Source organism: Peromyscus californicus, unplaced genomic scaffold (genome assembly GCF_007827085.1).
Source record: "Peromyscus californicus insignis strain IS unplaced genomic scaffold, ASM782708v3 Scaffold_6__1_contigs__length_162567912, whole genome shotgun sequence".
NCBI lineage: Eukaryota > Metazoa > Chordata > Mammalia > Rodentia > Cricetidae > Peromyscus > Peromyscus californicus.
The window spans coordinates 37,890,516-37,951,463 of record NW_026294584.1 but is presented as its reverse complement, the minus strand read 5'-3'; the positions used below and the strand labels follow the sequence as shown (position 1 = coordinate 37,951,463).

At 39.2% G+C, this 60,948-nt stretch overlaps 1 protein-coding gene across 1 annotated transcript; it reads right to left on the bottom strand.

The window, feature by feature from the left end:
- Positions 1–22,097: 22,097 nt before the first annotated feature.
- On the bottom strand, positions 22,098–32,742 carry LOC128098783 (hyaluronidase PH-20-like). The gene is made up of 3 exons (XM_052720201.1): positions 31,783–32,742; positions 28,721–28,810; positions 22,098–22,646 (listed from the first exon to the last, which is right to left on the bottom strand). The coding sequence occupies exons 1-3, from the start codon at positions 32,740–32,742 to the stop codon at positions 22,098–22,100; spliced, it is 1,599 nt and encodes a 532-aa protein (XP_052576161.1).
- Between the last annotated feature and the right edge of the window lie 28,206 nt (positions 32,743–60,948).

The following is a 60,948-nucleotide window of genomic DNA, read 5'->3' as shown; positions in this document are numbered from 1 at the left end:
GGAGAATAAAGCTGGGAAGTGGAAGGCTGAGAGAGAGACATTGCCAGCCGCCATGATGACAAACAGCATGTGAAGATGCCGGTCAGCCACGAGCCATGTGGCAAGGTATAGATTTATAGAAATGGATTAATTTAAGCTGTAAGAACAGTTAGCAAGAAGCCTGCCATGGCCATACAGTTTGTAAGCAATATAAGTCTCTGTGTTTACTTGGTCAGGTCTGAGCAGCTGTGGGACTGGCAGGTGAGAGAGATTTGTCCTGACTGTGGGCCAGGCAGGAAAACTCTAGCTACAACCACCAGACATACAGGGTGGTTCAGTCTCAGTGTTAGCTTACCAAAATTATTAAATTTCACTACACTTTATGCTTACTTCCTTAATTAATTATATAATACAGCAATAACTATTCATCTGGGACTGGCGAGATGTTGAGTAGTTAAAAGCATGTGCTACTCCCCCAAAGGACTCAAATTCAGTGTCCAGCTATTACATAAGATAGATCACAGTGGCCTATAACTTCAACTCCAGGGGATTCAACACCCTTCTTCCATTCTACACAGGCACCCACACTCACGTTTCTATATAGACCCAAAAGACAGGCATACACATAATTCAAAAATAAAAATAAATTAAGTAACTATTCACAGGTTCATTGTGTCAATAAAATAATGTACATAAAACATTTAACCTAATACCTATAAAAGAGTTCAGAATACACTATCCTAAAATACAACGAACTAAAGAATAATAAACAAAAGCATATGAGAAAAAATTCCCTGATATACCCCAGAGTGAAATATCCATCCTGTAGAAGGTAAACTCCCTATTCTAAGACCATATGTCATAACTGAAGACTGGGAGTGACTGTTAAAATCAGTACTGACAAACTTAATGCAGAGCCCTTACTGTCAACTAATTTCTGGATGTCTCCTGGTCTTGTCCCCACACATTACTTCCTCTAGAAATTTTCACTGGTCTCATTTGTTTCCCCATAATTATTTTTTGCTTAAAAGGCCTGCTAGGATCTTGGTCACGGGCATTTCTTTGGAGCTTCATGAAGGTTTTCATGTACATGAGAAAAACACTAAATAATGTTTTAGCTCTGCTCCTCTTTACATATTTATCAGTTCAATTCATCATGCTCCCCAGACACAGAACTTCAGACACAACGTAAGGCTTGTTTCTTTTGCTTTGATCCTAGTAGAATGGGTTACCATTGTCTGAGATAGAAGGCTTACTCCACAGGCTGCAGCGGACATTTTGGAGACATTAGAGTCAGCAAAAGGCAAGAGGTTGTTACTACATCAACCTCCCAGAGCTCTGCCTGTAGAGTATGGACAATTAAAGCAAAGCTGTTACTGGTGCATGTGCACTTGTTGAAGAGGCAATTCACCCATTTGCTCTATCTGGTATGTGACTTTGGAGTCTAGTAATCATATCTGGAAACCTGTGGATTTTTAATCCCTTCTGATATTCCAATTACAAATGGACATGTAATTGCTATGTGCTTCAAATCACGTTGGGCTAAGGTATGAGAGGTAATTGATTCTGCCCTAACATTCATATTCTGACCAAATTCTTTCAACACACACTAATTGTAACATAACTACATTTCTGGAGGTTACCACCACACCTGAGGGAATTCCCTAAGTCTCACACTGCCCTGAAGACACTCCACTTGATTTTATAAACCTGCCTTCTGCCATGGGTAATTCCCACTCTATTCATTGTCTACATGTTTGGTGGATGGACTAAATACACATTCAGATAACCATGCTGACATTATGACAGTGAGACGATTTTAGCAACTGAGAGTATTCATCACTTTGGTATTCTTTATGGATTGAATTTGTTTAAAGGACTCATTTTCACCATGGATAAACCTCTTGCACCAAAAAATCTGTGGTACTCATATTAATTTTATATCTTATAACAATGTGAATAATCAGGACAAGTAGGACAGAAAATAGAAATTCTAGGTTTAAGAAATTCAAGAAATTAGACTTAAAAACTGAAATTATTACCTTAGCCCTTATAAAACTATTGACTTTAATTATGAGGCATAAATACTTCTGTGCTAGCTTCTAGCTATATTGACAGTATCTGCAAACTTTTCATTCCTGGATTAAGAGGACTTTGCAGGAACTTGGGTGGATAATTTGATGCTGTGACTTATGAAGTTAGTGTGTGTGAGTATGTGTGTGTGTGATTTACATGTAATAACTTCTTACTGGTAAACCCAGCACATATAGTAGTGGAAAAAATATAGCCTTCATTGAATGATAATTCTTTTAATCACTTTCAACCAAGAGACAAAAGAATATCAAGAAGTTTATGAAAAAAAAAAAGATTGCACTGTTACCTTGCTGGAAAGAACCTTATAAATACCTGCCCTCCATCTGTATCTCCTACATAACAAAAGAAACTCTTCTTAATTCATGTGAACCATAGCGAACCTAAATCTACTCCAGCACTCCTAGAACAGGGCAACGGGAAGACCATACCTACAAGTGACCTCATACTTTGGAATTCACAGCAAATTCCAAGGTCCTAGAAGCAGATGACCTCACAAAGTAGACAGATTCTCCCAAGATCACAAACCAAGATACTTCATTTCTACCTCTTTCCCCCTCTATATTCAGTTCTCCCATCCTTTAGGGAAGAAAATTCATTTAAATAAAAATTCCCTATTTTCCACGTTTGTTGAAAGCCTAACAGATAACTTCCCATCTCAGTCTACTCAGCTCTCCGTGTGTCCCACTATGGGTTCACTTTTCAGACATGCGGCTTTCCTAGGAACTTCATTTTTTCCCTAAGTCAAGGATGAAATTGACAAAACTGCATAGTTTCCGAAGCCCATACCTATTAATTTATCAATTTGATAGTAATTTCAGCTACTATGAAAAAAAATGTGAACTAGCTTTCAGCTCTATGAAGGGGTGGAAGACTTACTGTAGAATACCAAAAAAATGAAACAAGATGGCATAGAGCAACATCCCTTGATTTCTTTCTCATGAGATCTCTTCATGCCTTGGAAAAACTCTGTGAAAGCTCAGTGACTATTCCTTGATCAGAGACAGTATAAACACATTTCTCTCTTTTATTAAATATAGACATAATCATGATGCTAGATTTTTCTTAATTCAATGTTGCAATTAAAACCTTGTCATTGGCATCATAGGGACTACCCCAACTTCTTGGTAAAAATCTTAAGTACCTCTAACATTGTTAGACCAAAAATCTGGACTGGACCGGAGCAGGGAAATAACTCAACTTCCCCAGTTTTCTTCTGTTAATCTGTCACTTGTCTGTTCAGTTTACAGAAACAGAACTTTAAAACAGTAGAGGGAAGTATGTTTCTTTTTCCTTTCTTATATTTGGTACAAAGAAAGCACTTAATAAATCTACATTGTTCCTAATTGTTGTTACCAGCAATATTTCCTTTGTCTCCACTCTCTTCTGTATGTAAGACAGTGGCATGCATGAAAAGCAAAGTTTCCTTCAGAATGTTTTAAATTAAGCTATTTATGGTGAACCATAGAAATTGTTTTGATGGGAATGAAACACTTCAAGAAAGTCATACCACAGGAGAACAGATCTGGTCATGATGCTTACTTAGCCCAAGTGATGGTTCTCAAGAAGCTGAGAGGAACCTGCATGAAGAAATCTTCTTGTATCAGGATTCTATCAACATAGTAGAATACCTCATCCTCTAAGTAGATTGCTCCCAGTTGGCTACCTCTTAGCATCTATGAGTGAGAGCATGCTAAGACAGCATCAGATTGGAGGTTAGAATTTTGCTGCCTTATCTCGATCCAACTGAAATGAATTTCTAGCTGGTAAAATGCAACTTATATAAAAAGTTTATATTCTTTTTTAAATAGATTATTGAAATAAGTTTCATTTTAATAAATAATATTAAAAACAAGAGCAAAATAGTGCAGGTGTAAAATCCATGTATTTTATAGTGGTGGGCCATTTTATATTGATCTAGCTAAACAACCTGTAAGACAATTAATATTGACTTTCGACTTTATAAGATCTGGAACTATCTAGGAGACAATCCACTGGAAGTGATTGTGAGTGAATTTTATTGTGTCCCACAATAGTGCAGTTCCTTCAGGACAAAGATAGATTTGTGGATATTCTTTCCTCCCTATCAGAATATTCATTGGTCTGCATGTATTGCCACTGGGAAAGAGTCCTAGAACATTAACTTATGAATTTTTTGGTTATTCAAGACAGGACTTTTCTGTGTAGCCCTAGCCATCCTGGAATTCACTCTATAGACAAAGCTAGCCTTAAACTTAGAGATCCTCCTGCCTCTGTCTCCCGAGTACTGGGAATAGAATTAAAGGTATATACCACCAGTGCCCAGGGTAGCATTAATTTCTAATTAATCTGCTTGTGCCTTTAAGGACATCTAACTACAAAAAGACACCTTTATCACCTAGGACTATAGTTCTCATCCTTCTTAATGCTGCAACCCTTTAATCCAGTTCTTCATGTTGTAGTGACCCCCAACCATATTGTGTTGCTACTTCATAACTGTAATTTTGCTGCCATTAAGAATCACAATGCAAATATCTGATATGCAACCCCAAAGGGGTTGTGACCCATAGATTGAGAACCACTGACCTGGAGATACAGCTGTGAAACAGCTATCTCCTTGGTTACCTCATGTATAACTCACCAACTAACCTTTTAGGGTGTACCTAACTCTAAAAGGGGTAGATTTATATGAGATGCCAGCCTGATTTTGCCTGCCTGTACTCTAAGTCCTTTTCCTCAAAAAATTCGGACTCCATAATCTTTCAGGGAAAGAGTCTCATAGTGATTCTCCTGCCTCAGTGTTCTGAGGGCTGAGATTACAACTGTCAGCCTTTATACCCAACCTCTAAGACAGCTTTTCAGTTCTATGCTTTCATAGTAGAGTCCCTACAATGAGAGAGGAGGGTGGGGACAGGGAGGGAGAGAGAGAGAGAGAGAGAGACAGAGAAAGAGAGAGAGAGAGAGAGAGAGAGAGAGAGAGAGAGAGAGAGAGAGAACACTGCAATAAATGTTATGTCGGATCTATGGTCTATGATGATCTAGCTGTGTGGACTATCTATAGTCAAAATTCCAAATGTGTAACTATAGGTAGAATATTATCATTTTTGATGCCTGAGGGCCCAACTGACAAAAGAACCCTGACTGAGGATATTTGCTGGGGAGGAAAGAACAGGAAAATCAATGATAAGAACACTAAGGAAAATAGTGACCACAGTGTAGGTTCCCTTCCATTAATATCAAATCTCAGACAGTACTTCCTTTCAGCCAGAAAACATCAAATCTCTGAAAGAAAATCTTTGTTGGAGGTCCCAGTAGCCAAGCGTTGTTGGGGCTACCATTGAAATCTAGCATTCCAGGAGTCCCAGGGTTTAAACATAAATGTGTATCAAAATAATAATAACACATAGAAGAATAACTAAAAATTAGAGGTGAATTATAGGCTTGCAGGATATTTGCTTATGACCTGTATACAGGAAATTGGTTGAGAGCAAGGAGTAAAGTTGTCATTTAAATTATAAAGCATTCCAGTTTCCAAGCCTCATATAACATGAGAAAGATAGTTATTAAAGGGGTAGACATATTCTAAGTAATTTTTGGTTACTTGTTTTCATTATTGCCCCACTACAAGGTATGGTTTAATCTGTACACATCAAATGATTCAGAACCATGATAAGACTCCCAAATTAGATTTATTGCCTTTACAATAGGGTGTGTGTATATTAGCAAAGTTCTATGACTCCCGGAAATATCCTGGAACCTCCTGCTTGGGAAAAACAAAAATTAGTTTTGGCAACAATTCACCTGATTAAATGAACACATTTAGTACAGGATAGATAGCGCTATGACCTTAACTGGTGATCAGACAGTTTCAGTGTGAAAGTGCATGGGTGCCTGAAGACCTACGCTCAGTAGGCAAAGCACTTTCCATGCAAGTGTGAGGACCTGGGTTCCAATCCCTGAACACATGTAAAGCTGGACATGAGAGCATACGTTGGCAAGCCCAGCATTTCTGGGGTAAGTTCAGGATGAAGACAGGAGAATCGCAGTAACCTGTCAGCCAGTTAGCTTGGTGGACACAGCAACAAACAAGAGTCCTTTGCTACAAGACTGTGAAAAGCAGGCAGTGACACCCTAGGTTGTTCTCTGATTTCTATACACAGGAACACACACACACACACACACACACACACACACACACACACACACACACACACACACACACATACACATTATATTTAAAGCCAGCAGAATGGTGTGCTGTAGGTCACGGAAAGATTATTAACTCTTCAATGATTCTTTTTGTTTTGGAAGGGATAATCTCCATCAAGCCTTTAGACAGCTATTTACAAGCAAATGACTTTGCAACCAGGCTTGTCTGGAACTCACATCAATCCTCCTGACTCTGCCTCTTAATTGCCTAGAATTAGAGGCATGGCTCACCACATCTGGCCTGTATATCCATTTCTGATGCCCTATTCCTTGCCCCCCAAACTATACTCGACTATAAGGAAGTTGGAAAGCAAGGTGAGAATGTGGACTTCAGTGAATGGATCTCTGGATTTAGTTGATCTGTGGGTTTTGTCTGCTCTCTTAAAATCTCATCTTATCCCCCATAAAATTTTCTGTAATAGGCTACTGCCACCTTTTTCAGTAGGCAGACAGCCTCTGACAGGGTCAACATCCATATATAATTGGGGTATTGTGGTTGTGAAATAACCTTATTCCTTTCAAATAACAGTGTGACTACTATTTCACTCAAGTTCTTTACAGCAACTGAAGGGTCAGAATGAACACATACATTTCAAATGGGATCTGCTGAATTGGCTTACAGAATATGGGCTATGTAGCTCAACCATGGTTGGGTACACTCTAGGGAAACTGAGAATCTTTAAAAGTCAAGATCCTAGAACTACAACCCTGTAGGTTCCAAGATGTTGTCCCTAGTATTCAAGCATGTCCTCCTAAGGTAACTGCTCCTTGCCAATCCATGATTTCCATCCAAATAACACAGAAGAACACAAAGCCATGTGAGACACTTGAACAGTGTAATTTTTTTTTCTTTTGAGGGATGATGGGTCATTCAGAAAGAGAAATAATGACTACCATATTTCATAGAGTTCAAGAAAATTGTGTTTTGATTGTTTTTTATATTATGTATCTTACAGTGGATGGTTTTCCATGATTTTGGTGGAGCATTTGGCTGATTTCTTCGTGGTGTTTAAAATGATGGTGCCTCTTAAATTAATGTCAATTAGATTCATAGAAATTTGGTTGGCATGAGTTGCAAATAAATGAGTTGCTTTATAGTCACAAATTTATCTTTAATCTTTAAGAAATGACAAGTGAACATGGCTTTGGTCATAAGGAAGAATCATCTGAGAACACATAAGTGCAGCTACGCCTCTTCTCTAAACCACAGGGAGAATCAAAACTTCTGTTTCTCATGGAAGCTCCATAGTAGCTGAGATGTTTTGGTGATAGACATTTAGACTAAAATGACTAAGTATAGGATTTCCTACATTCTCTGCTCAATGTGGTCACAACAGAGAATAGATTAGATTAGCTCATTATTATATTGCTATAATAATCTGGAAATTCTCTCAATAAGAAGGAAGTCTTATTATTCCACAATGGCATTTTATTTTCCTGCTGTAGGGAAAGATTCCTATAGTAGAAGGTAAAGTCAGAAATGAAGTGAATAAACAGAAGTGAGATGGTGGCACAAGTGTGCATATAGGAGCAGACTGAACTGTGAAACATAGATGTCATAGTTACTTACCCCCAAAACTTGTTGGGGGCACAGAGGTCCTTGTACTCACAGAGAAGCACTTAGAGAATCAGAAATGTTAATCATGGAGGGGTGTATCCTCAATGGAGGAGATAAAATGTAACACCTGCATTCCAACCAGAACACTGAGAGTGGATTTTGTTAATGGTCTGGTGGCCTTTTTGCTCTCTGTGGAGGCAGACATCATCCACCTTTTGCTATATAAGCAGACCTCACCCAAATTCCCCAAGATGATTATTCCAGACTCTGCCTCCCTAGACCATTACCCATCCTTAGGAGAGATGTCACAAGTACTTTATGGCCTGCTGACCTTTATACTATCAGTCAGAGACCACACTAGGTTCTAGGCCTTTTAGCTTTACAACCCGCCTTCATGGTCACACTTACTGTGTAAAAGAGTCTCTAGTCACATCTTAAACTTTATTAAACACCTGGAATTGGACTGAGGGAACTGATTGTTGCCTGGAAGCCTTTTCCCAAATTGTACTGTGTTTTTAAAATGCTGACAATGAACCACCTGGTAATCGAGGTTGACGTATTCAGTCTGCATCGGGCTTTCATTCTCATCTCTTCTTTGTGTGGTTTGCTTCCCTGTCAGATACTTGCAGGAACTCCCCTCAACTTGTGCCAAAAATATGGGGCACAGGACCCTTGGAGAAGGTAAGAAAAGTTGTCTTTAAATAGAAATCAGGGGCTAGGGAAACTCAGTCCTCTCACTGAAAAGGGGTCTCGCCCTTAGAGTGAGAGAGTGGAACTACATATGGGCTCTTCTCAGTCTTCTGAGACAAAGCACTGTGTACAATTAGTAATGTTTGTTAAGATCTAAAGGACAAAAATATTCAGAGCAACAGCTCTGTAACTTTGTACAAGTAACTAGAAAATTTAATCTCTGGTTCTCTAAACAAGGAACCATAGATGTTGAAAATTGGAAATGTGTAGGAGCCAGTTTAAAAGCAGCCCCTGAGGAAGGGGACAAAAATCTTATCAATTGTTTTGCAATCTGGACATGACTAATGTATTGCTTAGATCCACTCCAGAAGGACCATAAAGAGCATGATCCTTTAGGTAGGTCTTAGCAGGCATCTACTGCTCCAACATTTAAGGAGACTAGGTTAGATATGCAGCCTCCTCTTTCAAACACCCACAATTTATATCCATGTATAACAAATATTCAGTCCCATCAATCTGATTTTTAAAAAAAATCCAGTCTATGCTGCCTCACTTCCAGAGACTACTTATGAAACACGAGGGGAATAATGAACAGAAATTGCCTGGACTAAATCCCCTGTCATGTCAGCCTTTACAATGCCTGTGATTCCCAATCCTCAAGACCCAAATGTATGACAACATTGCCATTTACTTTTTAGTTGTTAAAGAATTTCAGAAAATCTGTTGCTGACAATAGCATGCATGCTCCATTTCCTGGTATAATGTGGGAAAATTTAAGCAGAGATATTGTCACTCCTTGAGACTACAAGCAAATATGAAAAGCTTCCTTAGCCCCAGGACAGTACTTCATGTGGAAAACAAAATATGATGTGATGAAGAGTCAGGGATAAACCATAGCAAGAATGCCCCTATTAATTCAGGCATGCTTCAGGGAGCAGGAGAACGTTGTGACTTTCTAGTAGAAAAGAATAGTTCTGCTCAGTACTTTGACCAAGCGTGCCTTTGTGCACTGTGAGTCTGGAGAACTGGTGGTCCTCTGATCACTCTAAAACATAAGGTGAATGGGCTTTGGCCTGAGTTTCTTGCATGCATTAAGAAAGCAGTACAACAGAAAGTAACTCATGGGAAGATATCCTGAAGCTCACATTTGATGGAATCACCAAAGAGTGTGGAGCTGCCATACTGTAGCCCATAAACATGGTGACTTTTCCAAATAGGTAACAGCTACTGAGGATTTGGGCAACACCTCTCATGTTGCAGAGGTCACTGAAGCAGGAATTTTAAAAACTGTTTCAAAAAGGCCCTTTGTTGTGGGATATTCTGATTGCACTCTGACACTCCTGAGACTGACAAAGTTTACAACGAATCAGAGGGTGGAGCTAGCTGCTAGCTAACCAAAATTAGCCATAGAGGTTTTGGAGAACTGAGGACATATAGAGAGACACAGGAAGTAGTAGGGAAGAGTTTAGAAAGGCTCTGCCCTTTTGGATCAAGGAAGGATAGAGAGAAGAGGTCACAGGTCGCTTCTCCACTACTTCTCTGATCATTCAGGTTCTTACCCCAGTATCTGACTCCTGAGTTTTTAATTGATAAAAAAAAAATTAGATAAATTCTTCACCTGATATCCAATGCAGGGGCCCAAGATCCCAAGATAACTGCTTGCTGCCAACTTTGCAGCCCCCAGAGTCGCTTCTAGGGCTTGCTTTCCCTCCAATCCCCCAGGCTCTCTCCTCTCAAGACTGGGGTTTTCCCATCGCAGCCTCTCCTCCAGCTTTAGCCCCAATCACACCACAAAGGTGTTTTCTTCACATCTTCCTGTGTCCACTTTTCAGGTAGCAGGTTCCCTCTCCCTGTGGGTTGTGGACTTCTCCTGGAGCCCCTTCCCAGGCTGCTGCCATGCCAGGTCAGCCGCCTCAACACGGCTCAGGCTTGAGTCTGAAGCAGGTTACTGTGCACCCTAGATGTACTTAACAAATTGCGGTCCTTTAATTTCTCCAAAATCTGCTGCATATGACATCTAAAATGTCTAGGTTTTCTGCAGCAACCTTTGAAGTCTCCAAAAGGATGAAGGGGCCCCACAATGATGGTTCCACCTGGATAGAGGTAATGCTAGTAAACTGACAAACACCACCCAAAGATCAGCTTTGGACTACAAACTGCTCAGGACAATTTCAAGTTGGTTAACTAAGATGGTCCAGCCTCATAGACTACTCTAGCCAGAACTTTGGTTAAGTCATGTACTTTCCCATTACACAGAGACCGGACAACAAATGATATAGCTAGTTCTCCCAGGACTTGACCACTCTCTCAGCTTTCTCAGGGCCCTCTAAAGATGCCATCACCCCTAGGCAACAGGAAGTAATTTTAAGGACACAATGCCCACATTCCCAAGAGGTGGGGTGGGTGGTTTTCGGTCATTCGGTGGGTTTCGGATGTTTGTCATCATTTAGGGAGGTTGGTTGCAAATTGTTACTGGTATTGGTAAAGGAGGAAACTAAGCAAGGGAGGCTATATTCAGGGATCTCATTCTGAAAAAAAAGGGGGACACAGATGATAGGATAGAAAGGTACATTACTGATGTGCGTTTAAACTGAAAAAAGCAACTACTAGTCTTAAGTATTTTATATTGGTATAGATTTTTGTATATTGAGACAAACTTAAGGTTATTTTTGTTATATTGTATGTATGTTTCTACTCTTGTTTTAAGGTATTTTTGTATATTGATACAGATTTAAGGTTATTTTTGTTATACTATATATATATATATATATATATATATATATATATATATATTCTACTTTTCTTTAAAGTATTGTACCTAAGCAGTTCATTTAACAATATAATGTGAATTTCTAGTCCTTGAAAGTTATTATTACAAACTATTTAGGATAATTAAGAAACACAGGTTAGTAGTTAGTCATCTAACAAATTTGTGGCCATGTTAGGTATGTTTCCAAGGTCAAACAGAGATATATTTTAGATAGAAAGATGGTCTTCAAACACTTCAAAGATCTACAGGATATGGTATTTAAGATGTTTTAATAATATAAGGCTTATCATGTGAGTGAGACACATCTGTTCCTTGCAGCACCAATCTAAGTCAAAAAAGGATGGTTGGGCATCTGAGAACCTCCATAAGGAGTTTGCTTTCGTTGTGGAAACTTTAGCCACTGGGCAAGAAACTTCTCTTGCCTCAACTGCTGACATTATGCTATCCAAATTGGACAAGTGTACACAAAAGAAAGCAACTACCAAACTTTGACAAGATAGGACAGTCCTTCAAAATTCCTGCTTCACAGAAAAGTCTGCCAGACTTTCTAGGCCTGTAGGCCAAAGATGGATGCCCCAACATTGTAGAGGAACCATGGCTAACTGTCCAGGCAGCCAGCCGTTTCTGTTTTTTCTATTGTTTTGGAAGTTGCTTGCTCTGCACTTCCTATTACTCAGGTAATAGTATATACTTCTCAGGTCTGTGATGGTGTTGAAGAGTAGATAATTATAGTTACAGTTTTTCCTTGTTACCAAATTCAGAAAAGAAACTCACCAAACAGGTATAAAGTATATAAGGTTGAGAGACATGAAAGCTTCAATTGTTTAACTAAGAAAGTGTTTTGAGAGCTAAAGAGATAGTTTTGGATTGGCAACACAAGTTATGATAGAAAGTGAACTAGGTACAAAACTTTGGACTCACCAAGATAAGATAGATAATGGAGTATTTCCTCTGAAATTGCCAAATGCAAATGGACTGGACATTGTGGATGTAATTCTTACCTGATAATTGTTCTTATTATACATAGTTTTACTGTGTTAGAGTTAAAACCCTCCTTTGTTTTACTTAAACAAAAAGGAGAAAATATTATGGAATGTTTTGATTGCATTCTGACACTCTTGAGACTGTCAATGAAGTTTACTTTGAATCAGAGGGCAGAGCTAGCTACTAGCAGACCAAAATTAGCTGTAGAGGTTTTAGAGGACTGAGGACATATAGAGAGACACAGGAAGTAGTAGGGAGGGGGTTAGAAAGAATTTGTTCCCTTTTGGATCAAGGATGGAGAAAGAGAGGAGATCACTGGTTGCTTCTCCACTTCTCCGCTTCTCTGATTGTTCAGGTTCTTATCCCCAATATCTGACTCCTGTGTTCTTATTTATTAAAAAAATAATTAGAATTAGATAAACGCTTCAGACCTTGCTTTGAATGTGGGAACTGAGGGCACTGGAACAATGAATGTAAAATTTCTAATAATCCAGCCCTTCATCTTTGCTGATGGTAAAAATGGAAAAACATTGGGCTAAAGAATTTAGATCCAAATTTGATAAGGATGGTAAGCCTTTAACTTCCCAAAGGGACAACTCCCAGCCACAGAACAAAATGCAAAATCAATCTAGGCAACAAAAAATAAATCAGGTTCAAGAACAATATCCAGTCATTCATGAGGACCAACAGCATCTAGTACAATGGGATTAAATTCCTTAGCTTTGTGGAAAAGGCCATTATCAGAGGACAGACACTCAGTGCTGACCTTCTATGTGAAAAACTCTTCCTTTAGAGACATTCTAGATACTGCAACAAATCAATCCGTTATTTGGCCTCCATATTAGCCAATGTCTACAAACCCACCTTTACAAGGTGTTAGAGGCCAATGGGATTCTTTAAAAAGTAGTAAAGTCTTAAATTGGACTGATAAAGTGTAAAAAAAGATGCAAGCATAATTGCATGTTACTTAAATCCCCTTGGCGGTTAGAAAGAGTTTAACCAAAAGAGCGATCAATAAAAATTAGATTATTTTGAAGTTTTCACCTAAAATTATTTTTGGTACAGCTTGAGAATCTATTGCATCAAACTGTCTACAGAATGTAGTAAAAACTAAGACCTTCCAGTAAGTTCTTTGTCCATGAAACTGTTATGCTTTGATATTGTTCATAGTTTTGTTTCATGTACAGTATTAGCTGAAATTAATTGAGAGATGGGTGAATTGAGGATGGCTTTCCCCTTTCCTCAGTCCTCTGTTAACTACTCTTATAATCCTTTCATGCTTGCTTGTATTAATTATACTAGCTATAGAGGTGATGAACTCAACCTTGCCCTCTATTATAGCCATTATTTTTTCTTTAAAAATTAGAAGGGAAGAGATGTTGGGGGAACAGAGGTCCTTATACTCACAGAGAAGCACCAAGAAGACCAGGAATGTTGTCTCCTGAGTGGAGGAGATACAAATCAAATATCTGAATTCCATCTTGTGGCCTTTTTTCTATCTATGGAGGCAGACATCAGACATCACCCACCTTTTGCTGTATAAGCAGACCTCACCCAAATTCCCCAGAATGATTATCCCAGACTCTACCCCCTCTAGACTGTTAACCATTCTTAGGGGAGATGTCACATGTACTTAATGGCAGCTATTGGTCAGAAACCATACTAGATTCTAGGCCTTTTAGCTGTACAACCCACCCTTATGGTCACATGTACTTTGTAAAAGGGTTTCTATGTAGTCACACCTTAAGTTTTATTGTACACATGGAATTGGACTGATTAGACTGCTTGTTGCCTGGAAATATTTTCTCATATTGTTCTGTGTTTTAAATATGCTGACAATGAACTACCTAGTATTAGACTCCCCAAAGTCTGATCCTAGTTGATGAAGTCAATCTGTATCGGGTTTTAATTATCTTCTTGAGGTTTGCTTCCCTGTATAACACCTGCAGGGACCCCCTCAAAAGCTCTGTAAATTGCCGATCTAAACCAATTATTCATATAACAAAGACAATGAAGACTTGAGAATCACTTTAGTGGGAGAGCATGAAAAAGGAGACAGTCACGGCTCCAAATCCAGTGATTCCGTCACTGTTCAGTGGGTAGCCTGACATCAACACAGAGGGAACAATTTCCTTCTACCTTGAAAGTGAAAACTTTTTAAAGAATTTATATCAATAATGTAGAAACCTTAAGTATTTTTCTGCCTCATTCCCACATGGTAAGTCTGGGTTTTTATTTTCTTTTTATAGAAGTCCAGATTTCTTTCCAGCAAAAATATATTTGACCTTGGGAAGGACATTTGACCTCAAGCATTTCACTTTCACTCCCTGACAATTATTCAAAGAGAGATAAAAGTAAAACAAGAAGCAATTTAAGCTGTTTTCTCAATACCGTGGCAGAAATCCAAAATCAAATCTTGTAATGGTTTTGGTTTAAGAACCATTTAAATGTACCTTCGAAAACAAATCTACATTACCAGAAAAAAAGTCAGAGAAATCTTTCATTATAGGATTCAAATATCTGTATAAATAAATCATATATATGTGATGGAAATAGTCCTTTCCTCAGCTTTTGCTGCATTTGCCTAGTGTTATTATATTTAAACTTTTAACAAGCAGTAGGAAGTACAAGTTGAAAACGGAGCATTTGTGAGCAAGCACAAGGCCTGGTACTTGATTTTCATCATAAAAAAAAAGAGGGAAAGATTAAATTAAAAAGAGTATACCAATAAAAACAGTGTTCTTTAAAAAGTAAGATGACACTGTAGTGATGCTGTTAGTAGATGATGCTAGTTAGATTATATACTCAAACAGAGAGATGCCTTACTTTTCATCTGAGGGAAATGAATTCTAGGTAGACTATAGTTCTAAACATGAGATGTAAAACAGTAAAGCGAATGAAGATAACTATAGTGTCATCTAGATCACACAAATGGCTATGGTCCAGGCAAAGATTTTTAAGTAGGACAAAACACATGAACACTACAGAGGAAAAAAAGAAAACCTCATTAATGAAACTATATCAAAATTATGAACTTCTGAGACAGGGTAAGAGTGTATACTTACCTTATTATATATGACTCCCTTTGTTCAACCCCTAGAACCAAAAAACAGAACAAAACAACAAAACAAAAAACAGAAGGGGAAGAATGGAAGAACGGAGAAGTTCAGAGGATATCTGTTCTTCACACAAAACTGCTAAGAGAGAAAAAGCAAGCTTCCAGACTCAGGGAACACTCTTGATTGGACTAGCACTGTTACAGGTATTCTTCAACTGGCTCTCTACAAGTCTCTAAATGAACTAGGAATGACTTGTTATGTAAATCAACATGCACATACTAAATATTATTCAACATTTAAAATAAACAAGCTATTACCAAAACAGTGTAAGTGAAATCTCACAAAAATTATACTGAGGAGAGAAAGCGGGCACAAAACAGTACACACGATCATTTTATATAAACACATTTGTAGAGCAGTAAAACTCATATAGGGAGATAGAGTCAAATAATAACTAACTTTGATGAGAGACTAGGTCCTCATCAAATCTATCTCAATGTGAAAATGCTTTGCACTGTAGATGTGTGATCTATATTCTCTGTACATTTATACTTTGTCAATGAGAAGGATAGATACACACAACAGCAACGATCATCATCACTGACTGTGATCCAACAGTGCTACATGGTGTGACAATATAAATTAATTATTAAATTGTGGGTGAATTATTGCCTAGCATAACCACACACATTTCAGAGGTCATTTGTTACTATATGTAGTAATTACTTTCCTTGTTACTACCAAAAAGTACCTGACCAAGTCTTAATGAGGGGTTTACTCTGGCTTACAGTTACAGGGAAATCCACTAGGATGGAGAAGGCATTTGAGACAGCTGAATACACTGCAACCATACTCAGGAAGTCAAGACCAATGAATGCTGGTGCTCAGCCATCTTTCTCCTCTGTGTCTGTGTCTATCTGTCTCTCTGTCTGCCTCTCTCTCTGTCTCTCTGTCTCTCTCTCTCTCTCTCTCTCTCTCTCTCTCTCTCTCTCTCTCTCTCTCTACCTGTCTGTCTCTCTCTGTCTCTCTCTGTCTCTCTCTCTCTCTCTCTGTGTGTGTGTGTGTGTGTGTGTGTGTGTGTGTGTGTGTGTGTGTGTGTGTGTTGTGAGATCAGGTTTTGTAATAGATCTGACTAGCCTGATAGTCATGAGGTAGCCAAGGCTGGCCTCAACATTATTGAAATCTCCCTATTCCAGATCCTGAATGCTCGCTTTACATCATGCCACCCCACTTGGCTAACCATCATACCTTTGATTATAAAGATACCCATGTGCTCTGATGCACCACTGCCTCAACACATCTTGCAGGCAGATCAGGTTGTGGGTCAGATTTTGTGACTGGGTTGGTGTCCAAGTCCTGCCACTGCGAGCCTAGCCTGGTTACGGAAGATGGCTGGTTCAGGCTCCGTAAGCTCCATTACTAAGAATGCTCACTAGGGTCCACCTCACAGATTCCACAAAGCATCTACTGCAATAAGTTTCCGTATAGTCAGCTAAAGGCCCCACTCTACCAGCCATCTCTCCCAGTACTCTCTGCTCCATCCCTACTACCCTTACCTGATACCTCTGTTCCTATCCCCAACGGCCCCCATTCCACCTTCAAACCCACGCAAGTATCTTAATCAGAAGTTTGTGATGATGCCAAAGTCATTGTGATCCCAGATCTCAAATTTGGCATTGACCAGGTTGTCTTCCTGAGCCAATCAGAATGGACCTGGTAGAACCACAGCTGGTTCTCCAGGTGGCTGAGTTGGAAAGGTGGTTCTAACTGGGGTTACTTCAGTGCACGGGAGTCTTGCTTATTGGGGCTGCTCCAGTCTATGCTTGGGCTTCCTTCCTTCTTCCTTTTCATTAAACTTGTTTCAACAGAAACTAATCCCGAACAGTGGACTGAGTGGCAGCTTTTACTCCAAGATGGGTTTTTCCTATATTATAGCTTTCATGAGAAGTTATATTATGTAGTTCGCTCCAGTCATAAAAATCCTTAGTAGCTCAGATATCTAATAGACCGGAACTTTTTTTAAAGTCTTATTTTCCTATGGAATATCTGAGTGTTTGTGTTCCCACACAGTTCCTATCTGTGATCCTAACCCTGAGAGTGGTGTTACCAAATAAGCCTTTTATGTGATTAGATTATGAGGGCAGAATCTTCCTGACTGGCATTAGTAGTCTTATGAGGAAGGTCTTAAAGAATTGTCTTTTCTCTACGTGGGGGCACAGGCAGATGTTTCCATGACCAGAAAGTGGACTCAGAGAGTGAATCTGCTGTTCCATTGACCTTGGATTTTCCATTCTCCAGAAATATGGGAACCACCTTTCTATTATTTAAATGGTACTCAATGATAGTATTTTGCTACAGTAGTTCAAAACAGACTAAGAAAATGCAACATACTTCAGTTTGTCAGGAAGTTAAGAAGGGGGAGAGACATAAGAACTTAAACCATTATTCAACAAACAATGTATTTTTTGGTGGCATGAATCCTCAGGATTTAGAATGTAGAATGCAATCTGTATCTCAGATACCAGTCCTCCCATGTGCAGTGCATTAATTATTCACAGTAGCCAGTTGTGAAAGGGGCTAAGTAGGCAGCGGCAAAAAGGATAGATGAACTAGTAGAGAGATCTTGCTTTTTCTAGCAGCATGAGAGAAACCTGAAGGACAAGCTGCTATGTGCAATAAACCTGACACATAAATGTACATACTGCACGATCTCCCTTATAAATGATACCTGAAATAGTAAAATCGGTTGACAACAGGAGGAAAAAGATGGTTGCTGAGACTGAGTGCTGGAGGAAAATGGAAAGATGTTGGTCACAAGGAACAATGTTTCAGTCACAGAAGGTAAGTAAAATTAGGAAATCTTAACAGTGTGAGTGTAACAAATTCTGTATTGCATCATATACTTGAAAGTTACCAACAGGGTAGATCTTAAGTGTTCTTACCACATATTTATATATTTATATTATGTGTGTGTGTGTGTGTGTGTGTGTGTGTGTGTGTGTGTGTGTGTGTAATGATATCAATCTGTCTACCTGCAAAATGTGCTGGGACAATGGTGGCACGTAACTTGAGAGTAGCTAACCAATGTCTGATTTTACTTCAAGGCCCACGCCACAAGAGGGAGTCCCTGCCTGCTGATGGCCATGTCACAGGAGCAGCAAGTGGAAATTGAAGTTCCAGGTGTCAGCCCACCAGGAGGAAAATCCCTGAAGGGTGAATCTCAGTTAGGCAGGGCCCCAAGACCACAGACTCCAGAATGTCTTTTGCTTCTGCTGTGCCTTTACATATTTGCTGCTGCTATCTTTCTCTGGTATCTGGCATGGTGTGAGCAGGTGTGGGAGATCCCCACTTCCTGTAATGTAATGTATTTATCTCATGGATACATCTTGTTCTACTGGGCATTTTTACCTGTGGATTATTATGAAGATGATTTCTTCCTAAGCTGTTTTGTCTAAGTGATAATAATAATGTTAGTTTAAATAGAGTTTTGATGATTAGAAATATAAATAAGGAAGTGTCACACAGCTAGAACATGTGAGTTTCTATTGAGGAGTCATATAGACTGTGGCTTAGGTTAATGATTAAGAAAAAAAATTGAGTCCCAGTAGCCCAGCTAGCTTAAAATCTTTTAATGCTAATGTTGGGAGATGTGTTCACAGGTTTCAGAGTGCATCATAGCTGAAACATAGCTTTGAAAATAACTTAAGTTAGACTAAGATGTTTTTGTTAAGTAGCTTTGAGGTGAAAAACTCAAGAAGACAATCTAAAGTTTTAGAAAGGTACATCATTGAGTGAGGAACTCTTTAAGGTCAAGGAACAAGAACAAAGCAGCCCAGTTATCATTAGCTGACCTGCCTTTCTTGCTAGGATTGGTTGATGACCAAAGGTGATGATTAATTCCTTATACCCATTTCTACCCTCCATCTCCTGATATAAAAACTATTGATGAGTGGGCATGCACCCTGAAGATTTAAAGTAGAGCTGACTGGTTGTTTTTCATGCATAAAAGCTTAGGTTTGTGATTCCTTTAAAATTACCTTTCAAGGTAAGTAATAAAGTGATTGATTCTTTCTTTGTAACTGCAATATGCAGCCTGCCAACAAAAGAACTGACTGAGAAAAGTACCCTCTGCTTGTCCATAATCTGTTAATCTGTAATAAATTACTTAGATGTAAATGTATGTGGGTTCTTGGAATGACTTTGTTTTAATCACGTAAGGGAGATGAAAAACATGTTTTTACCTGTATTCATTATAATCATTCACTTGAAAAATAGAATGTAACCACATTGTAATGCCCATATTGCCTGAAAAATTTTGTTGGGGTATATAAGCTGTGAAAAAGAAGTATACAGCAGAAGAACAAAGAAGGAAACCATCAAGGGGAGTGTCTTTTCCCTTGACCCCCTCAGATAAAAAAAAAAGTCGTGGTATGCACCAACTCTGTGGATTTCTTTCAAGTCCTGTGCTGCTAGAGGCTGGACCCCCAGGCAGTGATACATGCCCTACACTGACTGGATGACCAGAAACCAGAGACTGGCTAGCCCAGAAATCTGGGGTAGAACCAAACATGGCTGGTCCTTAAAAGAAGAAAAAAATCAATGAAATTATACCTAACGATATTCTGTCGTACGGATAGATCAGTGCCTTGTCCAGTAATCATCAGAGAGGCTTCCTCTGATCACAGATGGGAACAGGTGCAGAGACCCACAGTCAGACATTATGTAGAGAGAGAGTCTAATTGGAGGTCTCCATCAGGTGCCTCCCCTCAGAGATAGAGAAACCCCATGGAAGAGGAGGAGGAAAGACAGTAGGAGTCAGAAGGGAAAGAGGACGGACACCAGGAGAACATGGGCTCACACAGACTGAAGTGACAAACATGGGGCCTGCAAGGGTCTGCACCAGGTCCTTTGAATATGTTTTAGGACTCCTAGCTTGGGACTCCTGTGAGAGCAGGTGTGTCTCTGACTCTTTTGCCTGCTCTTGCGACTCTTTTCTTCCTATTGGATTGTCTTGTCAAGCCTCTATATGAAGGCTTTTACCTTGTCTTATTATAACTTGTTTTGTTCTGTTTGGCTGTTGTCTCTTAGAGGCCTGCTCTTTCATGGAAAATAAACAGAAGGGGGTGTAGATCTGAAGGAGAGAGGAGGTAGGGGAGAGCTAGGAGGAGTGAAAAGGAGAGGAACTGTGGATGGGATGTATTTTATGAGAGAATCTATTTTCAATGTTTAAAAAGATTAAGAACCTAATAATTTGGATCATTTGTATTGTTTTTGCAACTCCATCTTACTTCACTTTCTGATAAACCAGTCCCTATATCCTCACCATTCCAGTCATTATCAAATTGTTTCTTTTCAATAACTAACTGATAAAGACATCATTAAGTTTGAAAATAGAATCATAATAGCAGTGGAAGCTACAGCTTCAAGTCAAGTAAATTGGTCATAACTGATCTCAAATTCAAAATCTTGCATTAAGTCCCCAATAGCTTTTATTCACTCACTATTCAATGGACTAATCTGAAGTCTCAGGTACTGTTTGTCACAATATAGATATAGTTGTAATAAGTAGATCACAGCCCTGACTTTGTGGTGCTTATATTAGGATAGCAGTGGGGAGTAAGAATAGTATGTCATGTTGTTATGTGTGAGTCAGGGAAATGGAGCACACCTAAAGAAGTAGGAGTATCTTCCATGTAAAGTCCCAAATTCTCAGTGTGGGTCACAAAAGTTAATTATTTAGTCATTTGCTTTTCACAACACTTGACAGTGCATTTCATGCCTCCTCTTTCTGAAGTTCTTTCTCTTTGATCCAGTAACTACTAACCTTCTAAAGTAATTTGGCATAATCTCCTTCAGGAACCTCAGACAACAGCAAATTCTTCTTCGCACATCAGAGCACTTTAAATTTGTCACAACATGGAAAATGCACTCTGTTGTCTTGTCAGCATGCATTTCTTTCATCTTCAAATACATAGCAAGCTCACTAATAGCAAAAATGCACTACTTCATTTGGATTCAGTAAGACTGAATACAAATACTGAATTACTATTTAAGAAAGAAGTTGATAAGACATGAGATGCCATTTCAGCTATCACTTCTGCTATCAGATGAATGCGAACTGCAGAACTGCAGCTGGCAAGGCAACACTTTTCATTCACTGTTATTGCAATCATTAACTGGAATACAACATTTGGAAGTTAATTCACTAATATCATCCCAGCAGTTCTGAGTGATAACACTCCATAAATACTCTATAAAGTGGATGAATGATTGGTGAAATAAGTCACCTCAGGTATGCAAATTAAACTTGACAATCAGGAATGAGAAGGAAATTAGAGTACTTTATAAAAGTAAATTCTGAAAATATACTAAATTATATACCAAAACAGAATTATCAATTTTAAAGTTGAGCTTTCTGCAAAAGTTATAAAAACTTTTAACATGAAGTAGCTAAAAACCATAGCTCTGTAAATGGACAGACTAGCACATTTGAAGCATTCCATTTTAAACAGCAGAAGCTTTCATCTTATTACTTGCTTGATCATTTTTTAAGCAATGACAGACTACTAAGTAGACATTAATTTATAGTAATTTTATTTTATTCAGTCTTCATTCTCTTTAAACCAAACCTATGGTTTAAAAAGAATTTAAATTCAAATGCAGCAGAGCCTTGCTTATAATCAGTCTTTGGTAGAAGAACAGATACTTTGCCTTTGAAACTCAAAAATAGAACCTTGATTATTAAAATAGAATTACTTTTTCAAAATAGAATCCCATCTTACATTTTCAAATGACTGAGGCCCACTTTTAAAAAGTACAACAAATGCTGTGGGTAGAGAGAACTAAGGAGTATCTTCCCCAGAAAAAGAAAAATATCTTCTGGCAGATGATGCAGTATGTGCATGAGTGCTGTCAGAAAGAGAAGGCTTTTGCCAGGTAGGAGGTAGGATGCTAGGTCAGGTTCTACTTCGGCCTTTATACAAACTTTGTCACCTGTGCACACATTAACATCTTCTACGTCTTCTATTTCAGAGTTCTCCTTACAGTTCATGTTGCTAAAGCAGCTGCATTGAAAATGTTCATAAAAATACTCCAGGTCTCCAACTGTGGGGCTGCCACGGATTTCATACTTTCCATTGTTCGTTAATTCAATACGTAAATGACTTGGGTTCAAGTGAAGATATACATCTGAACTTTCATTTTTCCTTGAACACACACCTTTTTCCTCACAAAGTGTTTGGCTGCACATTTTGGCTGCTAGGGTAACGTTGATTATATACGGATTCAGGGTTGTCTCGAGGTATTTATGTAGGATTGGGCAACCTGGCTGTAAAATAATAAGGCAGTCAACATGACAAGGCATAACTTCATGCATGAACAGATGACTATAGTAACTCTTAAAGAAGAAAGAAGCATCAGACCAAACAAGTGGTAGGAAATACTCTGTTTCACTTTAACAAGCAAGGTTATTCCAACTAATTTTGTAATCTGTAAGTTTATCAGGTCATTGAAGAATTGTTTAGATGGGACTTAACTATCCTAGTCTTCATCTTCCCCAATACTTCACGAATTAATCAATAGAATGGGGTATTATAGCTGTTAGATGATGGGCTTTGAAGCTATCTTGCCCGATAGGAGTACCACCTTCATTAATGACCATGTCTGCCAATCTAAGATATCGCAAGCTTTCTAAATCTTAGTTTAATATGTCTCAAGCTTTCTAAATCTTAGTTTAATATCACATCATGAAAATTAAGTATCTTGGTTATGTTTCTGTTTCATCAATTTTAAATTAGGGATGATTTTGAGCCTTACCTCATGGGCTTATTGTGAAGATAAATGATAAGATATATATGGGACCTACCATTTCTTCAGTTAACTCTCAATAAATCACAAAAAAAATGTAACAAGAATTCCATTTGTCAGATGGGTTTAAACATCACTAAATATAGTTCCAAAACTGATGGCTCAAATGATCCACAGTCAAACATGTGTGTAATGACAGTCCTTAGACAAACTGTAGACAAGAGTGATAAGGAGCAGAAATGATCCATCTTAACAGTACTGTGTTCTAAAACTTGGACGTTGGCCTTTAAAACAAATTGAAGACAGTCTTGTTCTCTCATGATCAACAGTACTACTGAATGGATTGACTGTGGTAGCACATTGGCAAAAACAGCAGGAAATCTTTGAAGCTCTGACTTGAATCTACACTTGATATTTTCCTTGTGTTGAAATTCCTTATTATTGTGTCAGGAATTGCCTGGCAAAAGTATCTGCCCTCCAGTCCCCAGAGCCTGAGACTATGTAAGTTTACAATAAAGGAGACTGTAGATATGATTGGAAATTTTTGGTTGACAAGGGAAGACGATCTTGAGTTGTTTAAGAGGGCTCAATATAATGAAACAAGATTTTGTAAGTATATAAATATTTCCAACTTTGTTCATAGATAACATGGGCAGAGCCTGTGAGACAAAAGTGTAAGAAAAATTGTATCTGTGCAGAAGAGTATGGTGGCACACTCCAGTAATCCCAAGAGACTCCAAGGGATTAAGAGTTCAAGGTTATACTCAGCTACATAGTAAATTAATAGCTAACCAGCATATGCTACATGGGACTCTGAAAACATACATACAAGTAACATTATATGGCTTGAGTGGGTTATATTTAGGAATATATATCTATATACATATAAGTATATAATAACAATTAATGGAAAAGAGGTCATTAATTTGAAGAAGAGTAGGGAGGGGTATTTGGGAGCATTTGGAAGAAGGACAAGGAAGACAGAAATACAATTATATTGTAATTATAATATAAATAAATAAGTAAATAAAATCAATGAGTCACTACTACTAACTCTATAGCAGAAGAAAAGATATATGACCTTGCTACAAGCTGCAGAAATATGAAGTAGGAATTCAGCTGACTATGGCCAAAGTTATTACCTAAAAGAGTTAAGAACTGTTCCAGAGGATAAAGCCAAGTGTTAAGGAGTCTTGGTGATATTGGCTTTTGAATATTAGCCATTTCCTGCAATGAATTTCTCATGTGCTATTGTCACTTTCCCATTCCTAGAACAATGTGTTTGATCATTCATTGGGCACAATTTCTCCTATACAATTAAAGTATTTGGATAACATCTCCCAACTGTGCTAACAGCAGTCACACAGCCAGACCCCTAACTTCAGACCTTTCTATAATTATCATCATTAGCAACATCCAGCCTCCATCTTCAGATGTATTTTATCTGAGATACTTCCTAGACTTTCTAAGTACAGACCACAGATAGATAATATCCAGACTATCTGTTAGAGAAGGCCAGGTGGATGTGCTAATTAAGCTTAACTCTCATCTCTTCCAAGGGCTATCTCCAGCTCCAGATCTCTCTTTAACAATTAACTCAGAACTAGAACTAAAGGGCTTTTACATACCAGGTACATCAAGCTGTGGTGCAGATTGCCTAGCTACCAAGCAGACTTGCCCCATCCAAGCAGAAAGCAATGGAGCCAGAGAACTGCAGACTGTATGTATATTTAAACTGGACTGGGGAGAGAGGAAGGAAAGAAGAGAAAGAGAACTACAAGAACAAGATGGAAGATGGGGAAGAACAAGATGAGGAAGAACTGTATGAGGAAGAACAAGATGAGGAAGAACTGTATGAGGAAGAACTAGATGGAAAAGAAGTAGATGGGAAAGAACTAGATGGGAGAATTAAGACAGAACTTAAGGATAAATGTAGAGAGAAATCAGGCAAGAAAGGAGCTAAGTATGAGAGCAGAAAAGAAGCTGTGTAGGAAGAGAACTGACTCAGAAGAATAAAGTGAATGAACTAAAGAGTTTTGTGTACGTAGATTTATTTATTATCATCAAAGATTAGATTATCAGCTGATTGTAGATTCTTCCACGGACCCTGGGAAAAGGCTATCAAGGGGCTGGACCCCAACAGTCTTTGCTACCTGTTGCCACAAACAGATTTGGTACTCGGGGGACTGATAGGAAGCGGGGTTTGGAGCATACCCAGGGAGAAAGGTATCGCTTCACAGAGAGTTGCCCAGTTAGAGGCTCAACTCTTCTGAAGGTACAATTTTTGGAGACCTCCAGAGTATCAACTACAACCAGACCTCCCTCACAGAAGGGTGCTATGAACCCTGGGGACACTGATACCTCAGTTTGGAGTGGTGAGATAGGACCTTAAAAAGCCCCAAACTTCTAGAAGATAGAAGTGATGACAAACGTGATATATACTTACTCATAAATGAATATTAGACACAAAGTGAAGGATAACCAGGCTACAATCCACAATCCTAGAGAAGCTAAGTAAAGAGGAGGACCCTAAGAGGGACATGTATGGATCACCCCAGGAAGGGAAAAGGGTTAAGATCTCCTGGGTAAACTGGGAGGGGGAAGTAGAGGACAGGGGATGGGGGTGGAAATATAAGAGTTCAAGATGGCCGAGTTGGAGGAGGAACAGAGAATGAGAGCAATGAGAGATATCTTGACAGAGTGAGCCATTATGAGGTTAGGGAGAAATATGGTGCTAGGGAAATCCCCAGGAACCCACAAGGATGTCCCCAACTAAGACTCATAGCAATGGTGCAGAAGGTGCTTGAACTAACCTCCCCCTGTACTTAGATTGGCGACTACCCTAATTGTCATCATAGAACCTACATCCAGTGACAGATGAAAGAAGATTCAAAGACCCACAGGCAAGCACTTGGTCAATATCCTGGAGTTCAGTTGAAGAGAGGGAGAAGGGATTATAGGAGTAAGGGGGCATCAGGATCATAATAGGAATAACCACATAAACAGCTGGTCCAAACTAGTGGGAGCTTATGGACTCTATACTGACAGCTGGGAAGTCCACATGGGAATGCACTAGACCCTCTGAATGAGGGTGACAGTTGTATGGCTTGATCTGTTTGTGGGTCCCCTGGCAAGGGGACTAGGACTCATCTGAAGTACATGAACTGGCTTTTTAGAGCCCATTCCCTATGGTGTGATGCTTTACTCAGCCTTGATGCAGTGGGGAGGGGCTTGGTCCTGCCCCAACTTGGTATGCCAGTCTGTATTGAATACCCAAGGGAGGCCTTACCCCCTGTGAAGAGTGGATGGGGTAGGATGGGAAGACCAGGGTGGTGGGAGAGCAGGATAAGGAGAGGGAAGGAGAACAGTGGTTGGTATGTAAAATGAAAAATAAATAATAAAAAAGAATACACACAAAGAAAGAAAGAGAAAGGAAGGAAGGAAGAAGGAAGAAAGAAAGAAAGAAAGAAAGAAAGAAAGAAAGAAAGAAAGAAAGAAAGAAAGAAAAGAAGAAAAGAAGAAAGAGAGGACCCTCAATCAACAACCAGTCAGATGAAGAGAGAGACAAGGGTTAGACAAAATTCAGACTAGAGAAATGAGGATGATTTGATTGTCATTTTATTTGTACACTACAGAAAGATTTGAACTGGCAATCTAAGAGATACTGCATAATTATACCTACAATGGCCAACTTCATATTACCAGTCAATAAAAGTAAACACAGAGTTGGGAGCTGAGCACACTATTATATAGTATGAGCATGTGAAGTGTTCCACCCATGTAGATACTACAGACACTCACACCCTGAGGCATTAAGATGCACACGAAATGAAACAGCTGGCATATTTTGAGCATTAGTTATTTGGGGTTTTAACACAATTTATCTTATTGTCTTTCTACCCTTTAGTTTTAATAATGACTGTGTTTTACAACTGGCTCACAAATTTCCTGAATATTAAAAAATCAAGTTTCATAATGCAGAACTGATAGAGCTGGCTTCTTCACGCCTCTAGGTGGATAAAGTGGAGTGATGGGAAATGGCTTACTTGACACTTTCTATGGAAAGTTATAGCAAGTGAAAAAGAAAATAACTGACTATGAGGACAATGGGATAGGAGCTGATGGGGGAAATGGCTTAGTTTGTAAAATTCTTTCTGTGCAAACACAATTACTGATCCCCAAACCTTCTTCAAAAAGGCAGGCACAGTGTCATTTGTGTTTAAGCCCCTCAATGGGGAGGTGGAGACAAAAGAATCCTTAGGGATGGCTGGCCAGACAGTATAGCTAAGCTGCTGAATTCCAGGTTCTGTATAATTAACTCCCTCTCTCTTTAGAGATAAGGTAGAGAACAATTAAGGAAGATGAGATCTTGCCTCTGTTTCTACTCGTGCACGCATGTACACACACACACACACACACACACACACACACACACACACACACTCACACCACTATACTTGCATTTACCATTTTGTCAGTGAACCTGAGGAAATAGAACAAGTGATCCATAACAACACTAATCAAAAGTGACACAAAATGAAAGAGGGGTAATGATAACGCTAAAAATGACTGTGAATTGGGGGAAGAAGCAGAAATCTATAGAAAAGGGTCTATAGGGAACAATGTCAAGGCAGTACCTAAAATGGAAAATAGTGACATTGAAGTCTGTCCCTGAGTGAATCATATGGCAGATCTTTAGAGGGATTGGTAAAACAATGGACAGCTAAGATTAAAGTGACATTAAAAACAAATGTGACACTGAAGAGTGACCCTCCCAACCTACTCACTGTGAATGCCTGATTGATTCCTCCTCAGAGGAAAAGTGGAGCTCTCAATTCTTTTAATTTTAAGGAGGTAGTACATAGAAATCATAAATGGACTCATCAACAAATTAATATCCTTGAGAAAGGCATTTAGAATTTTGGAAGAACAACCATAAGAACTTGGAATATACCCTGGAAGATTATAATTTTAAGACAGTTTTCTGTGATTCAAAGATTTTACTGACATACATATACCTGTACCTGACTGCATTTTCTGTTAGTCACTTTCTATTGATCAAACTAAAAATAATAAAGTCAAACAAAATGGGCAGAGAGGGTCAGAGGACTGTGAAATACATCTATTTTTAATAGTTTTAAATGAAGCATTTTGCTATTCCGTCTAAATGTTAATATCCATGGCATATGCAACTACATGTTAACAATGTTTACATTCAAATATACATACACACACACTTTTATTTAATAGTATTGTGGAAATGGGAATAAATACTTGATATGTGGAAATAAATAAATCATAGATACCTGTTGTCTGACATAAAACATCACGTCAGAAAACTGAAATGGTAGTCCTAGTTTTGTTACTTACAAACCACGGAGTCTAGAGAACTTCAGAGAATTCACTGAATGTCTCATTCCTTACTGGAAGACAAGCACAACATTTTCTACTTCATAATAAAAGATGTAACACAACATGATTCAGCCAATGCTGAGCATCTACTGCTTGCCAGGCATAGGACTAATTTCCTTAACACCAAGTCTTCAGAAACATTGAGGATAGAACGATTTTCTATTTCCTACCAATTCAACTTACCGCACGCTGTGCTAAAGTCATAGCATCCCATAATATAATCCCAGCGGGACCCAGAGCAACAATTTCACCAATTGTATTCACAAGGTCCTCCTGGCAAAGGTAATAGAAAGAATTAGCAGGGAGGGAAACATAGAAGCATTTACACGGACAACACCAGCAAACTACGCAGGCTGAACCAACAATAACACTTTAAACATTTCTATACTCTTTAAATCTTTTTACTGTGGCATTCCTTTACTATTTAAAAAGAGGCTATTGTTGTAATTATTTTTCCTGGAAATATTCATAAAATAAAAATAAAAGTTAAAATATCATGTATATTTTCATCACCCTTTACTATAGCCACAAATGACATAAAATACCTTGGAGTAACACTAACCAAGCAAGTGAAGGACCTATATGACAAGAACTTTAAGTCCCTGAAAAAAGAAATTGAAGAAGATGTCAGAAAATGGAAAGATCTCCCATGCTCATGGATAGGCAGGACTAACATAGTAAAACTGGCAATCTTACCAAAAGCAATCTACAGATTCAATGCAATCCCCATCAAAATACCAACACAATTCTTCACAGACCTGGAAAGAATAATACTCAACTTCATATGGAAAAACAAAAAACCCAGGATAGCCAAAGGAATCCTGTACAATAACACAACCTCTGGAGGCATCATGATCCCTGACTTCAAGTTCTACTATAGAGCTAGAGTAATAAAAACAGCTTGGTACTGGCATAAAAACCGACATGTGGACCAATGGAATCAAATTGAAGACCCTGACATTAATCCGCACACCTATGAACATATAATTTTTGACAAAGAAGCCAAAAGTGCACAATGGAAAAAAGAAAGCATCTTCAACAAATGGTGCTGGCAAAACTGGTTATCAACATGTAGAAGGCTGCAAATAGATCCATATCTATCACCATGCACAAAACTTAAATCCAAGTGGATCAAGGACCTCAACATAAATCCAGCTACTCTGAACCTGCTAGAAGAGAAAGTAGGAAGTAGTCTTGAACGCATTGGCATAGGAGACCACTTCCTAAATAGAACACCAGTAGCACAGACACTGAGAGAAACAATCAATCAATGGGACCTCTTGAAACTGAGAAGCTTTTGTAGAGCAAAGGATATGGTCAACAAGGCAAAGCGACAGCCTACAGAATGGGAAAAGATCTTCACCAACCCCACATCTGACAGAGGACTGATATCCAGAATATATAAGGAATTCAAGAAATTAGACATCAAAATGCCCAACAGTCCAATTAAGAAATGGGCTATAGAACTAAACAGAGAATTCCCAACAGAGGAAACTCAAATGGCCGAAAGACATTTAAGGAATTGCTCAACATCCCTAATCATCAGGGAAATGCAAATCAAAACAACTCTGAGATACCACCTTACACCTGTCAGAATGGCTAAGATCAAAAACACTGAAGACACCTTATGCTGGAGAGGATGTGGAGCTAGGGGAACTCTCCTCCACTGCTGGTGGGAATGCAAGCTTGCACAACCACTTTGGAAATCAATATGGCGCTTTCTTAGAAAATTGGGAATCCATCTCCCCCAAGATCCAGCTATACCACTCTTGGGCATATACCCAAGGAATGCTCAACCACGCCATAAGAGCACTTGTTCAGCTATGTTCATATCAGCATTGTTTGTAATAGCCAGAACATGGAAACAACCTAGATGCCCTTTAACTGAAGAATGGATAAACAAAATGTGGTACATATACACAATGGAATACTACTCAGCAGAGAAAAACAATGACATCATGAGGTTTGCAGACAAATGGATGGATCTAGAAAAAATCATCCTGAGTGAGGTAACCCAGACTCAGAAAGACAAACATGGTATGTACTCACTCATAGGAGGATACTAGATGTGGAACAAGGATGACTTGTCTGCTACTCACATCACCAGGGAGGCTACCTGGAAAACAGGACCCCAAGAAAGACACGGGGATCGCCCAATGACAGAGAAATGGAATGAGATCTACATGAACAGCCTGGACATGAGTGGGGTGAGAGTCTAGGGAAAGAGAGCTTGGGGGAGCGGGAGATCCCAGCTGGATCAACAACAGAGAGGGAGAACAAGGAATAGGAGACCATGGTAAATGAAGACCACATGAGAATAGGAAGAAGCAAAGTGCTAGAGAGGCCCACAGAAATCCACAAAGATACCCCCACAACAGACTGCTGGCAATGGTCGGGAGACAGCCCGAACTGACCTACTCTGGTGATGGGATGGCCAAACACCCTAATTGTCGTGCTAGAAACCTCACCCAACTACTGAGGGATCTGGATGCAGAGATCCATGACTAGGCCCTGGGTGGATCTCTGGGAGTCCAATTAGTGAGAATGAGGAGGGTTTATATGAGCAATAATTGTTGAGACCAAGGTTGGATAAAGCACAGGGACAAATAGCCAAACGAACGGAAACACATGAACTATGAACCAATGGCTGAGGGGTCACCAACTAGATCAGGCCCTCTGAGTGGGTGAGACAGTTGATTGGCTTGATCTGTTTGGGAGGCATCCAGGCAGTGGGACCGGGTCCTGTGCTCATTGCATGAGTCGGCTGTTTGAAACCTGGGGCCTATGCAGGATCGCTTGGCTCAGCCTGGGAGGAGGGGACTGGACATACCTGGACTGAGTCTACCAGGTTGATCTCAGTCTGTGGGGAAGGCTTTGCCCTGGAGGAGATGGGAATGGGGGGGGGGGGCTGGGGGGAAGGTGAGGGGGGCAGGAGGGGGGAGAACAAGGGAATCCGTGGCTGATATGTAGAACTGAATTGTATTGCAAAATAAAAATAAATAAATAAATAAATAAAAATATCATGTATATTTTATGATTCTCCGTGGCTGCTAACCGGTCGTATGATTACAATAAGCATTAAAAATGTAGTAATTTTATCTCTTTTGGAGAACATAGAATTAGCCCTGTGTATATTCCTATGTGACATATGAAGCTGAATTACGTGTCCTTTAAAAATAGCACTAATTTCCAGTAAGCATTATTTGTGAACACTAGGTCAGAGATGCTGTGCACAGTTTGTTTACCTGCAGAAGGTATTCAGTAATGTTATCAGTAAAAACAACACGGATATAGACAAAAATCGGGACAGGATCTTTTTCATTCCGAACTTTGGACACTCTGATAGATTCCACTACTCGGAAGCGGACATAGAGTGTTGCTTGTCGATTCGACTTCAAGTCTCTCTTCAAATAGACGGATGGGTAAAGGCCAGTGCTTTCTCTCCACATCCAGCTAAGATCATCATTTCTTTGCTTTTCCACATCAGGGCATTTCCCATCATAATTTGGGTTTTGAAACTTATTGTTATAACAATCAGGAAACAGATAATAACCCCATAAGTGTTTTGGTCGAACCGATTTCCCCAGTTTTAAAGTCTCTTCCATGAACTTTTTTCCTGCCTCTTCAAATTCCTGTTTGGCTTTCTTGGTGGCATCTGAGATACTAATTCCTGCATTATTTGTCTGGACCAAGTCAATAGACTTGTTCCTGTAGATATCCTTGGGTCTCCAGTTTCTCAACCAGGTAGGCCTCCATTCTTCCCAGTCAATGACAGCTAAGCCTAAACGGTCTGTTGGGATGTAATGCTCAATGTCAGTCCTAGCTTTGGACAGATGATCTTGCAAATTCCCCAACTGAGGTATTCCTCCATGATGTTCTGCCATTTTTGTATCTATGTGAGGGTAGAGGCCAAGTCGATCAACATAAAACAGTGTAACAGGCTGCCCTGTGGCAGTTTTTCGGGGACTCCCGATTAAAGGGAAGAGGCTCAAATCTATTGAATGATTAAATGCTCCAATACAAGCTTCAGTTGGGACATTCCAGACCCAAAGGAAAGTCTCATTTGGCAAAATTGGCGCTGCCCTATAATCCACCGCAGTCAAGGAACATGGAATCAGAAGGAAGATTATTAACACTGACTGGAATGTTCCCCCAGACTCAACAAAGCTCCCCCAGTAGAGGTGCTTAAATCTCAGCCCTCCCATTGGAGAGAGCAGTTACTGTGTAAACACTTATTTCTTGTTGCACACTTAGGTTTGTCCAGTATTTGATGCAAACGATGAGGAAAACAGTGACATGTAGTCACCCTAAGAGATGACAGTAGGGTGACTGCTTTCTATTGAAGATTCTTCTTCTTGTGTCACGTTTCAGGAATGTTTTGCAGCAAGTTCAATCATCCAGAACTGAAAAAAAAGACAAATATGGAATTCACTGTAGCCATAATGAGAGTTTTACCAAGTCCAATTTTATGCATGGAGTTTAAATGAATTCCAAAAGATGGAAGACTTTATTTAAACTATTTAAAGCAGAAAGATGTTTTTCCCTGTTTGGTAACAAATTCTGTAGCAGTCAGCACTTAGTTAATCTTCAAAAATCATTCCTGATCCAAAAAAGAACTGAATGTAACTATCTTTCTTATTTCATTCCCAGGTATATAGGATGCTATATCTATGAATACTTTAGAAAAATACCAGTTAGAGGTATATAAATTTGTATGTATTGGTTGTGAAAAACCACTCTGTCATGATCTGCCAAATTTTGAAAACAACATGTCGCAGAATTTGATTTCTTTTTCATTTTTGTGATTCTTGTGTGTGTGTGTGTGTGCGTGTGTCTGTGTGTCTCTGTGTGTGTGTGTGTGTGTGTGTGTGTGTGTGTGTGTGTGTGTGTGTGTGTGAATGTGAGAGTGGTATTTCTAACTGAACCTAAGACCTTGCATATGCTAGGCAAACACTGAAATGAGTTATATCTTCAGTAATTTGTTTGTTTGTTGACTTATTCATTGGATCATGTACTAAGTTTCCCTGGATAGCCTGGAACTCATAATTCTTCTGCCTCAGCCTCCCAAATACATGTGATTATCTGTGTACAACCATCCCTGCTTGCAACTTGGTCTTTCTTCCCACTTTATTTGTATTTTTCCTGTAGAGGACAATATGAAAGAAAGGAAAAGTCACTTTTTTCCCCACAGGTAATAATTCAAAGTAAGTTTTAGAACTCTGCTAAATCAAATTTTACAGTGATGTCTTCTAGCTATTAAAATTAACAAACTATTATATATTGATTGCCTCTAGTCTTGTTAAATAAAAATAAGATAGGAATTCTGGTCTTTAAAGGCTGTTTCAAAAGCAAGACTGTGTTGTCATTCTGACTGATGACAAACTGAAGTGTAACAGAAATGAAATGGTCTATGGTAAGAACCAGAGATTGAAAATGAAGGAAATTCTGCATTAATTAAATTGTCCCTTAATCTTGTCAACAAGAGATTGCTAACAAATTTGCTGTTGTTTTACCCTCAACAAATATCATTTGTCTCATGTTGATAGACAATAGGAGCCACAGGAGTGTTGTTCAATCAGCCCCTGAACCTGAAAACACTTCTGGATGAATCTAACTAGAAGGCCAGTAAGAGCGCAGCTTAAATATTGTAAAGGCACAATGAAGACTCATTACATATACGGTGATCTAAGAAAGTGATGGTTAATCCTACACCTAGCACTGTTTTCCAATTTGAAAGTCACAACTATCAGTCATCCACCCAGCACAAATTCAGTTCCATAGCTGTAATGGACATGTGTAAAAGAAATAATAACTGAAGTCGATTGAAGTAGAGTAAGGATAAGCGAGGGTAGAAAGGGGTAGAGTGGGAGGTACCCGAAGAGCAGGGCAAATAATAAGGGTGTAATCACATGGGCACTTTTTTTGTTATCCTGTGTCAGGAAAAAAAAAATCTTTTACTCTCTCTTCTCACGTATCCAGCACAGAAGATTCCTGTGAGCTTAAAAAGTGTGGAGGTTTCTCTTTATCTACAAACAATGAATTTTACAAAAGACACCAATTAGGTATCCTCAAATCCAGTCTAACTCTGACACTGTCTTCATAGAGATATAGCTCATGAGCTGAAGAATTCCTCTTCCCCACATCAGGAGGCCGTCACAAAGTGCAGGTGATTTTTATCAACTGGCTATACACTAAGTTTCCCATGGTCCTCTCTTTGGATTTCATTAATTTCCATAAACACAGAACTCTAGGAAACAGGTTTAGCAGATTGTCACCATGGGTGCTGCAAAGGACAAGAGTGGAAAGATGCATCGGGTCAAATGTGAGAGACACAGGACAAGGTTGCACCCTTCCCCAGGTGAAACTCCATCCAGGAATCCTCATGTGAGCTGTAACCTGAGAACTCCCAAATTCTGTGCTTTCGGGTTTCCACAGTGACTTTATTGCATAGGCATGACAGAAGGAAACATTGATAACTGTATAAAATGAGACAAGACAAGATAGGAAAGAGCTAATACCTGTAAACTGGTGTCAAGGCCTGCCACATCCCTTGGTCTCTTTGTGGAACCCCTCCCACCATACTCAGTATGGAACAACATCTTTGGAAAAAGGAGTCCTACGTCTCGTTATGAGAGAGAGTGTATGACCCATTCAAAAGCAAAATCTAGAAAAATTAGTTTCTATGACCTGCCTGGAGGAAGAAAAAAATTCTTGTACCAGAGGGAAAAAAAGAACCAGGAACTAAGGCTGGAAACCACAACTTATGTACAACAATGTCATAGTTACACATTGATTTGTTTATGTACTGAGTACAGTGATATAAATCACCTTGATAGACATATATCAGATTGTATGAACTAGTTTGCTATGCAAAATCTTTTGAACCTGAAACATTTAAATTTGAATCTTTAAAGAGGCCACTCTTGGACTGGAGAGATGGCTGAGAGTTTAAGAGCACTGGCTGCTCTTCCAGAGATCCTGAGTCCAACCCTAGCAAATACATGGTGGCTCACAACCATCTATAATGAGATCTGGTGCCCTCCTCTGGCCTGCAGGCATACATGGAGGCAGAACACTGTATACATAATTAGTAAATAAATAAATAAATCTTTTTTTTAAAAAAAAAAAGGCCAATCTCTAATTAATTGTTATTTATTGTCTTCAGTTTAATCTCTTCAACAATCAGAAAATAATGCTTACCTATCTGAGTTTTCCTTAACTAATGTCTGTAATCTCCATACTGCACTAAACAACTGAATTTTCTTTATAGGACCAACAGGTATACAGTCTGACTCAGTCTCAAAGTCAGCTCACCTAGACATATAACTTTGCCTCATTTCAGAGATTTTTCCCCTTTCATCTTTAACTACAAATGTGGATTATAAAGAACTATAGGCATAGGTCCCTTATGATATCATATGTATATAAAGCTCTTAGGATAATGACTGTGAAGAAATTAATAATACACCACCCTAAAACACAGTGATATGGCATCAAACTAATAAGGATTAATCAAATATATAGGAGAGAAGAGCTTTCTGATCCATCACAGAGCAAAATATCCATTGCATAGAGGATAGCCTCCTTGTACTAAGAACACATCTCATAACTGGACAATGAGTGGCTGTTAAAATAACTCAGTGCTGACAAACTTACTGTACACCCCATATTGTCAACTGGTTTCTACATATGCCTCCAGGTCATGTCCTCACTCATTACTTCCTCCAGAAGTTCTCACTTATTCTACATAATTATTCTTTGCTTTAAAAGCCTATTAGGACTTGGTCATAGATATTTCTTTAGAGCAATAATTCTGAATCCTTTTGGCAAACTTCTATCTCCCAAAGAAATATTTAGATTATGTTTCATAACACTAGCAAACTTACAGTTATGAAACAGCAACAAAAACAATTTTATGATTGGGGGTCACCACAACATAAGGAACTGCATTAGGAAGGTTAAAAACTACTGCTCTACAGTTTTGTGGTGGTTTGAAAGAAAATGGCCCCCAAAGCAAGTGGCACTATTTGGAGGTGTGACCTTGTTGGAAGAAGTTCTGTCACTGTGGGGCCTGACTTTGAGGTTTCTTTTCTCAAGCTTCCCTCAGTGTGACAGTAAGTCAAATTCCTGTTTACTCTGAGTCAAGATGTTGGGATCTCAGTTCCAGCACCACATCTGCCTGCAAGCCATCATGCTCCCCATCCTGATGATAATGGACTGGAATTCTGAAACTGTAAGAGAGCCACTCTCAATTAAATGTTTTCTTTACAAGAGTTTGCCATGGTCATGCTGTCTCTTGACAGCAATAGTCAACCACATTACAGGTTTCATTACTTTTCCTATGATGTTTCCTATGTATGTGAAAAAAAATATTGAATAATGTTCTTTGCTCCTATTTACCTGTCAGTTCAAATCATCATGCTCCCCAAATCAGAACTTCAGGGACAAAATAAGGCTTGTTTCTTTTGCTTTGGTTCTAGCAGAATGGGTTACCATTGCCTGAGATAGAAGGCTTACTCCACAGACTGCAGCAGACATTTTGGAGACATTAGAGCCAGCAAAAGGCAAGATGTTGTTACTACATCAACCTCCCAGAGCTCTGCCTGTAGAGAATGGACAATTAAAGCAAAGCTGTCACTGGAGCACGCTCACTTGCTGAAGAGGAAACTGCTCTTCTTTCTCTGACTCATCTGTCCTTTTAAAGTCTGTCATGCTGATAATAGTATCTGGAAACCTATGGATTTTTCATCTCTTCTGATATTCCAATTACAAATGGACATATAATTGCTATGGTGTTTCAAACCATGTTGGGCTAAGGTATGAGAGGCAATTGATTCTGCCCTCGCATTCACATTCTGACCAAATTCTTTCAACATCCACTAATTGCAACATAACTACATTTCTGGAGGTTACCACCACACCTGAGGGAATCCTCCAAGCCTCACCCTGCCCTGAAGATACTCCAATTGATTTTATAAATCTGCCTTCTGCCCTTGGCAAGTCCCACTCTTTGTTCATTGTCTGCATGTTTGGTGAATGGATTAAATACAAATTGAAATAACCATGCTGACATTATGACAGTAAGACAATTTTAGCAACTGAGAGCATTCATCAGCTTTGGTATTCTTTATGGATTGAATTTGTCTAAAGGACTCATTTTTTCAATGTGGATAAACCACTTGCTTCCAAAGCATTTGTGGTATTCACATGATTTTTCTGTCCTATAACAGTATCAATAATTGGAACAAGTAGAACATAACATCTAAATATAAAAATAAGTTTAAATAAAAACTCAATCAACTAATTGGACTCAAATGTTCAAAAGTATTATACTGGTCTTTATAAAACTATACTTCAATTATGAGATGTAAATAAAAACTTTCCAAGTCAGTTTTAGGAAACCTTATAATTAACAGTGTCTCTAAATCTTGAGTTCCTAAGTTAAATGGACTCTAAAATGGATAATTTGATGCTACCAGTTGCAACTTATAATAACTAAGTAATACACTAGGGGCATATCATAAGTGAGAGAAGTATAACCTCCATTGAGTGACAATTCTTTTCATTGCTTTAACCCACAAAACAAGTGAATATTGAGTTTGTAAAAAAAAAAGAAAGGAAGGAAGGAAGGAAGGAAGAAAGAAAGAAAGAAAGAAAGAAAGAAAGAAAGAAAGAAAGAAAGAAAGAAAGAAAGAAAGAAAGAAAAGCATGTACTCTTACCTTGCTGGAAAGAACCTTAGAAGCACCTATTCACCATCTGCTTCTCCATCATAATTTTAAAAACTCTTAATTCACGTAAACCATGGCCAACCAAAACTACACCAGAACTCCTAAGGGCTAGCAATGGAAAGACTGTAAGCGACCTCATAGTCGGAATTTCACAGCTAATTCCAAAGTCCTAGAAGCAGATGACGTCACAAAGTAGACAGACTCTCCCAAGATCACAGATCAAGATACTTATTTCCGCCCCTTTCCTCCTACTTCCAATTTCCTCATTCTTTAGAGGAGGAACTTCTTTTCAAACAAAAGTTTCCTATTTTTCTCCTTTCCTTGGGAGCCTGACTGGTATATTTTTTCTCAGTTTTTCAGCTTTCAGACATGTGCACAAAATGGCACAACCCAAGCCCATATCATATTAACTAACCATTCTGATAGTGATTTCAACATGTAGGTAGTATGAACAATTATGTAATTAGCTTTTATCCTTGTCAATGTGAGTATTTGGTAGAACTACTGTTGAGAGGGTTGGCTAAAACTGGGTAGCATTTTTGACCAGAGAGTAACTTCCCCCTACCCTTCCTCCTGGTGAAATCTTCATGCCTAGGAAAACCTCTAGTAAAACTCTAGTCTGTTGCTTGATCAGAAGATGACATGGTCAATTTTCTCTTTTATTGAATATAAACTTGACTTTTTTTAGGTCATAAAGAAAGACCATATTTCAATTAAAACTTTGTGGTTGGTTTCACAGGCTGTACCTCAAATTCTTGATAAAGTTCTTCTAACATACATTTATTACATGTTTTGCCAAATATACAGATACATCGGGTGACTCATATAACATGAAATAACTTAGCTATTCCCCTGACAAGGCTAACCAATTCTAAAATATTTACATTAGAAGATCAAGACTCAAAATGGCCAGAGAAATAGCTCACCTTACCTGTTTTTCTTCGTTTCATCTGTCATCTGTCAATTCAGTTCCTAGATACGGAACCTAAAAAGAGTATAGAGAAATATTTATTTTTTCTCTCTTATACCTGATACATAGAAAGTGCTCAATAAATCCAAATTGTTTCTATTGTGAGTAACAGTGTCTCCTGTTCCCAACCTCTTCTATGTATAAGACAGTACCATGAATGAAAATAAAACATCCTCTTCTGTATGACAAAGGATATCATCCTTCTGACAAAGTGGCAGGATGAAGAGTGGGAAAAGATCTTTACCAATTACACAGCTGACGGAGGATCAGCCATCATCAGAGAAGCTTCTTCCTGAAGAAGACGGGAAGGCCCACAACTGGACTGTGTGTGGAAAGTTGGAGGCTTTGGAACACTCAGTTGTAAATGGGAGGTCTCCATCAAAAATTTCTCCCCTCCAGGGCCAAGGAACTATGAGGAAGAGGAAATGGAGCCAAAGGGGATGGATGACCTCAAAAAAAAAATGTCCTCCAGATACAAGACTGGCACACGTGTGAATTCACAGACACTGGCAGCATGCACAGGGCCCACACATGTTAAAGACAGACAGGGTCCAAGTACTGAGAAGGGAAAATGGAGATGGGCTTCTGCCCCCAGCTGAGAAGCTATCTCCAATTGATACTTGAAAAGGAAAACTTAGTTTTCTCCAGTGGAATCTCACTAGGTATATTAAACATACTTCAGCGTAGACCCCATGGCCAGCAGTAGATGGCCAACATAAAACAACCTCAGTAGTATTTATGTGGACTTTATTGTCTCAATTTTTTTGTTGTTTGGGCTTTTTTTTTCTATTTTATTGGTCTTTTGCTTGTATATTTTGGATTCTGTTTTAGCAGGTTTGTGAGTTTGTTTGGTTTGTTTTCCTTTGTATATGGATGTGTGGTTCTTGGTTTTTGTTGTTGTTAATTGGGGGGCTTTTCTTGATTGGGGCTTTGTTTTTTGGGGGGTGGTTCTCTTCTGTTTTTTAAAGAGAAAGAAAGGGAGTTCGGTGTGTAACAAAGATCTGAGAGGAATTGGGAAGAGAGAAAAGTGTGAACAGAATATATTACGTAAAATTTTTTCTATAAAAATAAATAAGTAAATAAATGAAAATAAATAACAATAAAACAAGTAAGTAAAACTAAAGCTCCCTCAGGAATGTTTTTAAAAGATAACCTTTTTCGTACTTAAACTATTAAGAATTTGCTGCTGGGCAGTGGTGGCGCATGCCTTTAATCCCAGCACTCGGGAGGCAGAGGCAGATGGATCTCTGTGAGTTCAAGGCCAGCCTGGTCTAGAGAGTGAGATCCAGGAAAGGCACCAAAGCTACACAGAGAAACCCTGTCTCGAAAAGCCAAAAAAAAAAAAAAAAAAAAAAGAATTTGCTTTGATGGCAGTGAACAACTCCAGGAAAGTCACGTCACAGGAGAACCAAGCTGATGAAGCTGAGCCCTAGTCATGGTTCTCAGAACCAAACTTTGTGATCTTGAGAGGCAACCTGCATGAGGAAGTCTTCATGAATCAGGACTCTCTCAACACATCGGGCTGGCTCAGCCTTTGGATGGATTACATTCATTTCACTGCTCAACAACTTTGAGAGGGAACATGCTAAGAAAGTACCCCTTCAAGGTTGGGCTTTCCGTTGCCTTCCCTCAACCCAATTGAAATGGTCTTCTGCTCTGTAAAATGTGAGTTATTGAAATTTTTTTCTATTCTTTTTAAATGGATTAGTAGCATATGTAGATTCAAATGAATGACATTTAAGACAAATAGTAGCAAAGTATTTTTGATGTAGAATCCACATATTTTTATAATGTTGGGGTTTTTTTTATATATTAGCCTAGCCAAACAACTGGCATGGTAATTAATAATACTGATGGTCCACATTACAGTATCTAGAGTTGCCTAGGAGAGAAATCTCTGGACGTGTTTGTAATGGAGTTTCTGGAGTGGGCTAATTGAGATGGAAAGACTGCCCCCACCCCGATGTAATTGGCACTGTTGCATGGGGCAGAGTTTGAGACAGGATGGAGAACTGCTTGAGCAGCAGCTTCAGTCACTGTCTCCTTCCGTAGATCCAGTGTCTCAGGAGCCTCGTTCCTCCTGCCATGCCTTCCCCACCATGATGGACTCTACCGTCAAATTGCAAGTCAAAATGTATCCTTCCTTAAGCTGGACATGTCAGGGGTTTGGTCATAGCAATATTAAAGTAATTAATACATAAAATTGGGCATTGTTGCTCTGATTCATGGAACTTGTTTGTGATAGGAATGTGGAAAATTTTGAAACTTTGGGATTAAAAAAAAAGCCATAGTATGTTGTAAACAGAGATTAATAAATAGCCTGCTCCAGTCATAGCCTGGAAGACTAGCACGGTAAGAAAAAAATGCAGGTTATGGGATTTCAGAAGATAAACAGGACTCATTGGTAGACTTGACTAGACGCCATTCTTAGTAGATCTGGTAAAGACTCAGAGCATTCTACACGTGTCCTGTGAAGTTGAGTGAAGCTGAACTCAAATATAACAGACTATTTTGTTTGCCTTTGAAATCTCAAAACAGAGTAATGTTCAGCATCTGCCATAGCTACTGTTTATGTGTTTAATCCATCCTACAGTGAGAAGAGAAAAAAGCAGGCCAGGAGATAGGAAAAAAATCTCAGCTGGATATAAGAAGCAAAGAATTTAAAGTTGCAAACAAAATGAGTATTGAGAAAAGAGCTATAATTTTTTAGGAGATAAATGCCATGAAAAGAATCATCTTGCTCTGTTGAAAAAAACAGAAAAGATGACCTGAAGACCTCACACCCATTAAAGGGTCTATTTTGAAATAATGCAAAGCATTTGAAGAGAAACCATCTAACTTGAAAATGATTCCTAAGGGATTCACTGCTCAAAAGTAACCACCTAGGGAAACGTGTTCCCAGGATCAGTACCAGAGGTGCTACAATTGCTGTCTTATCAAGTTGTCAGTAGAACTTGGTTTCACCAGCACGAAAGAGACAGGAGTAAAGGGCTTGTGAAGGCTTGTACCAAAGGTTCTCAAAGACCTTTAAGACTAGGCAATGTATATCAGGAATAGAATTACAATAACGTTCACCTGAAATGCCACTGTGTAGCTATGTAAAGGAAGGCAGTGTCAGAAAGGGCATGCTAGGTTATCAGAGATTCTAAGACCATGGGATGTCCACAAAGGAAACATTCTGGCATTGGATTAAGCCATGTAGCGAAAGGCTATATGTAAAGCAACAGGCAGAACCAGAGAAATGGGCTGCTCAAGCCCTGTGAGTCTAGATGATTCCACCATAAGCCCCAAGACAGAATTGTAAGATTTGGTGTTTTCTTACTACGTTTTGGTGTTTTGGTCCAATATTTACTTGCCATGACCATATTCCTCCATTTTGGAATGGGAATACTTATTCTGGGTCGTATGTTATAAGTATTTAATTTGTTTCTGGAAATAATTGGGCTCACATTAAGAGATTGCTTGAACCTCAAACAAGCAAACAAACAATAACAAAGTCTTTAAAACGCCCAAACTTAATTGTAAACACAGTTGCAGAGCAGCCAGTGTTCTGGAAGTTGCATCTAATTAACATTTTGTACTTAAAAAATACTTAAGAATGGCAGAAAAAACATTGTGGTTTTTTAGTTATGAATGGCTTATTACATGCTTTCAAATTTTAGCATAGAGATACATTAAAATCCAAGTTTATACCCTTACTATTTCATCAAATTGTGATCTTTGTTATAATGTTAAATAGTAGATAAATATGGATATTCTTTTATTACAATTTCTTTGAAACACTGTTAACAAGAAAGTCATTTTACTAAATCTAAAAAATGAAATCAACATCAGATTTTTAAATCATTTAAGAATTTTCAATAAAATGGGGGTAAAATTAATCATTTTAATTTTCCAAATGAGGAATTAAGAACTAAAAATTTATTTGCCTGCCAACCCCAAACTAGAAAATTCAGACATCAATAAAAATACAAAACCAAATAATCCAATTTAAAAAAAAAAATGGGATACAGATCTAAACAGAATTCTTAACAGAGAATCTCAAATGGCAAAGAAATACCTAAAGTAATGTTCAACATCCTTAGCCATCATGGCAATGCAAATCAAAACAACACTGAGATTACACCTGTCAGAATGACTAAGATCAAAAACAGAAGTGACAGCCGGGCGGTGGTGGCGCACGCCTTTAATCCCAGCACTCGGGAGGCAGAGGCAGGCGGATCGCTGTGAGTTCGAGGCCAGCCTGGGCTACCAAGTGAGTCCCAGGAAAGGCGCAAAGCTACACAGAGAAACCCTGTCTCGAAAAACCAAAAAAAAAAAAAAAAAACAGAAGTGACATCTGATGCTGGAGAGGATGTGGAGCAAGGGGAACACTCCTCCATTGTTGGTGGGAGTGCAAAATTGTACAACCACTTTGGAAAACAATATGGCAGTTGCTTCAGAAAACTGGGAATCAATCTACCCCAGGACCCAGTTATACCACTCCTGGGCATATACCCAAACGACACTCCACTATACCACAAGAACACCTGCTCAACTATGTTCATAGCAGTTTTGTTCTTAATAGCCAGAAACTCGCAACAACCTAGATGTCCTCAAATGAAGAATGAATAAAGAAAATGTGATACATTTACACAATGGAGAACAACTCAGCTGTTAAAAACAATGACATCATGAAACTTGCAGGCAAATGGATGGAACTAGAAAAGATCATCCTGAGTGAGGTAATCCAGACCCAGAAAGACAAACATGGTATGTACTTACTAAAAAGTGGATATTTGCTGTGGATATATGTGGGGCATTTACCCACCACCCCCACAGTTCCCCAGAGTTTTCTTGAGTGTGAGCAGCAGGAAATATTAGATAGAAGGATTTATTGTGGAGAATATTGCGGAGATAAACAGATAGAAAATAAAGGATAGCCTCGAGAGGGCCTGGAACCTATTCCAACAGGCCCCGACTGTCTCTGCCCCAGGGTTTTTATAGAGAAGCCAAGGGGGTGGAGCAAAATACCTCCTCCCCCAGCACAGCCAAGTGCAGACCATCTCAGACACCTGCACTCAGGCCCGTGGTCCTAATCATCCTCTATGCGGACCTGCTGGGTAAAGCCACGAGGAACCCGAGAATGGGCTCCCACAGATATCGCTCTGTATAAATAAAATGCTGATTGGTCAGTAGCCAGGCAGGAAGTATAGGCAGAACAAGCAGAGAAGAGAATTCTGGGAAGTGGAAGGTTGAGGCAGAGATGCTGCCAGCTGCCGTGATGAGAAGCAACATGTAAAGATACCAGTAAGCCTCGAGGCAACTTATAGATTAATAGAAATGGGATAATTTAAGATATAAGAACAGTTAGCAAGAAGCCTGCTGTGGCCATACAGTTTGAAAGCAATATAAGTCTCTGTGTGTTTACTTGGTTGGGTCTGATCAGCTGTGGGAATGGTGGGTGAGAGATTTGTCCTGACTGTGGGCCAGGCAGGAAAACTCTAGCTACAGATATTAGCCATAAAATAAAGGATAACCATGCTGCAATCCACAGACCCAAAAAAAGCTAAGTAACAAGGAGGACTCAAGGGAGGACACATGAGTCTCACTTTGAAGGGGAAATAGAATAGACATGGCCATTGGATGAGCAAGATATCTGGATGGGGAGAGAGTACTGGAAGAGACAACTGGAATTAGGGAGAGGAGCATCTCTGAGGCAAGCTAGAAATCCAGGGCGATTGAAACCCCCAGCAATCTATGAGGGTGACTCTAGCTAAGATTCCTAGCAAAGGGGGATACAGAGCCTGAACCTGCCATCTCTACAACCCAGGAAAGACTTACAGTTGAGGGACTGGGACACCAACCCAGCTACATAATCTTCGACTTATAATTTCTCTTGCTTACAAGGTGTGCTGGGGTAAAGGTGGTGCAGAAATTGTGGGAGTGACCAACCAATGACTGGCCCAGCTTGAGACTCTACCATGAGAGGGAGCTTACCCCTGAGGGCCAGGACCCAGAGGCTGAATAGCTCAGAGACCTAGTATGGAACCGAACAGGACCAGACCAAAAAAAAAAAGAGGCAATGAAATGATTCCTAATGATATTCTGCTATACTCATACATTGGTGCCTTGTCCAGCTGTCATCAGAGAGGTTTCATTCAGCAACTGATAGAAATAGATGCAGAAACCCACAGCCAAACATTAGGCAGAGCTTGGGCAATGCTGCAGAAGAGAGGGAAGAAGAATTATAAGAGCCAGTGGGGTCAGGGACACCACAAGAAAACCCACAGAAACAACTAACCTGGGCTCATAGAGGCTCAGAGACTTAACCAACAAGCAGGGAGCCTGCATGGAATGACCTAGGCCCTCTGCACATAGCTTACAGTTGTGGAACTTATTCTTCCTGTGGGACTCCTAACAGTGGGAGCAGGGACTGTCTCTGACTCTGTTGCCTGTTGCCTGCTTTTGGGACCCCTTCCTCCCACCGGGCTGTCTTGTCCAGCCTTAAAAGAAGAGTAGAAGAGATGCCTAGTCTCACTGCAACTTGTTATACCATGGTTGGCTGATATCCATGGGAGGCCTGCCATTTTCTGAAGAGAAACAGAGGAGGAGGAGTTTAAGGGAAGGAGAGGGGGAAAGCTGGGAGAAGAGGGAGGGGCAACAATGGTCCTGATGTAAAAACAAGAAAATAATAAAAAAAATGCAACACCAACAAAGGACATTTTATACTGACTAGTTTGTCTTATACAGTTTGTGGATGATAGAAATATTTCTGTTTGGATGATTAACCATCATATTTTGCTCCTAGAGTTAGCATTACTTGGGGGTAAGGGAAACTAATGATGGTAGTCTAGATGAGAAATAAGAATTTTGTGAGACTCCTGTATAATGCTCTTTCTTTAAAACATCTGATTGTTTTGAATTTTGATAACTTCCACCAAGTTGCTGACTCAATTCTTAATTTTCACTTTGCCATGTTTTGTTCATGCACCTGTGAGAGTCTAGAGGTCTCAGTACAAGTAAGTTATATTGCATGCTTCAACTCATCCACTTTTGATGGGTAAATAGAAGAGCTGAATTCATAGTTGCTAATGTTTTACCTCAATGGGACTGAAGAACTAGAATGAGCCTTTAAATTCCAATGAACACTTGACCTAACTCACGGATAATTTTCTTTTCTTTCTTTATTTTTTGGTCTTCTGATCACTGTGGCTGACAGTGATTGATCGAATATCATACTAACTGTATAACTTTCTTAGGTAAATTCATTGAAAAATTAGAGTGGCCAAGACATTTGAATGATGTAAAACCCACAAAAATATAGGACAAAGGGCATTAACTTAAGGCTGGCCTCACAGAATGATCATGAACTTTATGAAGTTTCTCTCACATCCTCTCCCCAGTTTTGACAAATATTTATATAATGCATTCCAATGCCTCATACAGTAGATACAAGGGTTAGTCACACTCTACTGATGACATTCTACCTCTTGGTACCTCAGGTCAAGCAAATCCATCTCATTCTTTGGCTTCAAACTTCGGAATCATGTCTCCATTAATGAATCCCTAAAAGACTTTGGTCAGTGATTCAGGTGAGGAAGATAAAGCAATCAGAGTCAAGCCAGGTGGGTTCTTAAATGATCTGCTCCATTGTAAAGCCAGGCTTGAATCAGGCATGGAGGTACAAACCTGTAATTCCAGTATTCAGGAAGTGGGGGTGGGGAGGGAGGGTGGGGTGTGTGGCTGCAAATCAAAGGCTAGTCTGGTCTACATAGTGACTTCCAAGACAGATAGGGCCACAGGACATGACTCTATAAAAATTCCCAACAAATGAGCCATCTTGAATGATACATGAGCTGTTTCTGGCTAGCTTCAGGTTTTAGAGCAGAAGTTTAAAACTCCGAGGGAAAAGAATCTAGAAAGCACCAAAAGAAAAGGCAGAATGTGAAGGGATGGAGAAGTGGAGAATGCAACCAGGGAACCAAACCAAAATATTTGACCAAAACCAGGTTGTGCCCAAGAAATCTTCATGTCTGATATCCTCAGTGTCTGTGATTCATTGTAACTCTGATGGCCTCTGAGGCTCAACAGAATGTATTTACAGAGGAAACAGTGACTGTTCCCTATCTCAAGTCTCCCCTTTCCATGTTCCTAGTACTAGAAAATTTAAGGAATGATAGAAAAATTGTCATATGCCTATTTATAGCAGCCAGTAACTCAAATGCCTTACTTTCTCACATAGAAATGATGCTGTGGATTTCCCATAAATCTTTGACAACCAAACCCTATGAGCTGGTCTATCTAGGTTCCTGGTAATCCATGGCTTCTCAACTTCTGTCTGCTTCCAGAACTTCTGTGGCCAGGTTTTTACTTCTCTGCTTTAAGTATTGTGATCTACACTGTGGGTTCCCTACCTGTTTTGATTTTGATTCTCTTTTTTCCTCTATATTCTGCCTTAAAAATCACTTTCACTATAATCTGTACAATGAAATTTAGACTCCCAATATCAAAGATAAGGTCTAATATTCATCAGTTCCCAGTTCATTAAATCCTACTTTCTGATTTTGATATTTCTGACTTATTGCAATTACTTTTCAACTGCTCCAATTCCTAATCTATTCTATAGATTTTATGGCATAAAACTTATACCATATGTTTTTATATCTAAAATGTTTAGGTTTCTAGATTTTACTTTATATTTTAGTGGGGTTTTTTTAGTATTTGCATCCATATGGTGACATATATTGAATGAAACCCCAAACCTAAATTTAAGTTACTTTTTTTCATATGTACCTTATAGTCATAGGCTGAAGATAATTATACACAATATTTGTTTTAACTAAACACATAAGGTCTGGTATATAATTCTCTATTTGCAGTGTCATGCTGCCACTGGGAAAAAGTTCAAAAGAAAGGATTAGACAAGATACAGAGCAGTTAGGCAGAAGTTTATTTAGCAAAGTGGCAGTGTACCCAGGAGTCTTGAAGGAGGCTGACTTAGGGCAGAGAGTAGCCTCCCATTCACATTTGTAGAGTGCTAAGAAGTCTCTTACAGTCTCCCTCGCATTAGGATGTTATCTTGAAGTTCCCCACCTTGGTATGACCATTATTTTACTACTACATGTGCACCAAGATCAAGACAGTTTTGTGAGTTCCCTTTGCCACTTGCAGGATATTCATTGATAACGCATGTAGAGCTGTTGGGGGTGTCCTAGAGCCTAGTTTCTGATGCAGTGGGAATGTTCTAATTGCAGCGTCAAGGATGCCTTACTACAAAGAGGCATTTTACCCACTAGGATACACAGTTACCTCATACGTAACTCCATAACTAACCCATCAGGATGTATATAACCATAAAAAGAGCAGATCTATGTGACAAACTCCTGCTGGTTTCTTTTCTTACCATTCTTTTCTGAAACTCAGGACTCTGAAACAGTAACAAGGCAAGATGATGATTTTGTTCAACAAATCAATACTTTCTGCTGAATGAGATGCTTTTACCTCCAGTGTCTAAGGTGGGATCAAGGAAATGGGAACAAAATACCTTATACTCTCAGATCACTAATGCCCAGAGGCAAGGAGTGAAAACCTGGGAAACATTGTCTGGTTCCATATAATATTGAAAATAACAAGGCAGTATACTGGCCAAGGGACATTGATTGATACATCTTTAATAAGAGTAGATACTATTTGATAGGTCTTACAGTTTAAATGTGGAATGTTCTGCTCAGGCTCATGTATTTGAACACTTGGTCCCCAGCAGGTGGCAGTGTGGGGAAGTTTTGTAATGTTTGAAGCTGTGACTTCTGTCAAAGTAGGCCACCTAGAGCAGAGTGGGGTCTGAGCTGATACTCACTCTCAGTTCTGGCTTAAACTCCCTGATTCCTGACAGGTCAAGATGCAAAGCTCTTCCAACTCCAGCTTTCATTGCTGTGAATGAAAGCCTTCCAAACTTTCCACACAGTAGTGGACTCTCTGCCCCAAAACTTTACCAAAACAAACCTCCTCACCTTTAAATATATTTTGGAAATTATCTTGTCTCGCCAATGAAAAAAATATACCCATTTCGCCGGGCGGTGGTGGCGCACGCCTTTAATCCCAGCACTCGGGAGGCAGAGCCAGGCGGATCTCTGTGAGTTCAAGGCCAGCCTGGTCTCCAAAGCGAGTTCCAGGAAAGGCGCAAAGCTACACAGAGAAACCCTGTCTCGGAAAAACCAAAAAAAAAAAAAAAAAAAAAAAAAATATATATACCCATTTCATAGCCTGAAAGCAAGAAGAAGCAAGTTTAGTTGAAGTTATAAACAGGGACCAAAAAATGCAAAGTCAAAACAGGAGTCCTAGTACTGAGAGGAGAGCCAGCCATGGACATACTCAGTTCCAAAAAATATTTGGGAAAACTGACCCAAATATCAAATCCTTGGTCCTATTACTTTGTGGAACCATCCAGGGAAGTGATACTGATTTTATTCTTACTCATATTTTCTCCCACCACCCCAGAGGTACTAAGGAAGAAGCAGACATTCTCACTCAGCACTAGATAGGGACCCACAGTGTCAAGAAATCCAGTACTTACCATGGATCTATTGAGGCTCCAGGAAACTTCAGGTGTCTGCCATCCAAGGGGAGACTGGTTTTTTGTTCGTTTGTTTGTTTTTAGATAGAGTCTTAGTCTGTAATCTAAACTGCTCTGAAATCCATGGCTCAGGCTTGAGGTGATCCTCCTGCCTCATCCTTCTGAGTGTTAGAATTATAGGTAAACCTTCACAGCCAGCACAAGGAAAATTTTTAAAAAGCTCCAGAAACCTGTGTTAAAGCTATGATCTGGGATTGGGTTGTCTATAGTCAAGATTGCAAAATTTGCAACTATTAACACAATCTCTTCTTTGACGTGTAAGTGTCCCACTGAGGAAGGAATTCAGATCAGGGACTCTCTGAGAAGAGGTGACCAATTAAGTCCATAACATAAAACCTTGGAACGATAGCTCCAATGGTGCATTTGCCTTCCTGAGCAGTGAGGCCTAGACAGACCTTCCACCCTCTTAATAAACATCATCCAGTCCATTCTCCAATACAGACCTTTTGGTCGTAGATCCCTGTACCCTCATAGAAGTGTGGCTAGAGGGAAGACTGCTAAACTTTATGAATATTGCAGGGTTCCAGACACAATAAAATTTAAAAGCAAAGGGACCAGAAAAATAATCATCAGTTCATAGATGAGTAAAATTTCTCAAAGATAAAGTCTGGGTATGGGGAAATTTGTATCTGAGATATCAGAACATGAACTGTGTTTGGGGAAATGGTTAAGAGAAAGGAGTAAAGATGTCAATTAAGTTACATAGTACCACACTCTCCAGGCCTATTTGTTTTGAGAAAGAGAGTTATTAAGGGTGTAGGTTTTGTCACAGCAAAGTCTGGTTATCTGCTTTTTATTATTGCTCTTCCATAAGCTGTGGTTCACTCTGTTGGTGTCAAATGAGTCACAGTCATCATAAGGTTCCTGTATTTGATTGGCTTTATTAGACAATGCAGTGTTCTCACATAAACAAGATGGCAGAGATCCTAAGAGTATACCAAGACCTTCTGTAGTAGAAAAAGAGAGGCTGACCTTGGCAGGAACCTACAAAGACTGAACAATACATTCAGCACTACATAGGGACTATGACATTGACCAGCCATGGGACCTTAGTCTTTCCAAACCCCTGATTATTTAGTTTAACTATGCAAAGTGCATGAGAAGTATGAATATCATGCATTCATTTCTGCCACGGTTTTGAGGGAGACTAGAAAGCCAAAAGACAAATATTGTCTTCTAGATTTGTTTCATGGAGAGCATATTCAATACTTAGGCTGGTCTGTTAAATTTTCAGTTTCATTTATTTTGGGGGGATTGGTTTCCAGGGGACCTGTTGCAGCACAACAGATTAGTAAGCATTATGAGCAGGTAGGCTCTCACTGCTGACTGATGAAGCAGACAGGTCAGAAGCACCAGAGTCACAGCAAGCAGACAAAGGTCATGAATGGAGGACACTTAGGTTGTCATAGAAGATACCTGGGCCGGGGAACAAAATCACTTCTCTATGGCCTAAAGAGCTGCTTTAGGTCCTCTGTAGGTTCGAAGTTCCTGGAAGACAGGATCTCCTGGAAGGTGAATCCCCCTTTTCTGGTTCCATAGGAGAGGGATAGCCTTGACTTGGGAGTGATGAATCCAGCTGGAGAGCTTTGGTATGTTAATGGCTGTGAGGGCAGAAAGCAACACAGTGAAGGAACTTTCCTTATGGGGATTAATTGTGATCTAGTGGAACTGAGTCAGTAGTATTGCCATGAGTTTGAAGCCAACCTGGGCTACAAAGTGAATTCCAGATTTGACTATAATGTGAAACCATGTCTCAAATAGAAAAAGGAGGAGGAGGGGGGAGGAGGTGGAGAGAGAGAGAGAGAGAGAGAGAGAGAGAGAGAGAGAGAGAGAGAGAGAGAAGTGAGTAAAAAAAGAAATAAAAAGGAAATGAAAGGACATGACTGTTCCTAGGTATGGTAAAAGACAAAGTTTATTGTAGATAAAAGGGACATTTGTAGAGGCAGGGACATCTGGGAGAGTCCAGAATGGACATGGCCAGGCTGAGCTGGGCCATGTGGGGAGGGAGAGGTGAGAGAGAGGAACCAGGTGCATCACAGGAGGCCAAAGGTACAAAAGGAGCAGGTTACATATTGTCTTGGTTATATAGGGAAGAACCTCTGGGGGATGGGCAGCCCAGCCCTCAGCTAGAGAGTTTAGGGTAGGGAACAGGTTATTGGAGCCATAACCTGTAACAGGTAGGGACTGGGGGATGCTGGGAGAACCTGACAACCAGGCCAGGGTCTGCTTTCATATGTTAGATACCTTAGCCATTTATCATGGATATGAAACTTAACAAAAAGAGAAAAAATAGATATGCTTAAGTGATATGCTTCTGACCAGTGGGAAATTATAAAATCTTTTGATGATTCTTGGCGCTTTGGGAGGGATAATTTCTATCAGTTCTGTTAAAAGTTGTAACAACAAAAGGACTCTACAAAACTGTAGGCAGAACTCCTGAAGTGGTGGCACGTGCTTATAATCTGAATACTTAGGAGGTGGAGGTGGGAGAATCAGAAATTCACAGCTATTCTCTATTACAAAGTGAGTTCAAGACCAGCCTAGACTACAAGACACCCTCTCTCAAACAAACAAACAAAATAAGAACTCCTCACCCCCAGAAAAAAAAAAAACAACAACCAACAAACAAAACAAAAGTCATATTTCTTTCAGATAGCACCTGCAGACAACTTTAATGAGTCCTGGGATCCAAACGCAAGTCCTCATACCTATTAGGCAAGTGTGTTACCCAGTATAGCCGCCTACCTCCCAAATCCTGCAAACTTTTTTTTAAAGTATGAAGGAGTGTCGAGGACTCCAGCATATGGAGGTTTAACAAAAGTTAAGGCTTTTATCTTGCTCTAAATGAGTACTTTTTCTTGTTTTCTTATTTAGTTTCTTGGTGTGGAGAAAACCTAAGCTCTGTTTTCAATCAAGCACAAAATGCCCTTTGAAACTGAAACCATTGTAAAAAAATAAACATCCAGATTTCACAGAGAAAACCATAAAATTAGCTAACATTTTGATTTTTACATGTAGAAAGCAAAAAAAAAAAATCTAGTTCTGTGGGTCCTTTTGTCCTATTGTTTTTAATTACATATAAATCTGGGTTTGCTTTTTAGATCAATATCATCAACATATTATTAGATTTAAAAGTGTCCCCGGGCAGTGGTGGTGCACGCCTTTAATCCCAGCACTCCAGAGGCAGAGGCAGGCAGATCTTTATGAGTTCGAGGCCAGCCTGGGCTACAGAGTGAGTTCGTTCCAGGAAAGGCGCAAAGCTACACAGAGAAATCCTGTCTCAAAAAACAAAAAACAAACAAACAAAGTGTCAACTATCACACACATGTTTACTTTGGAAAAACATGAAAGTCTTCACTGATGTCATGCCAGTAGACAGCATTTAATACTTTAAAAACCACATTGTGTTGACCAAATTGTCTATTATATAAATGGAAAAAGTAAGTACTCAGTGATGGATGGGCATAACAAAGGTAGCCAGTTTCCCCAGCCTTTATACACAGTTCTATACTTAATGCCAAATTTATAAATTATTTTAAAAATTAATTGATGATGTAGTCAGTGATAACTTGGATTGAGCTCCCAGAAAAAAAAAATTGAAAATAATCATGACTTTTTAACAGCAGTTTCATTTCCAGCAGAGTTATCATTGTGATAACCAATTTAGGGTTATCCTCACTCAACTTACACACACACACACACACACACACACACACACACACACACACACACACATATATATATATATATATATATATATATATATATATATATATATATACTTTTATATAACCTGAACACAAAATTGAATTATTTCTACAAGTGTATGTAAATGAAACCTTGGGCATAACATTGGATTCTAAACTATCTAGAAATAACCAGCCCATCACACACACAATTGACATGAAAACTGCCTTAGTTCTCTTTCATACTTTTCATCTCTAAGGGAAGGAGAAAATTTAGACCCTTTTCTACTGTCATACAACTTAAACCAGTCATGAGACATGTAGGTCACATGACAGAAATGAAAGTCTTAGCTTCCATTTTCCTCCCAGAGAAAGGAATTGCCAGGGACCAGAAAGCCTTTGCAAAAACTCAATGTCTCCATTTAGTCTCGAGAACCTACTGAAAACCAAATCACAATGGTCAGAAGAATGGCCTTACTTTACCCCCTGCCTCCCCCTCCCCACCAATAAAATACCACATGAGACAGAGAATGTACCAGGAACCATAGCTTCAGAAGAGAGAAAAGGAAAACAGAGAAGTCAGTCAGATTTTTAGCAAACTAAAATCTTTCCCAGAATTTCCTCTTCAGTCTCATTGCATGCAGAGTTCTGAAGAACTCTGGACACCAGGGTCAGGTAGAAATAGCAGTGAGAGTATAATTTGTAATGTTCATCCACTCTCTTCCTCTCTCCCAATCTCTGCCCTCTATCCGGGATGAGCCCCGCTAGTTTGCTCCAACACACGCTTTCCACCATGATGTCCTGCCTCATCACACAGGGGCCCAGGAGCAATAGTCAAGTGATTGTCCACTGAAATCTCTGAAACAGTGAGGCAAAATAAATCCTTACTTACTTACACTGTTTCTCAGATACTTTGTGGAAGCTATGCAAAATGATTCAAACATAAAAGAATGTGACTAGGTGTTGGTTATAGTTTCCTCTGAGACCAAAACATTCTATCCCACGGTAAAGTTCCTTAAGACAGAAATTAAACAACTCAAAATAGCCTCAGGAAGTCTCTGAAACTGACCAGGTTCACTAGGTTACTCCTTCCACAGAATAAACGATCAACACTGCTAAGATTCACTTTTGGAGGAGCGAAGCTGAAAAAAAAGAAAGAAAAAAAAGACTAGACAAGCAGGAAAAAAGCAGAAACCTATTGATTGTTTGGAAGGGGCTTAGGCCAATTCAACTATCTAAAAAGGACACTCTTGTTGTGGAATATTACTTTAATTAGGCAAAAATGTGTTATATTTGTTTTGCTGCATTTGTTTAACAATGTGAAGATGTGTTTCTGTTTCACCTTGCCTGCCTAAGGCACCTGATTGGTCAAATAAAAAGCTGAATGGTCTATAGCTAGGCAGTAGAGAGATGGGTAGGACTGGCGGGCATACAGAATAAGTCTAGGCTCAAAGAGGGAAAGGAAAGAGAGGGAAGAGAAGAAGGAAGAAAGAGAAGGAGCCGCCCGGTGCCGGGTAGCCAGGCAGCTGCCAGACAGACAGACACTGAGTAGGACATACAGAATGAAAGAAAGGTTAAAAAAAAAAAAAAAAAAGCCCTGAGGCAGAACATAGATGAAGAGAAACAGGTTAATCTAAGTTATAAGAGTTAGTGGGACAAGCATATGATAAGACCAAGCATTCCTAACTAATAATAAGTCTCTGTGCTATGATTTGGGAGCTGGTTGGTGGACCAAAAGAAAGCCTGATAAACACTCTCCAGCCTGTTGAGCTGCCTGTAGGCTGTGCAGTATGTCCAGATTTCCCAGCTTTTGGGAGCTGTCACCCATGGTAGGGTGAACTTTGGTGATGCAACTGTCTTTGAGTCATTTCTGCTCCTATAGGTAACCCCTGACCAATATCCTGTAAGTAGTCCCAATAAAACTTATTGGTTCATCAAGTTGGACTTTGGTGGCATTTGTACTCTGGTCTGTCCTATGTTCCCTATCTAGGGTGAGAAATATTGTATCTCCCCAGGAAAAGTCTGTCACATAACACCTGAGCTACAGGGAGATATTTTCTCAAAACAGTCAACCAATCACCAGCCAATCAACAAACTTACCAACCAACCAACAAACCAACCTGATGATGCTCCATACCTCTTGTAAACTTTCTTCATTCTTTTTCATTATTTTACCTTTTTGCTAATCTTCTGCTTCAGCATTCTTTGTGCTAGGATTACAGATTCATGGTTCAAATTTTCCAATAATATAAATTTGGGAAAAGAGATAAATGAGGTTAAATACTGATTTGTTTAAATATAAAAACTTTACCAATCTGAAAAATAGATGCTTACATTTGAGTTTGGAAAATTCAAGAGTCTCCAATAAAATTTAACCTACAGAAGAGTTCAACAATAATGAAACTATCAATAGCTGAAGATATAGTATTAATGTGATTATCTTTGCTGGTAATTCTATCAGAAATATAGGCCACTTATAATATATGTTGTTATATATTAAATAACAAAACCCAGTGATATCAGCAATGCAAAGCAAAGACTATGTTGGAACTGTAATGAGTGTGTAATTTCATCTCTACAATAAAGATTAAAATGCAAAACTGTTAGTTAACCCATAGGCAAAATTGTCAAGGTATCCATATAACACAATTGAGTAAATTCTCACATACACCGAAGGTAGAAAGGTGATAAGTGGAGAAGAGCATTATGAAATGAATGTTATCACCAATTTGAATTTGTGTTTAGACATGTAAGCCTCATCATAACCACAAGGAAAACATTCTTTATTAAAAGCACAGAACAAAAATAGAAATGATTCAAATCTACCAATAGAGCAAGCTATCAAACCACACAGGGAGATAGCAGGAGGCAGTGGAAGAAGTGAAGTGGTCTCAAACCAGCCAGTAAACAGTCTCAACATGGCAACAGTCAGTCCTTTCTCACCTGTCAAAACTTAACTTGATTATGAGTAGATTAAAGTCTCTAATAAAAAATATGGAGTATGTTAGTTTGATTTCTATTGCAACGGTAAAGACTGTGACCAAAAGCAATTTGTAGAGCAAAGGGTTAATTTGTCTATACTTCCATGTTACAGTCCATCATTGAGGGAAGTCAAATCAGGAACTCAAGGCAGGAAACTAAAGGCAAGAACTAGAGGTTAAGGAGGAATACTGCTTATTGTCTTTTTTTCTGTGGCTCACTTAGCTTGCTTTCCTATATTACTCAGGACCACCTGCCCAGGGATGCCGCCACCCATCTTAGGTTGGATCTTATTATATCAATCATTAATCGAGAAAATGCCCCACTTACTTGCTTACAGACAAATCCTCAAAAGTTTCCTCTTCCCAGATGACCGTGGCTTCTGTCAAGTTAACAAAGAATCCTAATCAGTATATACAGAGAGTGAATGGAAGCATCCCTACAAGTTATTGGTCATGGAAACCCCAAAGGATTCCAAAATAATATAAACTCTTGCCAGGCCCTTGGTTATCCATCACAGCTACATGGTAAGACCCTATTGCTGAAGACACCACACAATTTGGCTAAAGGACAAAGAGAAATCTCTCTCAAACTGACCAGGAAACTTCTCCATACTAGCTAGCTTTCATAATGCTAGGAGGTATTATGGAGGCTATCAGAAAATAAAATACATCTATGTCTTGCCCAACACAGGCCCCTGCATACTACAGTACCAACTTGCCAGGCAAGATATAACTACTGGTGTAATAGCAGCATGACTATTAGAAGGTCACTAACATCTTTCTGAATGGATTTAAGACCTACTCCATAAGAGAAAATTTCATGCCTGGTCAAAAGCTCATGGCTGGAGAGATCACAGACTCTAGGGTAGAACCTGCTATTATTATTTTGCTAATGATCAAGCTGTCAAACTGCCTTCTGAATATTTGTATTTTTACTCATAGACCTAAGCCATGCTCAGCCTTGATCAGAGAAGCTTCTCTTTGAGGGAGACATCTGTCAATAGACAGAACATAACTGGTTAAAGTAATGAGAAAAAGAAACAGAGATCATTCCTAATGAAGACACTATGATGAGGCTCAGAGAACATCTCAGAAGAGGAAACAGAAGGAATGTAAAAGCTGGAGGAGGGGAAGGAGTATTGTGGGATGCTGTCTCCTGAAAATGGCATGGCTATAACAAACATGAACTCATAGAAACTGTAGTTACTTGCACAAGACCTACACGATCTAGCCAGCCAAAATCCTAGCCTAGATGGAGTAGATGATCTCCAAGCCTGATTCCTTACTGTGGAACTATTGACAGTTGACAGTGATGTGGAAGAGAGAATCATTCTCCTTCCTTCTGGGATGTAGCTACTACTTACAGGTTTCTCATGTTCCCATGGATGGCCACACACTATGTATATATGAACAGCACTAATTGAATTTGCCAGGTTTTAATTTTATTTATTTATTTATTTATTTATTTATTTATTTTACAAAATGGAAAACATCAAATTGAGATGGGTGTGTGTTAGGAGGGAAATAGATGGACAGGAGAAATGTGGAATAGATATTTTTACTGTGTACGTGTATGAAATTCTCAAAAATAGAGAACATTTCTAAAGCAAGAAAACACACACGTAGAAACCCAGAAAACATGAATAACTATGTTAGAGAAAACAGACTTTAAGAAAAAAAACTATCAAAAAGATGAAGAACATAACTAGAAATGATAGAGGGATCAATTTATTATGAAGAAATAACAATTGTAAATTTATACAGACCCAACATCAGGCTAGTAAGTATCTTAAACTAATATTAAAGGGTTTGAGAGTTAATATCACTTGTACTACAGTAATATTGCAGAAGGTTTCAGCATACTACTTTTTAAGACAGATCATACAGAAAAAATATTGAGGAAACACTGTACTTAGAACAAATAGATACAGTAGGAGTGCACTCCATCCAACAATACATCTAAAGAAGACAGAATACACATTCCTTTCAAGTGTACATGAAATACTTTCCATGCGCCGGGCAGTAGTGATGCAACACCTTTAATCCCAGCAAGAGAGACAGGGGCAGGCAGACCTCTGAGTTTGAGGCCAGTCTAGTCTAGAGAGTGAGTTCCAGGACAGCCAGGACTACACAGAGAAACCCTGTCTCAACCTCCCCCCCACAAAAGAAAAGTAATTCACGGAAAAGAGACGCCAAGAATTGGGGTTGTCAGGGTACACCTGACCATGTGGTTAGAAGGCTTTCTGAATTTCAGGCGGAATGAGGAAGAAGTTGAGGCTATAGGACAGTGAAGTCCTAGAGTTCCGTAAGCCGTGACTAACTGGACATAGTGGTGGAAACTCAAATTCCAGAATTACAATTAAAAAAAGAGAATGATAATGGCCTAGTTCAAGAGGTTCCAGAGGAAAACAAGGATGGTATCAGCGACTGGGCTAGAGGCAATTTGTGTTATATTATGGCAAAGAATATGGTCGTATCCTGCCCACATCCTAAAAATTTGAGGGAGATTGAAATCAAAGCAATTGGCTAAGTTATTTGTCAGAGAGAATTTCAAAACAGTGTAGCATTCAGGCTGTGAAATGGCCATTGTTCACTCTTCTTAGCTGGGTTTGCAGTGAGAATTCTGAGAAATGAGTGGAACGTAAAGACATAAAAATACTCAATTAAATGGGAAGGGGAAGGTAAGGAAATTGAAAGCTCCAAATAAAGTAGCTGTAAATAGTAGTAGTAACTATTAGAGATTTGTGTAATCAAATAGAGACATTGTGATTTCCCCTAGGATAATAGAAAAGGCACCCTGAAGGCAAAACCATGCTCAATAAAAGCTACAGGGCATAGCAATGAAAATTCATTTGTAAGTAGAATGTCTGAAAAGATTACCTGAGAAGATAGAGACCCCAAGATGCCCTACTTAAAAATGACTACACAAAGAAATATTTTCCCATAAGTCACAGTGACACCACTAGAGCTGTGGTACAATGGATCTGGGGATAAATTGAGAGAGGACCACAGATCCTGGCATACCCCACATAGTGCTGATATTGTAGGTGTATTCAATGCAAGGTATATGGAGTCATAGATGCTTCTATTAATATTTCAGAAAGTTTCAGAAGTCAGTGAATATGTAGTAAGGTTACATTCCTTTCATGGAGCTTTGAGTGGGTTATGCATACAGCTGTGAAGCAGAGACCTAAATGTTAATGGAGACCAAAAAATAATAGAGATGCTAGGAATGTGAGATATCTACCAAGGAAAGCTGCAGGCATTGGCAGAGCCAACCCGAGAAAGCATGTATATACTGTGGGCAATGAAGATGGAGGAGAGAGGCTACCCAAACCAGTTGAAGCCTGGATTATGTTTCCTCAAGTCCAAGATGGTACACAGGAAGCTACAAGGCTTCATGTTTTCTGGCTTTAGTCAAATCTCTCCTTGCTGTGCCCCCTCTCCTTCATTTGGGAACTGGAATATTTATTTGGTACCATTGGCTGTTGGAAGAATGTAAGTTCGGGTTTGTTTGTTTGTTTGTTTGTTTGTTTAGAGAGGCTCAAGGTTTTTTAAAAAATTACTTTAGGGAGCTGAACAGATGGTTTAACAGTTAATTGCTCTTCCAGAGGACTTGGGTTCAATTTCTAGCACCTATATGAGGGATGACAACTCTGTAACTCCAGGTCCAGAGGATATGATTACCTCTTTTCTCTTTGGGAAGGTTGACCAATCATTTAATTAAGCTTCCTGTCCCATTCATCTTTTTTTTTTTTTTTTTTGGTTTTTCAAGACAGGGTTTCTCTGTGTAGCTTTGTGCCTTTCCTGAAACTCACTCTGTAGCCCAGGCTGACCTCGAACTCACAGAGATCCGCCTGCCTCTGCCTCCCAAGTGCTGGGATTAAAGGCATGTGCCACAACCGCCCAGCCTCTCTTTCATCATTTTTACCCCTCTGAAAATATCATAATTTTTATTAGCTTAATAGCTTCCTTTTGTTCCTGTAGATGTTCTTCATTATTTGTGTTCTTTTTTTATTAACCTTCTAACAGAAAAAATAGACAAACTAGTTAACATAAAAGCAAAGGGAGTAATTAACAGTATAAAAACACTGTAAAGGCCGGGCGGTGGTGGCGCACGCCGCTACACAGAGAAACCCTGTCTCGAAAAACCAAAAAAAAAAAAAAAACACTGTAAAGATTGAAAGTATTTTTAATTTTTATTTTTTCCTTTGAGACTTGTTTATTAATTTATTTTTATTCATTTTACATACCAACCACAGATCCCCCTCTCATCTCTCCTCTCATCTCTCCTCCCGCTCCCCCCCTCCCCCGCCTTCCCCCTTCTTCATCCCTTTCTGCAACAAGGTAAGTTCTCCCATGAGGGGAAAGCTAAGCCTGGTACATTCAGTTGAGGCAGGACCAAGCCGCTCCCTGCTTTATCAGGGGTG

Bases quoted from the DNA above. Each gene is read 5' to 3' on its own strand.
- LOC128098783 (XM_052720201.1), bottom strand. From the start codon at position 32,742: ATGGGAGGGCTGAGATTTAAGCACCTCTACTGGGGGAGCTTTGTTGAG. The intron at 28,811-31,782 runs GTAAACAAACTG...TACCTTTGCCAG, and splicing joins TTACTGAATACCTTCTGCAG to GAGGACCTTGTGAATACAAT. The intron at 22,647-28,720 runs GTAAGTTGAATT...ATTATTTTACAG, and splicing joins TGACTTTAGCACAGCGTGCG to CCAGGTTGCCCAATCCTACA.